Genomic DNA, 72,089 nt, shown 5'->3' on the forward strand with positions numbered 1-72,089 from the left:
AGTAACAAGAAGGGTTTCTTCAGGTATGTTAGCAACAAGGAGAAAGTCAAGGAAAGTGTGGGCCCCTTACTGAATGAGGGAGGCAACCTAGTGACAGAGGATGTGGAAAAAGCTAATGTACTCAATGCTTTTTTTGCCTCTGTCTTCACGAACAAGGTCAACTCCCTGTGGGTAGCACAGCATGGGGAGGAGGTAACCAGCCCTCTGTGGAGAAAGAAGTGGTTTGGGACTATTTAGAAAAGCTGGACAAGCACAAGTCCAGGAGGCCAGATGCTTTGCATCCGAGAGTGCTAAAGGAGTTGGCGGATATGATTGCAGAGCCATTGGCCATTATCTTTGAAAACTCATGGCGATCAGGGGAGGTCCCAGACTACTGGAAAAAGGCTAATGTAGTGCCCATCTTTAAAAAAGGGAAGAAGGAGGATCCTGGGAACTACAGGCCAGTCAGCCTCACCTCAATCCCTGGAAAAATCATGGAGCAGGTCCTCAAGGAATCAATTCTGAAGCACTTAGAGGAGAGGAAAGTGATCAGGAACAGTCAGCATGGATTCACCAAGGAAAAGTCATGCCTGACTAATCTAATTGCCTTCTATGACAAGATAACTGGCTCTGTGGATGAGGGGAAAGCAGTGGATGTGTTATTCCTGGACTTTAGCAAAGCTTTTAACATGGTCTCCGACAGTATTCTTGCCAGCAAGTCAAAGAAGTATGGGCTGGACGAATGGACTACAAGGTGGATAGAAAGCTGGCTAGATCGTCGGGCTCAACGGGTAGTGATCAATGGCTCCATGTCTAGTTGGCAGCTGGTATCAAGTGGAGTGCCCCCAGGGTCGGTCCTGGGACTGGTTTTGTTCAATATCTTCATTAATGATCTGGAGGATGGCATGGATTGCACCCTCAGCAAGTTTGCAGATGACACTAAAGTGGGAGGAGAGGTAGATACGCTGGAGGATAGGGATAGGATACAGAGGGCCCTAGACAAATTAGACGATTGGGCCAAAAGAAATCTGATGAGGTTCAAAAAGGACAAGTGCAGAGTCCTGCACTTAGGACGGAAGAATCCCACTGCTACAGACTAGGGACCGAATGGCTAGGCAGCAGTTCTGCAGAAAAGGACCTAGGGGTTACTATGGATCCAACTTCTGGATATGAGTCAACAGTGTGCCCTTGTTGCCAAGAAGGCCAATGGCATTTTGGGATGTATAAGTAGGGGCATTGCCAGCAGATTGAGGGATGTGATCGTTCCCCTCTATTCGACATTGGTGAGGCCTCATCTGGAGTACTGTGTCCAGTTTTGGGCCCCACACTACAAGAAGGATGTGGAAAAATTGGAAAGCATCCAGCAGAGGGCAATAAAAATGATTAGGGGACTGGAACACATGACTTATGAGGAGAGGCTGAGGGAACTCGGATTGTTTAGTCTGCGGAAGAGAAGAATGAGGGGGGATTTGAGAGCTGCTTTCAACTACCTGAAAGGGGGTTCCAAAGAGGATGGATCTAGACTGTTCTCAGTGGTAGCAGATGACAGAACGATGAGTAATGATCTCAAGTTGCAGTGGGGGAGGTTTAGGTTGGATATTAGGAAAAACTTTTTCTCTGGGGGGTGGTGACGTACTGGAATGCGTTACCTAGGGAGGTGGTGGAATCTCCTTCCTTTGAAGTTTTTAAGATCAGGCTTGACAAAGCCCTGGCTGGGATGATTTAGTTGGGGATTGGTCCTGCTTTGAGGAGGCGGTTGGACTAGATGACCTCCTGAGGTCCCTTCCAACCCTGATATTCTATGATTCTATGATTCTAAGTCTGGGAACACAGGAGCTAATTAGCAGAGCTCATAACAAGAGCATTGAGTGCTTCACAGCCATAGGCAGGAGGCTCTTTGGGGCCTCTACATGGGGCCTCTGGCTCTTTGGGTCGAATGAATGAATGAACTGAGATTTCTCCATATGGTGTTTGCACAAGCTGATTCTTGGCCCTGGTAGGGTCTGAACAGATTGTGGCCAACAGACCTTTCTGCTTCATACACTGGAATGCATGAGCCAGTCCTTACAATTTTAGCCCCTGCCCCAAATGAAATCTGAACTTCCTGCAGCGTGAGGTGCAAGCCAGTTGGGCTGGGGGAGTTTCTTTATGTGCTTGTCATCACTTTCCAGTCTGAGTCAGGAGCAAACCCCCAAAATGGCCTATGAATGGTTCTTCTAGCAGTGGGACAGATTCTGATCTCTGGACACTGGTGTAAATCCAGAATGACTGCAATGAAGTCAATGACACTGATTCTCTCCAGACTTGCACCCTATACACCTCCACTGAGATTACATGAGTGTTGTAGAATTCATCCCCCTGGAGATATTCCAGATGCACGTGGTATCAGAGACCAGAAATATAGCTTGTTATACACAACCCACATAAATCAAAAGAATCTGGGGGCAAGGATGGGCTTGTGATGTTTTCAAATTGATTCCTAGGCCAAAGAGGTCTGGATAAATTCCTCTAATCTAGAGGATCCAAATTTTTGGATGCTCAGCTGATGGGAACTGAACTGAGCCTCCAGCTGTTCTGAGGTCTGTCTGTCATCACTGCTTGTAACTTAAATCATTTTCAATGGACAGACCCAAAAAGAAATTTCTCCCCACGGCATAATGTCCAGTTAGATGTAATATGGGGAGTTTTACGCCTCCTGGAACATTTGGTTTTGGCCACTGGTACCAAGCTAGCACCAACAGCCTATTAGAGTATGGAAAATCCTACCTTTGTTGTTTTGTGTAGAAAACTAGAAAGTACCAGCAAATGACCCATTATACTACAGTTCCTGACATATTTTCTCTTCCCTGAATTGATGTAATCTCCAAATCTTTCGTGGATCTAGAGGAACTGTAAAATCTTTGGGTCAGGGACCTTGTCTTTCTTTTGTCTCTGCAAAGGGCCTGACTGTGAGTGCTGTTACAATAATCAATCATTACAATCCAGTGGAAGGGACCAGGGGTTCTGAGTGGTTTGTCAACTCCTGGAGAGCTGACAGTGTAGAAAGACATCTACCAGAGAGAGAAAGTAATGGGAAAGGGGAGAGATATGCTAAGTGTGGGCATGGCACAATTCCCTGCATCTTCCAGGTGCCTGCAGTCATTGTTCTTACATGGATATTCAATGAATGATGCACCTAACATGAAATGGGTCAGGAGAGGTGTTTCCAGCTGAGATAGGGAATCATAGAATCATAGAATCACAGAATCTCAGGGTTGGAAGGGACCTCAGGAGGTCATCTAGTCCAACCCCCTGCTCAAAGCAGGACCAACACCAACTAAATCATCCCAGCCAGGGCTTTGTCAAGCCTGACCTTAAAAACCTCTAAGGAAGGAGATTCCACCACCTCCCTAGGTAACGCATTCCAGTGTTTCACCACCTTCCTAGTGAAAAAGTTTTTCCTAATATCCAACCTAAACCTCCCCCACTGCAACTTCAGACCATCTGCTACCACTGAGAACAGTCTAGATCCATCCGCTTTGGAACCCCCTTTCAGGTAGTTGAAAGCAGCTCTCAAATCCCCTCTCATTCTTCTCTTCCGCAGACTAAACAATCCCAGTTCCCTCAACCTCTCCTTTGTATAAAGAACCAGTAAGACCTCCTCTGGAATACTGTGTACAATTCTCATTACCCCTGTTCAAGATAGACAAATTCAAACAGGAACAGGTGCAGAGAAGGGCTGCTAGGATGATCGGGGAACGGAGAGCCAATCTTACCAGCGGAAACTGGAAGAGTTGGGCTTGGACACAGCTGGAGTGGGGCTCTGGTTGTTCTCTATAAATACAGCAAGGGGTGAACACCAGGGAGGGTGAAGAGCTATTGAAGCTAAAGGACAATGTTGGCACAAGAACAAATGGGGACAAACTGGCCATGGATAAATTTAGGCTGGAAATTAAGAGAAGGTTTCTAAACATTGCAGGTATGAGGTTCTGGAACAGCCACCCAATAGCAGAGTGAGGACAAACAACCTGACTAGCTTTAAGATAGCGCTTGAGAAATTATGAATGGGATTACATTATGGGGCTCCCTGTGATAGCCAGGGACTAGACTCAGTAACCCAAGAAGTCCATCCTAGTCCTCTTGTCCTGTGAAATTCATAGTGGGACGCTCTACAGACCCATCATTCTTGTACAGTACGTATTAACTAACAAAGAACCTAGTATCTCATCCCAAGAACTTAAGACTGAAGGCATGCTGGACCCTCCGATGTCCAAATGCAGTATTTCTATTAAAATAAGCAGCTAATCCTCACAATCACATAGACTGCAGGGATTTGCATGAGACGCTTTTATATCGCCTTGTCTCTCCTCAGCCTGACAAGTGAATTCCCCAGTCATTGTGCACAGGGGATACTGCTGAGTGAACTCAAAATAGTATTTTCTATAGATGAAACAGATCTAACGAAGGTCCTTTGGCTTGTTATTCGTAGCTTACAAGACAGTAGTAATAGACAACAGAGCAAATTCTGCAGCTCTCATTGACTTCACTGGGTCATGGACCCATGGATGTTAGAGAAGAATTTGGCCAACATGAGAACCAGACATCTGTGTTTGTTTAGTAAGGGCTGAGTCTGGCAGAGTGCAGTGGGGAGTATTGCGCACATAAAAACAAGCCAGGGAGGATAAGAAAGGTGATCCACTGCATGGATCCCTCTGCAAAAATGTGGTCCATTGATTCACTTCCATATAAAGCACATGATTGGCATCAATCAGAAATAACTCCAAGGAAGTCAATGGAATTACAGTAGTGGCAATGAAGGAAGAATCCGGCTCTAAACTGCCAACCTAGTACTTTGGATTCCTGGTCACAAATTCCTCACATGCTGCAGGTGCAGTTGGTTGCAGGTTGGTGATCACAAGTCTTGAGATGCCCTCATGCCCCTGGCCAATGTCATTCACATCTTGAAGCAGCGTTGTGACGGCTCTTCTGGATCCTTGGTTCCACTGGCACAAACAAAAGTGGCAGGAATGGTGAATGCTCATGGCTTTTAGGCAACGCAAGCATCGAGTCTAACTGAATTTGTCATGCGGTGTCACTTGGAGAGTTATTAAATACTCAAGGGAAAGATTTGCAAGCATCATGCAGCGTTTTAGCACCACCATTTCCATTAAAGCTCAGGAGAACCTGGGCAGCTGGGCCTGTTAGACCATGTTGTGTGCCACACTTCCAGAAGCAGTTCCCTAACAGGAGCGGGCAGAGATGTTGGTGGCTTTCTGAGCCTTGTCGGCCATTTGTGAAGGCCCCTAGTGGAAATTATGGTGGATTCCCTCAATATCCTTCAGTTGGTTTCTACCAGGCTCTATTGGTTTGCACTGAAGACCGAGGAACCCCAGGAATCAGCAGCCCCTGGAGCCCATAGACTAATAGATACGGTGCTAAATCCAGAATCCACTTAGATCGTAGGCTCTACAGGCCAGGGGCTGTATTTCAGTTCTGTGTTTGTACGGGGCCAAGCACAGAGGAGCCCTAGTCTGTGCTTGGGGCATTGAGGTGCTATAGAAATAGAACAGACAACAGCAATCATCATAATAGCTGCCATTGGAACCAGCTGGAAATGCACAACTGTAGTTTCTGCTTGTATTTGAGTAAAAACGACATTTGTGGCTTGTGAGAGCTTTAAATAAAGTTTTGCAACTTGGGGTGTATTTGCATTTGTCCCTGGCCCCATCACCATCATGTCCAGGTCAGGGGAACCATTTAAAAACACAGTTTAAACATAGCAGCCCTGATTCAGCTCTGGTGTATCCAAATGCAACTCCATTAAAGTCAACAGAGCTTGGTCCCCTTACATTGGAGCTGAACTTGGCCCTAGTGTGGCTACATAACTCTTATATGAAGAGAGATTGAAGAGATCAGGACTATTCTTCTTAGAGAGGAGGCAATCAAGAGAGCACATGATAATGAGAGGGACGGAGAAGGCCAATTGGGAACTTACATTCACCCTGTCTGATAGCATGAGAACAAAGGGGCATTCAGTAAAATTGCAAGGGGGCAAATTCAACTGATAAAAGGAAGCAATTTTTCACACAATGCACAATTAGCCTGTGGAATGCACTGCCACAAGATATTAGCAAGGCCAAAAGCTTAGCAGGATTCAAAAAGGGATTATCCATTGATATGAAGAGCAAGACTATCTGGAGCTGCAATAGTAAATATTAGTTACAAATAAACAAGAGCTTTGGAAGGGATCTAACCCCTCCTTCTTCAGGGCATGTGCTGACCTCTAGCTAGTGGTAGTCAGAAGGAATCTTCCTCTTGGGACAGATTATTCTATAGCTGCCTGCTGCAGAGTCTCTTCTCGTGACACATCTGGTGCTGGCCATTGCCAGAGACAGGCTACTGGGCCAAATGGACACCTGGACTGATCCATTCCCATGGTCAACAACCACCTGACAAAATATGTTTTTAAACCATTTTATAGATTGAGCAGAAAGTCTCAGAAAGTCCCTAAGCTCAACCGTAGCCCAACCTTACGCCTCCCAGCCTGACAATAGACAATGACCCACTCACCAAAGTTGGGGAATATGGAATGGATGCTTGAAGTGATCAGAAGGGGGCAGATCACAGCGGGATTTCAAAGTCCCACTTCTGTTATTTCTGATTCGAGCAAAACATTTGCATCCACAAAGCTCAGTGTCTTTGGCGAAGCAAGTTCTTGTAGGTTTATTTGTAAACTAGTCTAATAAAAATGAAATAAAGCTCCCTCCACTTTAAGCCCCATCTGGAATATTTGGGAAGCTGTGCCAACAGACCTGTCATGGGATAGCAGCGCTGTTGATGCAGGCATCATTTCTTTGATTTACACTTTTAAAGTGACTCATTTCTAGACAGGTCCTCTCCAAAGCCCATCTAGACACTATCTCCAGCAGCTGCCCCTTTTGCCCTGTAGCACGGCCCTGCTGGGATCTGTCCAGGACATTTATTCATGGGACAGTCAAGTTCCCATGAATCCTTTGCAGGGAGGTTTGAATTCTTTTGGAATAACTGGACCACCACAGACACAGCGACCGTTGCCTCTGAGAAAGAGAGGCCACCGTGAAGGAGTGGGAGGAGATGGAAACACGACCTTTATTCATGCTTTTTAATGTGACTCTTCCCCCCACCCCTTGTTTCTGTTCTACAAAACAGACATGATGGACAATCAGCCTGCTCTAAACCAAGCACTGCCCCCTCCTTATCTTCCCGCTCCATCCTCTCTTGCCCTCCCCACCCTGCTGATTTCCCTTTCCCTCCTGTCTCTCCTTCATCTCCCTTTGTTTATTTTGTACAGTTGTTTTACAAGTCCCTCGTGAGAGTTTTGGCTGGGTGAGTGGAGTATCCCTCCTGCCAACCACAGTAAAACTCAGTGACTTCTGTGGAAACCATTTGGAACGTTTACCTCGTATGGTCCCCACAACCAACAAAGCTGCTATTGCCCTGGGTAAGGGTGTGATGCAGTGGTAGGGGAGGGTCTGGGATTCAGCAGGTCTGGGGTCAATTCCCAGCTCTAAACTGGATGATGTTGGCCAAGTCACTATGTGCCTCAGTTTCCCTGCTGAAGAAAATGCTTCTCAGCTGTGTTTGTGATATGGATGAGGAATAAAGATGAAGAAGCTAAGGGTTAAAGCTGCTTTAAACTTCTTTATTCAGGGCATGTCTATGCTGTGATTACAGTGCATATAGACAGACCCAAGCTAGCTAGGGTCAGAGAAGCAGTGCAGTTTAACAAAGATAAGGTTGCGGGGTGACTTGATCACAGTCTAAAAATACCTACATGGGGAACAAATATTTAACAATGGGCTCTTCGGTCTAGCAGAGAGAGGGATAACACGACCCAATAGCTGGAAGTTGAAGCTAACAAATTCAGACAGGAAATAACAGGTACATTTTTGACAGAGAGGGTAATTAACCAGTGGAACAATTTACCAAGGGTTGTGGTGGAGTCTCCATCACTGACCATTTTACATCAAGACTGGGTGTTTCTCTAGAAGATCTGCTCTAGGAATGATAGTGGGGCAGGTCTCTGGCCTGCGGTGTACAGGAGGGCAGACTAGGCGATCACAGTGGTTCCTTCTGGCCCTGAAATCTAGGAATCGAGTAAGCTGCCTCAGCGCGTACTAGCCGTACAAGCAATTGCCCAGGTTCCAGCTGGTCTGGTGCAGTCCGTGCTGAAGAACATGGCACCACAGCTGCACTGCTCCAGGACCCTGGCTAGCTAGGTTAACACTAGCGCGGGTATGGATGCTCAGACTGTAATCACCCCCTCGGGTTACAGCGTTGATGTACTCAGGAAAGGAGACCTCCTGGTGCTAGAACGCTGGCAGGTGAGTACTCCTGAATTGAGGGTTGTGTTGTACAGGACTGTAGATGGGCTTGTAGACCAGTTGCTTTTGAGGTGAGAGTGGGGTCCTCCTGGCACTGAGCTGCACAAAGACCCAGCCAGCAGGCATGTTAGACAGCTCATAATGCCAGCCTGGCTCCAGCCCAAAGCAGAGGTTTAGGTTGCCACCTGGGGTATTCGGCTGCCATTCATTTTAATGGGCACTGGGCACCCAAATCCTTCAGGCAGCTCTGACAGTCTTGCCAGTAACTCGTTGTGGAGGACAGCATTCAGACTTGTCAAGCCAGGCACGGCAGAGGAAGGAACATTCAAGCTTGAGTTGTCTGTAGTGGTTCTTAGCCTGGAAAGAGCCTCTCCAGACACGGAGGAGATGACATGATGCTAGACATCCATATGAGATCCAGGAGACCAGCCCCTGTGGCTCACTTAAACCGAGCCATGACCAGGAAAAAGTGTTTGTAGAGCACCCAGTCTGGTGTTTATCACTGTGTTACAACATCACCAGTATCAAGTGTTCAAACATCATGACTCAGGCCCCAAAAATTCATGAGATTGGCTTAAGAATCATGAGGTTTTAAAACATAATAAATGTGGGGTTCTTTTCATTTAACTCCTGGGGTTGGAACCTTTGGGTTTCACACTTTCAAGCTTTCCCGTGCAACCACAGGGCTAGAAGCTTCCTTTGTTTTTAAATGGAAGCTATTATCCCCTGACTCCAGGAGCAGGATCTTTAGGAGAAATATTAAATATTGTGAGACTTGTGCTAAAATCTCAGGGGCTGGCAACACTCAGCAGGGGTCTGGGAAGCTGCATCACAATTTGTGAAGTGGATGGAGCTGCTTGGATGCCAAGCGCTGTTATTGCTGTGTGACCCCCTGAGCATTCTGGGGGTTGTGGGGAGGCACCAGTAAGTGTCATTGTTATCCCCACACCTGCATGCCATCCACATGTGACACACTGCTAGCACTGACCGGGGGTGGCAGATCCTTGCAGGATGCAGGTAGAATGAGTCCAGCCTGGTGATTCAGCTGTGGGAGAGAAGCACTAACTGCAGAGCTAAATTTAGATCCCAGCCTTTCCTGGTGCTTTGTGGTGCTCTAGAGCATATTTATAGCAGGGACGTGTACGCAGCCTTGTAAGGACTCCTCAGGGATTCCTGGGAGATGCTGGGCAACAATACAGGGCTTCTTCCCATCAACTACACTCGGGTGCTCTCTGCCTGCTCGCATTAGGGACACCGCTCTGCTGATGGAAGAGCAGGAGGGAAAGCAGGAAGAGAGTGACCCCCTCTCCTCACATGTGAAATTCCCAGTGACCTTTCTGGGATGCACACATGCATGTCCCAGGAGTGGAGCAGATGTTTGTAGAGAAGGATATTTGTACCAGAGCCAGATTAACGCAGGGGCTTTAGGGGTTGCAGCCCAGGACCCTGGGCTAAGGGGGGCCTCAGTGCAGTAGGGCTCAGCTAGGCTGCCTGCATGCCGTGGCCCCACACCACTTCCGGAAGCGGCTGGCTGCTGGCATGTTTCTGCGGCCCCTGGCGGGGGGGAGGCAACTCCATGCACTGCCCACACCCCCAGCACAATCCCTGCAGGGGCGGCACTTGCGGGTGCAGCCAGCGCATGGAGACATGATGTACCTTCCTCCCCAGGGGCACTCAGAGACGTGCCAGCAGCCGGCCGCTTACGGGAGCAGCGTGGGGCCACGGCATGCAGACAGCCTGCCTGAGCCCTGCTGCGCCACCAGCCGGGAGCCACCTGTGGTAAGCGCCTTCCAGCCAGAGCCTGCACCTCATGCACCCCCCCACACACACCCCGATGCCCTGCCCCAGGTCAGAATCCCTTCCTGCACCCAAACTCCCGCCCAGACCCACATCCCTTCCTGCACGCCAACACCCTGCCCCAGGTCAGAATCCCCTTCTGTACCCAGACTCCCTCCCAGACCCACACCCCTTCCTGCACGCCAACGCCCTGCCCCAGGTCAGAATCCCCTTCTGTACCCAAACTCCCTCCCAGACCCATACCCCTTCCTGCACGCCAACGCCCTGCCCCAGGTCAGAATCCCCTCCTGCATCCAAACTCCCGCCCAGACCCGTACCCCTTCCTGCACGCCAACGCCCTGCCCCAGGTCAGAATCCCCTTCTGTACCCAGACTCCCTCCCAGACCCACACCCCTTCCTGCACGCCAACGCCCTGCCCCAGGTCAGAATCCCCTCCTGCATCCAAACTCCCTCCCAGAAAGAAACTAATACAACAGCTGTTCTAAGGTAAGAACTGGCTATTTTGAATTAACTTAACTATATTCTACATGTTTTAAGATTGAAACGTAACCACAGAACAGCTTTATGTTAATTAAAAGGCAAGTTTAGTACAGCGTTAATAGCCTCAGTGCCATAATTGTGATCATTTTGTTTTAAATTAGGAAACAGACTTGTACACAATAAGCCCTGGGCCTACAAGAGAGTTAATCCGGCCCTGGTTTGTACCATACTACGGGGCCTCTCCCTCGTGGCAGGAAGTGCTGTGTCTCTGGGGTTTTACCACGCTCCCCTGTGAGTGACGTAGGCTGGCAGCTGGGGATGGCGCAAATCTCTGGCCTGGTTCTCACTATCCACGGAGACTGAATCTACTATGCCAGGTGGTGGTGATACTGGGGCTTCCAAATAAATGGTGATATTGGGGCTTCCAAATAAAGGGATATCCTGGGAGATCTGGCTCCTCAGCCCTTCGCAGCTCCTCTGTGCCCTGAGAGCAGGAGCGGCAGGCAGCACAGACCAGTGCCAACTCTGCCACAAACCCAGGGGCATCAGAATCCCCCTTCCTCCCATCCCAGGGCTCCTGCGCACTGCAAGGAGCAAGGTGAGGCCTTGGAATCTGCATGGTGACAGCTCCCCGCTGGCCCTACCCACTCCTAATCTCTGGAGGTGGGGAAGGAGCTCATAGGTCTCCTGTCCTTCCCTCAACCATTGAGGAAAGGCAGGGATCTAGGATGTGGAAACCCCCCGCCCCCCCAAGCCCCACTGGCCACTGTCTCTCAAGTGGGCCCCAGCTATGACATCAGGTCCTTCAGACCCGTACGTGAGACCCACCATGCACCAGGGTCCCAGCTGCGTCCCGCGAACGCTCCATTGCCAGAGGAGCCCTGGCGTAGAGCCCCACGCTGAGCTGGAGGAGTGCCACTCGAGCGATGCGGGAGTCTCAGTCCTGGGCCTCTCTGCTGGCATAGCTGAGAAGAGGCCACTGGTGCCACTTTAGTGCTGGCTGTGTTGTGATGCAGACAACTGTCCTCCGGAGCTGGAACCAGGGTTGGCTTTTAATCCCAGAGTTAACAAGTACAGGGGCCCATGGCATAGCCATTAGGCAGAGTCTGCTCTGGGGAAGCCAGGCATGTATGAACTCCCAGGAGGCTGTATATTGCACAGGGCAGGTTTGAATTTGCACAGGGCCTCATTTACTCATTAGTAATGAGCTACTACTTTTCTGCTGTTATGCGGCAAGAACAAAAGACAGCCCGGAATAGGGGAACTCTACACTCGGGAAAAAGGTGTGTTTTTAAACCACAATAGCCAACATGTTTTCAAATCCAGGTGTAGACAGGGCAACTGGTCAGGGTGAACCCAGGCAGGGAAATTCACATCCATTCTCTACAAATTAATTCCAGACTCAAAGAATAATAATTCTTGGGAGGATACGCTATATTCTTCCTACTGCATGCAGCAGCAGAATCCCCGTGAAACTCTGGCACCGGCCCTCCGTAATACAGAGAGCACTATATATCGTAGACAAACAGTAGCAAAAAGCAATTTTATCCTCCATTAACTGAAGCAGCGCCCTGGAGGAACCCGGCAGCTCACAAACAGCAGCTAAGTGATCCCTTTGTCTGCCCAAATTCTGACAGATCCTTGTTAGCATCTCCTTGAAATCTGATGACTCCTGTGAATGACGCAGAATTTTAAACAGGTGTTGAATGGAAGCTGCTTTACGCCCCAGAGCTCTGTGAGTTTTCTGCAGTGAGACGAAGCCATTCATGCCCCAAAAGGGGGAGCAGTGCCCCTAAGGAGCAAAGGGGAGCATGATAATGGAGAGCAGCAAGGCAAGAAGGGTCCCCCCTCTAGGCTGTTACAGAGCAGGGGGGAGCAGATGATGCTGACAGTCTGGGGATCCTGCTGCTGGTCCATGTCAGCGGTGAGACCCTCAGTGTCTTCATTCGGCTCAGGAACTGTCCTTGATGTGTTACTAAAGACAATACAGCAGGGCTACCTGAGTGCCAGTTGCTCAAATGGGGCCTCAGTCAGGTTCAGGGCTTGCTACCAGGCACAATTGCAGGCTGACAGCAGGTGACAGCCCTGTTACTCTGAGCAGTGCCTGAGACGAAGCAATGTTCACCAGCAATCCCGACCCCCATCGCAGGTTAGACAAACATCTGGCAGGGATGGTCTAGATAATACTTAGTCCTTCCTCAGTGCAGGGGACTGGACCAGATGACCTAGCGAGGTCCCATCCACTCCTACATTTTTATGATTCTGTGCTGCTGCAGAAGGATATTTCTGCTGCAACAAAGAGCAGCCAGGACCTATCCAGAGTCAGAAGGTTTTCACTTAATTAAATATTCATAATAATATACCCCGCACCTTAAATCCTAAAACACCAGTCACAGGAATATTTGTGTCTTCAGAGATTCTTGGTGCAAGAGGCAGAACAATCTCAGGAATTTCTGGAGCTTCCTGTTTTTGTTTGTTTACTAGCTGGGATTTGGAGAAATTCCCGACACACTATTTTATTATCCAACACAGAGACGCCATGCAACATGAACTCAGCAAATTTAAAGACCCACTTTCATTACATTTCAGTTGTGTTTTTCCACAAACCAAGATCAGCTGCAAGCTTTCAGTCCCAGTGTCTTTTCTTTCAGATTAAACACAACAAAACAAGAAAGAACCAAACAGTGTTGAGAAGAGAGCGCAGTGGGTGTTTCTCTGTAACATGTTGCATCAGTCTGACAGGCAGAAGGTGGCTGAAAATTGAAAGTTGCAATACACAAGAACAAACCAAGATTGCAGGAGTTTCATCAGAGGGGTGCTGACTTTAACTCCTTCCCAGTGAAAACCTCCTCCTGTAGGAGAGGACAGAAAGAATATCTGCAGTTCATGCAGCAAGCCAGGCAGAGGATGATTAATATTAATCATTGGATATTTGCTCTCTCAGCATGGTTTGTGGTGCATCTCCTTAACAGACCTGGATAAAGGCCTGCCTGGCTGAAGGAAGCTGAACCATCTTTCTGCGTGAGAGGTTCCTCTGTATATGTGCCCTTGCTGATTACCTCCTCCCAGAACCTGGCTGTGCTAGAAGCAGTGAGTGAGGTTTGGGTTGGGTGAAAGGTGGAAGCTAAGTTGGAAAGAGAGCACGAGTGACTAGGCATCTTCCCATCATCCTGTATCTCAGGCTATGGCTACACTAGCAAGCTTACAGTGGTGTAGCTGCACTGATAGAGCTGCGCCGCTGTAAGATCTCTGGTGTAGCCGCTCTAAGCCGATGGGAGAGAGCTCTCCCGTCAACTTAATTAATCCACCCCCAGTGAGCAGCAGTAGCTCTCCCACTGACATAGCGCTGTCCACACCAGCACTTAGGTTGGTGTAACTTACGTCACTCGGGGAAGTGGCTTATTCACACCCCTGAGTGACATGAGTTATACATGATATGAGTTATACAGACATAGCCTCACATTGCTCTTCTCCTCTCCATGCATGGGGGTCCTTGTTTGGTGCCACTGAATGCTAGTGAGCAGAGCTGATTAGAAACTGAATTCCCATCCCATGGATATCCCAAGATTCTGACTGCGGTTTTGTCCCAAATAGGGACAAAAATTAGAAATCTTGGATTTTTTGTGAAATTAAATATTGCAAAATATTTTGTTGTGACCCCATCGAAACATTTTGTTTGACTTTACATTATATATTATATTATATTATATACCAACAGACTGCTATAATGAGAAAATCAAAGCTCAGTTCTACAATTGTTCACCAACCGGTCGATCACTATAGATTGCTATTCTTGACGTCTGATTTGTGTCCATTTATTCTTTTACGTCCTTACTTACAGACAGCCCCCCAACCTGAAGCAAATACTCACCAGCAACCACACACCATGCAACAGAACCACTAACCCAGGAACCTATCCTTGCAACAAAGCCTGTTGCCAACTCTGTCCACAAATCTATTCAGTGGACACCATCATAGGGCCTAATCACATCAGCCACAATATCAGAGGCTCGTTCACCTGCACATCCACCAATGTGATATATGCCATCATGTGCCAGCAATGCCCCTCGGCCATGTACATTGGTCAAACTGGACAGTCTCTACGTAAAAGAATAAATGGACACAAATCAGACGTCAAGAATTATAACATTCAAAAACCAGTGGGAGAACACTTCAATCTCTCTGGTCACTCGATTACAGACCTAAAAGTGGCAATTCGTCAACAAAAAAACTTCAAAACCAGACTGCTGAATGGGAAATAATTTGCAAACTGGATACAATTAACTTAGGCTTGAATAGAGACTGGGAGTGGATGGGTTATTACACAAAGTAAAACTATTTCCCCATGTTTATCCCCCACCCCCCCACCCCCCACTGTTCCTCAGACATTCTTGTAAACTGCTGGAAATGGCCCACCTTGATTATCACTACAAAGCCACTCCCCCACGCCCCCCCGGCGCTCTCCTGCTGGTAATAGCTCACCTTAAGTGATCACTCTGGTTACAGTGTGTATGGTAACACCCATTGTTTCATGTTCTCTGTGTATATAAATCTCGACACTGTATTTTCCACTGAATGCATCCGATGAAGTGAGCTGTAGCTCACGAAAGCTCATGCTCAAATAAATTGGTTAGTCTCTAAGGTTCCACAAGTCCTCCTTTTCTTTTTGCGAATACCAACTAACACGGCTGCTACTCTGAAACCTCTCAGTTGACTGCGATGTCTGGCTGGAGCGGGGCTGCCGCTAAGGCATGCTTGCTGTGTGCCCCAGCCCCACACCACTCCCGGAAGCAGCCAGCACACCCCCATGGCCCCAGGGGAGAAAGGTGGCAGGGGTCTCCGCGCACTACCCCTCTCCGCAGGCACTGCCCCCAGCTCCCATTGGCTGGGAATGCGGAACTGTGGCCAATGGGAGCTGTGGCGGCAGTGCCTGCAGAGAGGGGTAGTGCGCGGAGCCACGTGCTCCCACCCAGGGGCCACAGGGGCCCGTTGGTCCCTTCCAGGAGCAGCAGTGAGCCTGCCTTAGCAGTGCTGTGCTACCGACCAGGAGCCTCCCAAGGTAAGTGCCGCCCGCCGGGAGCCTGCACCCCAACTCCAAGCCCTGAGCCCCCTCCCAGAGCCAGCACCCCATATCCCCTCCTGCACCCCAACCCCCTGCCCCAGGGTCAGCCCGGAGCCCACTCCCACACTCCAAACCCCTCAACCACAGCCCAGAGCCTGCACCCCCTCCTACAACTCAAACCCCTGCCCCAGGCGGTAAAAGTGAGTAAGGGTGTGGAAGAGCGAGCGACGGAGAGCGGGGGGGATGGAGTGAGTGGGGAGGGGCCTTGGGGAAGGGACAGGACCTCAGGGAAGGGGCAGGGTAGATCCTGGGTTGCCCTTAAATTCAAAAAATGATCTTGCGCGTAAAAGGGTTGGAGACCCCTGCAGACTCTGACTGACAATATTTCCAAGCATGACATTTGCTTAATAGCGGGAGAGTTCAATACCAAGGTTGAGTATCACAACAACAAAGTGAAGAAAGCACTGGTCAAGCACAGCCTTCATTCCCAAAGTCAGGACCATGACAGAGTGACAGAATTGTGTATGACAAATGCAAAGTATTACACTTAGGAAGGAGCAATCCGTTGCACCCATACACAGTGGGAAATAACTGCCTAGGAAGGAGTACTGCAGAAAGGGATCTGGGGGGTCATAGTGGGTCACAGGCTAAATATGAGTCAACAGTGTAACACTGCAAAAAAACCAAACATCATTCTGGGCTGCATTAGCAAGAGTGTTGTAAGCAAGACACAAGCAGTAATTCTTCTGCTCTACTCCATGCTGATTAGGCCTCAGCTGGAGTATTGTGTCTAGTTTTGGCACCACATTTCAGGAAAGATGTGGACAAATTGGACAAAGTCCAGAGAAGAGTAACAAAAATTTTTAAAAGTCTAGAAAACCTGACCTGTGAGGGAACATATTAAAAACTGAGTTTGTTTAGTCTGGAGAAGACAAGACTGAGAGGGGACATGATAACAGTTTTCAAATACTTAAAAGGTTGCTACAAGGAGGAGGGAGAAAAATTGTTCTCATTAACCTCTGAGGATAGGACAAGAAGCAATGGGCTTAAATTGCAGCAAGGGAGGTTTAGGTTGGACATTAGGAAAAACTTCCTAACTATTAGGATGGTTAAGCATGGTAATAAATTGTCCAGGGAGGTTGTGAAATTTCTGTCATTGGAGATATTTAAGAGCAGGTTAGACAAACACCTGTCAGGGATGGTCTAGATAATATTTAGTCCTGCCTTGACTGCAGGGGACTGGACTAGAAGACCTCTCGAGGTCCCTTCCAGTCCTATGATTCTATTATATCAGGGGCTCACACTCACTACTGCCACACAAAGATATCCATAAAGTAAACTTGGAATTCCTCAGATCGTGTTGCCAGGAATGAGATTGACCGTCTGCGTACCAGAAGGAAATTTAGATTAACTCTCAAGGACATCGGAGCACAGAAGAACTGACACTGGAAGTTAGCATAATTTGTGTGTGGCAAGATTGAAGATCACACTTAAAGAAAACAAACCCCGAAAGCACCAAAAAAGGTGTCAGCAAAAGAAAGACATTCCAGTAGCAATTTCAAATTGAACTGAATAATGGATTTCAGGTGTTACAAGACTTAGATCCATCACAGGAAGTCAACCCTGCCATGTGATGGTCCTTTCTGCGGGACAGTATCAGAGATGCTGCAATAACTGTAGTTTGTTTCCAGATAAGTGAGGATATGTGGAACAGTGTGAATTGAAAGGAAGCAAGCCAAAATAAACATCATCCCCTCAAACACATATCCAGAAAAAGAAGCAGCAAAACATCTGTATAAAACATTTTTCACTAGGAGGATGGTGAAGCACTGGAATGGGTTACCTAGGGAGGTGGTGGAATCTCCATCCTTAAAGGTTTTTTAAGGCCCAGCTTGACAAAGCCCTGGCTGGTATGATTTAGTTGGGGTTGTCCTGCATTGAGCAGGGGGTTGGAATAGATGACCTCCTGAGGTCTCTTCCAACCCTAATCTTCTATGATTCTGTGATTCTATGTGGACATACCATGGATTTATATAGAGGCAATATGATATTTTCTATCTTTTATCTGTCCCTTTCTTAATGATTCCTAACATTCTGTTCACATTTTTGACTGCCGCTGCACATTGAGTGGATGTTTTCAAAGAACTATTCACAATGACTCCAAGATCTCTTTCTTGAGTGGTAACAGCTAATCTAGACCCCCACCATTTTATATGTATAGTTGGGATAATGTTTTCCAATGTACATTACTTTGCATTTATCAACACTGAATTTCACCTGCCATTTTGTTACCCAGTCACCCAGTTTTGAGAGATCCTTTTGTAGCTCTTCACAGTCTGCCTGAAACTTAACTATCTTGAGTAGTTTTGTATCATCTGCAATTTTTGCCACCTCACTGTTTACCCCTTTTTCCAGATCATTTATGAATATGTTAAATAGTACTGGTCCCAGGACAGACCCCTGGGGGACACCACTATTTACCTCTCTCTGTTCTGAAAATTGACCATTTATTCCTACCCTTTGTTTCCTATCTTTTAACCAGTTACCAACCCATGAGAGCACCTTCCCTCTTATCCCATGGCTGCTTACTTTGCATAAGAGTCTTTGGTGAGGGACCGTGTCAAAGGCTTTCTGAAAGTCCAATTACATTATATCCACTGGATCCCCCTTCTCCACATGCTTGTTGATCTCCTCAGAGAATTCTAGTAGATTGGTGAGGCATGATTTCCCTTCACAAAAACCATGTTGACTCTTCCCCAACAAATTATGTTCATCTGTGTCTGACAATTTTGTTCTTTATTATAGCTTCAACAAGTTTGCCTGGAACTGAAGTCAGGCTTACTGGCCTGTAATTGCTGGGATCACCTCTGGAACCCTTTTTAAAAATTGGCGCCACATTAGCTATCCTCCAGTCATTTGGTACAGAAGCTGATTTAAATGATAGGTTACAGACTACAACAAAAAAACTTCAAATCCAGAGTCCAGCGAGAAACTGCTGAATTGGAATTCATTTGCAAATTGGATACTATTAATTTAGGCTTAAATAGAGACTGGGAGTGGCTAAGTCATTATGCAAGGTAGCCTATTTCCCCTTGTTTTTTTCTTCCCCCCCCCAGACGTTCTGGTTAAACTTGGATTTATGCTGGAAGTGACCCACCTTGATTGTCATGCGCAGTGTGGGGAGAGTGGTCAGTTTGGATGAGCTATTACCAGCAGGAGAGTGAGTTTGTGTGGGGGGGGAGGTGAGAAAACCTGGATTTGTGCTGGAAATGGCCCACCTTGATTATCATGCACATTGTAGGGGGAGTGGTCACTTCGGATGAGCTATTACCAGCAGGAGAGTGAGTTTGTGTGTGTATGGGGGTGGGGGAGTGAGAAAACCTGGATTTGTGCTGGAAATGGCCCACTTTGATTTTCATGCAGGTTGTAAGGAGAGTGGTCACTTTGGATAGGCTATTACCAGCAGGAGAGTGAGTTTGTGTGTGTGGTTTTTGGAGGGGGGTGAGGGGGTGAGAGAACCTGGATTTCTGCAGGAAATGGCCCACCTTGATTATCATACACATTGTGAAGACAGTGGTCACTTTAGATGGGCTATTACCAGCAAGAGAGTGAGTTTGTCTGTGGGGGGGGCGGAGGGTGAGAAAACCTGGATTTGTGCTGGAAATGGCCCAACTTGATGATCACTTTAGATAAGCTATTACCAGCAGGAGAGTGGGGTGGGAGGAGGTATTGTTTCATGGTGTCTGTGTATATAATGTCTTCTGCAATTTCCACAGTATGCATCCGATGAAGTGAGCTGTAGCTCACGAAAGCTCATGCTCAAATAAATTGGTTAGTCTCTAAGGTGCCACAAGTCCTCCTTTTCTTTTTGAGACTACAGTTAGTAGTTCTGCAATTTCACATCTGAGTTTCTTCCAAACTCTTGGGTGAATCCCATCTGAGTCTGGTGACTTATTATGTTTAGTTTACCAATTTGTTCCAAAACCCCCTCTAATGACACCTCAATCTGCGACAGTTCCTCAGATTTGTCACCTAAAAAGAATGGCTCAGGTGTGGGAATCTCCCTCACATCCTCAGCCATGAAGACCGATGCAAAGAATTAATTTAGTTTCTCCGCAATGGCCTTATCGTCCTCGAGTGCTCCTTTAGCATCTCAATTGTGTAGCGGTCCCACTGGTTGTTTAGCAGCTTCCTGCTTCTGATGTACTTTAAAAGATTTTTGCTATTACTTTTTGAGTCTTTGGCTAGCTGTTCTTCAAATTCTTTTTTGGCCTTCCTCATTATATTTTTACACTTCATTTGCCAGAGTTTATGCTCCTTTCTATTTTCCTCACTAGGCTTTAACTTCCACTGTTTAAAGTAGGGGTGGCCAACCTGAGCCTGAGAAGGAGTCAGAATTTAACAATGTACATTTGCAAAGAGCCACAGTAATACGTCAGCAGCCCCGCATCAGCTCCCCGCTCCGCCCCGCTCCCAGCACTTCCTGCCCACCAGCAGCCCCGCCAACCAGCACCCCCCCTCCCTCCCCGCACCTCCCAATCAGCTGTTTTGTGGCATGCAGGAGGCTCTGAGGGGGGAGGGGGAGGAGCGAAGGCACAGCAAACTCAGAGGAGGGGGCGGGAAGGGGTGGAGTGGGGACAGGGCCTGTGGCAGAGCCAGGGGGTGAGCAGTGAGCACCCCCCCGGCACATTGGAAAGTTGGGGCCTGTAGCTCCAGCCCCGGAGTCAGTGCCTAGACAAGGAGCCGCATATTAACTTCTGAAGAGCCGCATATGGCTCCGGAGCCACAGGTTGGCCACCTCTGTTTTAAAGGATACTTCCCAAGTATCAAGGTCAGGCTGACTAGTCTATAGTTCCCCAGTTCCTCCTTTTTCCCCCTTTTAAAGATGGGCACTATGTTAGCCCTTCGCCAGTCTTCCGGGACCTCTCCTGTCATCCAGGAGTTTGCAAATATTATTGCCAATGGCTCTGAGATTTCTACAGATAATTCCTTCAGCACCTTCGGGTGAATAACATCCAGCCCCACTGATTTGAATTAATTCAGATTAGTCAGAAGATCTCTGTGTTCTTTACTTATCCCGATCTCCATCCCCTCCTCTTTACTTTCACTAGCCATCCAGTCACATGTTATTTTTTGTGAGAAGACTGAAGCAATTTCTGCCTTCTTATCATCTATTGTTACGAGCTCCCCTTCTTCACTGAACAGCAGGCCCACACCATCCCTGATCTTTCGTTTTTGTCTGACATATCTGAAGAACCCCTTCCTGTTGTCTCTAATATCCGTTGCTGTAATTCATTCCTTGCCTTGGCTTTCCTGATTTTGTCCCTACACCCTTGTGCTGTTCCCATGTATACTTCCTTGGTAACATGCCCCTCCTTCCATTTCCTGTATGTGTCCCTTTTGGTTTTTAGATCGCTAAAAAGCTCCTTGTACAGCCACTTTGGCCTCCAGTGGCTTTTCTTATCTTTCCTCTGCATTGGAATAGCTTGATGTTGAGCCTCTAATATTACATCTTTTAGGAACTGCCAGCCACCTTCGACTCCTTTTCTTCCTAATTGGCATCATCTGTGGACTCACATTCAATTTGTGATCCACTGTATCCCCCAGATCCTTTTCAACAGTACAACCACCCGGCCTGTTATTGCCCATTTTATAGGTGCGCATTTGATTTTTCCTTCCTAAGTGAAGTACTGTGCACTTGTATTTATAGAATTTCATCTTGTTGATTTCAGACCAATTCTCTAATTTGTCAAGGTCATTTTGAATTCTAATCTCAACCTCTAAAGTGCTTGCAACTCCTCCCAGCTTGGTGTCATCTGCAAATTCTATAAGCACAATCTCTGCTCCATTATCAATGTCATTAATGAAAATATTGAATAGTACCAGGCCCAGGTTGCAGGACCCCACTAGATAATCCCCCTCCCACCCCCCGAATTGACCGCAAATCATTGATAACTACTCTTTCAATGACAGGTTTCAGAGTAGCAGCCGTGTTAGTCTGTATTTGCAAAAAGAAAAGGAGGACTTGTGGCACCTTGGAGACTAACACATTTATTTGAGCATAAGCTTTCGTGAGCTACAGCTCACTTCATCGGATGCATTCCTTCAATATGGTCTTTCAACCAATTGTGCACCCACCTTATAGTAATTTCATCTAGATCACATTCCCCTAGTTTGCTTATGAGAATATCATGTGGAGCTGTGTCCAAAGCCTTACTAAAATCAAGATATATCAGATCAACTGTTTCCTCCCTATTCACCAGGCCAGTAACCCTGTCAAAGAGGGAAATTAGTTTGCTTTGGCATGATTTGTTCTTGACAAATCCTTGCTGGCTATTCCTTACAACGCTATTATCCTCTAGATGATTACAAATTGATTGTTTAATAAATTGTTCCAGTGTCTTTCAGATATTGAAGTTAAGATGACCTGTCTATAATTCCCTGAGTCCTCTTCATTCCCCTTTTTGAAGACAGGTGCTATGTTTGCCCTTCTCCAGTCATAGAATCATAGAATCATAGAATATCAGGGTTGGAAGGGACCCCAGAAGGTCATCTAGTCCAACCCCCTGCTCAAAGCAGGACCAAGTCCCAGTTAAATCATCCCAGCCAGGGCTTTGTCAAGCCTGACCTTAAAAACCTGTAAGGAAGGAATAGAATCATAGAATCATAGTCCTCTGGGACCTCACCCATCCTCCATGAATTCTTGAAGATAATTGCTAACAGGTCCAAGATTTAGATAAGGTCTTTAGATAAGCTATTACCAGCAGGAGAGTGGGGTGGGAGGAGGTATTTTTTCATGCTTTGTGTGTATATAATAAGATCTTCTACACTTTCCACAGTATGCATCCGATGAAGTGAGCTGTAGCTCACGAAAGCTTATGCTCAAATAAATTGGTTAGTCTCTAAGGTGCCACAAGTCCTCCTTTTCTTTTTGCGAATACAGACTAACACGGCTGTTACTCTGAAACAGGTCCAAGATTGCTTCAGCTAGTTCCTTATGTACCCCAGGGTGCATTTCACCAGGCCTTGCCAGCTTGAGTACATCTCATGTATCTAAATACTCTTTAACCTCTCCTTCACCTATCTTGGCTCGTGTTCCTTCCCGCTTGTTGTTAATATTAACAGTGTTGAGTCTCTGGTCATCTTTAACCTTTTTAGTGAAGACTGAAGCAAAATAGAAATTAAACATCTCAGCCTTCTTGATGTCTTCAGTTATTAGTTCTCCTTCTACACTAAATAAAGGACCTACATATTTCTTCATCTTTCTCTTACTCCTAACGTATTTAAATAATTTCATATTGCTTTTATGTCCCTTGCTAGGTGTAACTCATTTTGTGCCTTAGCCTTTCTGATTTTGACTCTACTTGCTTATGCTGTTTTTTTGTACTCCTCCTTGGCAATTTATTCACATTTCCTCTCTTTATAGGATCCCTATATGATTTTCAGGTCATTAAAGAGCTCCATATTGGCCACATACTATTCTTCCTATCTTTCCTTCAGATCAGGATAGTTTGCAGTTGTGCCTGGAATATTGCATCCTTGAGAGACTGCCAGTGCCGCTGAACTCCTTTATCCCTTAGGTTTTCTTCCCATGGGACTGTACCTACAGTTACCTGAGTTATTACCATCTGCTTTTTTGCAGTCCATTGTCCTTATTCTGCTGCTCTCACTCCTTCCTTTCCTTAGAATCACAGAATCTAATAATTCATGGTCACTGTCACTGCCTTCCACCTTCAGATTCGCTAACGATTCCTCCCTGTTGATCAGAATCAAGTCTAAAATGGCTGCCACCTTTGTTACTTTCTGAAACAAAATGTTGTTCCAATACATTCCACGAACTTATGGGATGTTTTGTCTTTTGCCATATTACTTGCTCTTATCTTGCCATATCTTGTGTTTTGGATACTTCTGTGTGTTCTAGAAATGCCTCATACCCCTCCGCTTCCTGCTTTGGTGTCTAGAGTAGACCGCTGTTGTGATGCCACCCCTATTTTTCCCCCTTTTATATCTACCCAGGAACTTTCAACCAGTCTGCCTCTCACCTCTTTCTGCAAGGTAGAACAAGTGTATAGCACAATGCAGCTCCTCCTTTCCTTTTTTACCTGTCTGTCCTTCCTGAACAAGCTGCACCCCTCTCTGTCAATATCCCAGTCCTGAGATTTATCCAAGCAAGACTCTGTGATGCATATTGAGTCATAATTTAGCTCACATACTAATGCTTCCAGTTCTTCCTGTTTCTTCGCCATGCTCCTTGCATTTGTGAACAGACATCTATGATGTTGAGCAGATTCCCCTGCTGATTTCCCTCTTGTTGCTCATCCATAGGGTCATACCTATTGTAATTTTCCAGTCCTCCAAACATCTAGCCCTCTGCTACGGTACCTTTTTGCATGTGAGCTTTTGCCACCTGCCCCCTTTGAATCTAGGTTAAAATCCTCCTCAGTATGCTGGTGAGTCAATGCACAAAGATGCTCTTCCTCTTGTTGGTCAGGTGGACCCCTTCTCTTCTCAGCAGTCCGCCCTGGAACATCTTCCAGGGTCAGGAAGCCAAAGCCCTCCTGTCAACACCATCTGTGCAGTCCTGCATTTATCTCCAGGATTCACATGTCCCTGCTTGGGCCTTAATCCTCAGCTGGGAGGATGGACAAGAACACAACCTGCACCCCTGACGCCTTCACCCTCGCTCCCTGTAGTCACTGCTGAGCTGCTGAGTCAGACCTGGCAGGAACATTAGTGCCCAGCAGACGAGCAGCGTGGGGTAGCGGGCAGAGGGACAGACGAGCCTCGGCAGCCTTTCCATGACCCATACAGTGCCTGTGCTGGTGCCTTTGTATCTCTAAAGTTTCTCCTGTGACTGTTCACACAGAGGGGCTCTCGGGGGAGGGTTGCTTTCCACAGAAAGTGGAGACAGGATCCTAGAAGTTAGAGGAAGGAGAGATCTACTGGACCCTCACTGCATGATACTGTACTTCAAGAGAGACACAACAGACACTGAGGACTCGGCACCCAAACCCTCCCTATGATTTTAACAGGAGGAGAATGAGAGCCTGGCCCCTGGCCTGTGTTGCATTCTAGTTGATTTTTTTTTTCCTGGGCATGTTCATTTAGTCTGGGATGTTTAATTTCAGCTGACAATGGGCTAGCCCTGCGGGAAAGCGGGAAGGAGGGAGAGGAGTGCAAAGAGGGAGAAGAAAGATGCCTTTTCATTCTTTTTCCTCTTTTCACCCTCCTTTCTTCTTGTCTTTCCCATCCCCTCCCCGCTTTCCCCTGCCTCTAAGTGTGATGGAAATCACGTATTCCCTGAACCTCAAGAGGGTGATCCCTCCCGCACCCAACCCCAAGGACAACACCAGGGAACTGGCAGCTCTAGTGTGCACAGCTTGAAAAGAATCCAAGTGAGGCAGCAGCCTGCGCTATCAAACCATCAAATTAGCCCCGGTCGGATGCAGGCACATCGGCAGAAGCACAGCTTTGTTAAATAAACCCAGACAGAAAGCCACAGTGAGAGATGTGCCCTGAGTCGGCAGATCACAATGGAAACAACTCGAGCATCAGCCGTCCGGCCTGCAGGGCCCCCGGCCTTTTCCCCCTCGAAAGGAATATTTCCCTTCTTCTGAAAATAATGCTGCTTCTTTGGAGGCGGCTGGGAATGCAGAACTGCACCGTGTACACGGCCAGTATCTCTGCAGCCAGCAAGGCGACACAGGTCGAAATGGTCTGTCCAGATATGGCCGCCTGTCACACCTCGGCAACAGAACTTGGCACTTTGTGGTTCTTCTACTAGATATTCATGTGCTGTATCCGTCTCAGAAGGACTGAGCACCAGAGCAGGGGGTACGAGGTTTTCCCACCCTGTCAGGATTTTCAAGAGTTTGGATGTGTTTCTTGTTCTGCATCTGGATGAAACTGAGACTTTTTGAAGTTTTTAACAAGAAAGAGCAGACCCCAGAGTAGCCAATTGCTGGATGGATAGTGCACTCATTGGGTACACAGGTCTTGACCCAGGCCTTGGGAACCGCCCCCCCAACGCTCACTGGCAGTGCAGCTGGGGCCGGCTTGCTGCACTTCCCGCCGCCAGAGAGTGCAGGCCCTGCCCTGCCGTAGTCCTCACGGGAGTGGGGGCGGGGCTGGGGCAGAGCAGGGGCGGGAAGGGGAGGGGCGGGGGCGGGGCAGGGGCTTTGGGGAAGGGGTGGGAAGAGGCAGGACTGGGGTGGAGCAGGGGCAGGGCCATGGGGAAGAGGCGGAGCAGGGGCTGGAGCAGCACACAGCTGCATAGGGCACCAGGGAATTTGGTGCCTCAAATTTCCTGGTGCCCTAAGCAGCTGCCTACTTTGCATACAGTTAGGGATGGCTCTGCCTCCAACGTCCCCGGGGAGTGTCCTAACCACAAGACTACTGTGTAGGATGGGATATGGGCTGCTGCGTGCTCGCTCACTAGCTCTCTTGATCTCTCTCTCTGTCTCTCTCTCTTTCTCATTGAGCGGAAATTCCATCTTGAGAAACCTTTCCGTCAAAACTGTACTCCAAAGTTTCCATTTCAACAAATCTGTATTTTCTCATTAAAATCAGCCTTACTCAGCACTCACAAACAGGGCCAGATTTTCCAACCTCCACTCCCAGGTAGGCACCCAAATAACAGAAGGGCAGCTTTGTACATCTGCGTTGCACCGGTATCAGTGACAACCCAAGGTGCAGGGCCATGGAGAACCAGATCCGATAGCGTTATCGGCACATGAGGCTGGCTTTAGGTTTGAATGAGCAGTTCCAGCTGTCAATGCGATTGTTGTTGACAGTCAATCACATAAGGAAATCTTAACTCAGTGTTAGAGCCTCTCGTCAGTACTTTTCCTCTGAAAATAGCCCCATCAGTATATGGGAACCTGGCTAGAAAGTCAAAGGAGGTTATCGTCTGTAAACACAGACCCTGGACAGGGGTCCAGGGTTTTCTTTTCCCGGCTCAGCTGACAAAGGTACCAGCCATGGCAGGACACTGGGACCAGGCAAGGGAAACACAACTTTGCACTCCATACAAAACTAGCAGTTTTCAACCTGTGATCCTCAGACCCCTAGCATCCACAGGCTAGGTCGAAGATTTCCAAAGGGTATTTCCCCACCTCCATTCAAAAATGTTTAGGGGTCCACAAATGAAGAATGGTTGAAAACCATTGTGTTACACGTTAGCAGTACATAGCTGGTAACCAGCTGGTTAACTAAAAAGAATGATCTAATCAGACCTTTTCCTTCAGCTGTAATGCTACCAGCAGTGCTGGAGATAAGCTGGGAGTACACACAGGGTAGACAAATCAGGTAGATAAGAGAAGTATTTCTTCCAGTTCATCCCAGCTAACTTCTCAGATCTTAGTTGTGTCTTTGCTGCTTTTAGGTTTTAGGTAAGCCCCTTCATTTTCAGTTTATACCAATTTTTACTGGGGAAAAAAGGTCCCTGTGCACTGCTGTGGTGGGGTGGATTGGGGGCACTGCAGAGTGGGCAGGCAGGGACAGAGCCAGTGGATCCATAGCTGCATAAAGGGATCCACCCAAGCGACAAGTGCAGCTCAGATGCTTGGGAGGGAGCAGCCTGGGACCCCTGCTGGTGGGGGCGGAGAGTTGGCGGGGCTGGCAGGCTCCCTACCCGGCTCCTTGCAGCTCCCCAGAAGCAGTGACATGTCCCTCCCTCAGCTCCTAGCTCCACGCACTGCTCCCGCCCCAAACGCCGGCTCCACAGCTCCCATTGGCCAGGAACCACGGCCAGTCGGAGCAGTGGAAGTGGTGCCTGTGGTCAGAGGCAGCGCGCAGAGCTAGGAGCTGGGGGAGGGACGTGTCGCCGCTTCCGGGGAGTCCCCCAAGGTAAGTGCCGCCCAAAGCCCTCATCTCCCATGCCCCACCCCCAGGCCTGAGCCCCTTCCCACACCCAAACTCCTGCGGCTGCTGGGGGGGGGGGCAGTGGCCCAAGACTGCCCCATCAGTGCCCGGTGCAGCTGGCCTGGGGGCTGCCTGAGCTGCTCAGGTGTCCCCAGGCCAGCCGCACCAGCTGCTGTAGAAGCCATGGAGGTCCTGGAAAGTCACAGAATCCATGACTTTGGTGACCTCTGTGACAGACTAGCCCGATTTTGAATGTCTGCAGGCTGACAGTATCAAACATTCCTCATGTTATTTGCCAAGGTGAACCAAAATAATATAGGCTTCTCCTCTTCCTGTCCCTAAAGCACAAACCCCAGGCAGTCTCAACCAGAAAGTGTGGCTGTTACCTGTGAAGGGAAATCAGTGTGCTGTGAGCTACCTTTCCTAATAGTGGATCCGTGTATGGGGTGTAAACGTTTCCACTTTCCGCTCTGTGTTTGTTGTGTGCATGTTCTGCGGCACGTTTCTGAGTGCTGCTGTGTCACACCGTCAAATAGAGTCAATACAGAGATCAGAAGAAGCCTGACACATGAGGGAGACTTCAGCAATTGTGTTGTCCAGTGTTGCATTCAGTGGGGTTAAAAGTTCCAGTGAAATAGTGAGTAAAATTTTCAGCTTCCATGTGGTCCTCATAGAAATAAAACTAAGGAAATTCCCAGGCGAAAACCTTCATTAAAGCACAAGGACTGCCACAGAAGTACAGCTGCAAATCACCAGGCATCAATTCAAGACATTCTTGGAACACCACAGTTTTAAAATACACGTGTTTTAAGGAGAAGAAATGTATAGTTACGCTTCTATAAACAACCTTAACTCTGCCCTCTTGTCCCCATCCACCATCTGTCTAATGGGATATTATACTGTTATAGAGCATGAAAAGAAAGAAGAGTCAGCAGCACCATGGAGTGCCCCAAGGACATCGCTATTGCCAGCTTAATTAAGGTGGAAGGTGCTCAGAAATCATGGTGATAGGCAGCAGCACAATACCCCAAAGCGGAGAGATTATTATTGCAATGTCAGGAAAGTCTGAGATGACTGATTGCACCTGAACATGTCACAGGTCTATGGATGTATCAGTTCCCTTCTCTCCTCCTTGGGAAATAGGTAGCATGCCAGCTTTGGTTGGTGAGCTGAGCTCTGTGGCATGGGGCTGGGTGGGTAATGGAGATTGTCTGCTCTGGGTCTGGAGGGCAGGGGCGTCAAGTGAACGTGGCAGGAATAATGGAGTATCCAGTCCATGGAGACAGGATGGATGGGGCGAGTTGGGGCTATTCTTGGAGTGTAAGAGCACTGTAACCACTGCACTGGGGTATGAGGGCCAGAAGGAAGGGCCAGCTGATCACACGTGCAGATATCCATCTATAAAGCACCATGAAGGACAGGAGCATGTCACTCCCATTCTCCCTACATGACATTGCCCCATCTGCCTCCACTCGGACAGGCCTCTCCCTGCTCCTGCGGGCCTCCATACTCCAGGGGAAATCTAAGCTGCCCCCTTAGCAGAGCTTTCCAGCTGCTTTGAGCTGCTTACACTACACAAACTGGGGCCTGGGATCCATCCCTCTGTGCACAGGGCCCTTTCTGAAACGTGGCTGTTTGGGTCTCGATGGCAGGTTCTGGCGCAGCAAGACCATTCTCCCAAACTCGGGTTGACAGGTGTCCAGTTTTTGCCAGAACACCCAGTCTAAAAGGGACTTTGGTGGCTCCAGTCAGTGCTGCTGACTGGCCATTAAAAGTCCAGTTGGTGCGGGGCTCTGCGGGGCTCCTGGGAAGCGGCTGGCATGTCCCTCCAGCTCCAAGGCGTAAGGGCAGCCAAGGGGGCTCCATGCGCTGCCCTCACCCCGAACACCACATCCACAGCTCCCATTGGCCAGGAACTGCAGCCAATAGGAGCTGCGGGGGCAGCGCCTGCGGGCGGGGGCACTGCATGCTGTTCAGAGCCCCCTGGCCCTGCCTGCACCTAGCAGCTGCAGGGACATGCCAGCCGCTTCCAGGAGCCGCCTGAGGTAAGCACCTCCTGGAGCCTGCACCCTGAACTCCCTCCTGCACCCCATCCCTCTGCTCCAGCTCTGAGCCCCCTCCCACACTCTGAACCCTTTGGCCCCAGCCTGGAGTCCCCTACTGCACCCCAAACCCCTCATCCCCAGCCCCACCCCAGAGCCTGCACCCCCAACCGGAGCCCTCACCCACTCCCATGCCCCAACTCCCTGTCTCAGCCCGGAGTCCCCTCTTGCATCCTGATTGTCTCATTTCTGGCCCCACCCCAGAGCCCGCATCCCCAGCCAGAGCCCTCACCCCTCCTGCACCCCAACCCCCTGCCCCAGCCCAGTGAAAATGAGCAAGTGAGCAAGGGGGGGGACAGCGAGCAACAGAGGAAGGGGGGATGGAGTCTCGGAGAAGGGGTGGGGCCTCAGGGAAGAGATGGGCTAGGGGAAGGGGCGGGGCCTCAGGGGAAGGGATAGGGCAAGGGTGTTTGGTTTTCTGCAATTAGGAATTTGGCAACCCTATCCCAAACCCTAACGTCAATCTGGCATGCTCAGAAATGCAACCACCCTTCTGTGTGGGATGAAGTGTCTCAGTCTGAGGGAGAACAATGTAAAGCCCCTTAGTTCACCTCTCTGCATGGAAGAGGAGCCACAGTTCATTACTGCAGGTGAGTCAATGTCTATTTCTGGGGTTCCCAAACTTTTGCCTCCACAACCCCATTTTAATGAATTATTTCCTCCTAGGACCCCAAACGACATGGAGGACACCACTTGGAAGAGCAAAATGGCATTCTCTGCACACCATTGTGTGGGGTCACGCCCCATGGAGGACACCATTTGGCTCTAAAAATTGGCGTCCTCTGCATAGAGTGATGTATGGTGCATGCAAGGTCATGCTGTGTGGAGAATGCCATTTCTAGAGCCAAATGATGTCCTCCGTGCATCGTGACCTCACACACACTGTACAGGTGAGGTCATGCTGTGTGGTGAAAATGGCATCCATCTGCTGACGGCACGACCCCATTTGGAGATTACAACCCACAGTTTGGGAACTGCTGATCTATTTGCCCGGGTGCTGTCTGTGAGGATGTATGTATATTCTGTCTTTAAATCTGTAACAAGAAACCAGGCAGGAAAGGAGCAGTTAAAGAGATAGAGCAGGGATAATAATTCTGTCCTTATTCTAAGAAAGTTCCTTGTTCAGTGTAAGAAGAAAGTGACTCTTCCTGTGACCGTTACCATTGTCACATAAATTGGTGTATCCAAAACTCTATCTGTCCACTCTCCTCCACTCTTCCCGGATAAGAAGGGCTCAGCTTTGGTTATATGGGTGACCAGATAGCAACTGTGAAAAAATGGGACAGGGGGTGGGTAATGGGCACCTATATAAGAAAAAGTCCCCAAAAACGGGACTGTCCCTTTAAAAATGGGACATCTGGTCACCCTAGTTATAGGAGAATAACTAGCTGCAGATGCTGCAAATTGCCAGGAAGCTCCGTCCATAGCTCAGAATGTTTTAGACAAAGTGCTGCTTGAGTTCTCCAAAAAGTGATTGCGAAGTCACCTCTGCTATAATTAGTACCTGCCAGATTTCCCTTCAAGGCCGCCTTTCCCAAGGGACCAGCCCTTCACATGGGATGGTCAGTGCACGAGCTCATGGTTCAGTTGTATGGGTCCTAAAACTGATGCCCTCATAGTGCCCAGGTTACCGACCGCTGGGTGCTGTGAGGTATCAGCCTGTAGGTCCGTGCTATGAGCTCAGGGACGGGTGCTACCGCTGTGGGCTGTCAGGGAGCAGGGACACTGGTCGACAGAGGAGTTCTGCCGCAGGCTTTGCTTGGAATGAGGAAAGAAAGTGCTTGACAATACAGTACAAAATTAGGCCTTTTGAAACCAGACTAACCGTGTGGCCAGTCTAAATGGTCAAACGGAAAGGACGTGACACGTCACAGCCTTGAAGCCATCTACGCCTGTGCACGTCAAGTGTAAAACACCTCACCTGGGTGAGTGAGTGGAGAATTCAGGTATGGCCACAGTGTGAGAACTACTGTTTATCTAAGGTCTTATCTTCACTGTAGGGCTATCAAGTGATTTAAAAAATTAATCTCGATTAATCGCACTGTTAAACAATATTAGAATACCACTTATTTAAATATTTTGGATGTTTTCTACATTTTCAAATATATTGATTTCTATTACAACACAGATTACAAAGTGTACAGTGCTCACTTTACATTTATGTTTTATTACAAATATTTGCACTGAAACAACAAAAGAAATACTATTTTTCAATTCACCTAATACAAGTACTGTAGTGCACTCTCTTTATCATGGAAGTTGAACTTACAAATGTAGAATTATGTGCAAAAAATAACTGCATTCAAAAATAAAACAATGTAAAACTTTAGTGTCTACAAGTCCACTCGGTCCTACTTCAGCCAATCACTCAGAAAAAACAAGTTTGGTTACAATTTGCAGAAGATAATGCTGCCTGCTTCTTGTTTACAATGTCACCTGAAAGTCAGAACAGGCGTTTGCACGGCACTGTTGTAGCCGGTGTTGCAAGATATTTAAGTACCAGATTCGCTAAAGATTCATATGCCCCTTCATGCTTCAACCATCATTCCAGAGAACATGTGTCCATACTGATGACGGGTTTTGCTCAATAATGACCCAAAGCAGAGCGGACCGACACATGTTCATTTTCATCATCTGAGTCAGATGCCACCAGCAGAAGGTTGATTTTCTTTTTTGATGGTTTGGGTTCTATAATTTCCACATCTGAGTGTTGCTCCTTTAAGATTTCTGAAAGCATGCTCCACACCTCATCCCTCTCAGATTTTGGACTGCACTTCAGATTCTTAAACCTTGGGATGAGTGCTGTAGCTATTTTTAGAAATCTCACATTGGTGCTGTGACATTCTGTACCTTGGAGGAATACCCTGCACCCCCATGTTCATCCTGATAATATGACTGTGTGGTATCCAATGCAAAGTGTGTCATGTCAGGTGTATTTGGAAGGCTCATGATGCACTGAGCATGGTTGTTTTAGTAATGTTATAGTAATTGTTGTTACAGTAATATTAAAGTAATGTCATAGGTTGTAAATTCATGTATATAGTTATGAGGCTGAAAATGTGTCCTCATGGCTTAAAACAGACCCAGGCAAAACTCTCCAAGAGCAGACGGGCAGTTCACACCTCATCAGAGCGTATATGGGACAAACCCAGCCCAACCTCGCAAGAACAAAGGACACTTGCCTAGGCAGCAACAAAGGATCTGCTGGACTCTCAAGTGAGTCACCCCCCTTCCTTTGGTCAGTTTGGGACTGTGATGAGGTAATGCTCACCTGACTCTTAAGGAGAGTGGGGGGCAAAGCCAAGAGGGAAGAAAGAACCTGATAAAAGGGAGAGACGTTTGCCATGCTCTTCCTCTCTCTTCCACCTCCATCTACAGACATCACCACCATCAGGAGACTGAAGTGCTAATCAAAGGGGAGAGCCTGGCTGAAGGGCAACCAGTCAGTCTGTGATGAGACGCATCTAAGTTTGTAAGTGCACTGAAAGTGTTGAGATCAGCTTAGAATGCATTTTGCTTTTATTTCATCTGACCAAATCTGACTTGTTGTGATTCGATTTATAATCACTTAAAATTTATCTTTGTAGTTAATAAATGTGTTTGTTTATTCTACCTGAAGCAGTGCATTTGGTTTGAAGCATGTCAGAGACTCCCCTTGGGATAACAAGCTTGGGGCATATCAATTTCTTTGTTAAACTGATGAACTCATATAAGCTTGCAGTGTCCAGTGGGCATGCCTGGACACTGCAAGACGGAGGTTCCTAGGGTTGTGTCTGGGACCGGAGATATTGGCTAGTGTCATTCGGTTGCACAAGCCAAGGAGCAGCTTACGTGCCAGAGGCCATGAACAGCCCAGGAGTGGGGTTCTCACAGCAGAGCAGGGTAAGGCTGGCTCCCAGAGTCGAGGACTGGAGTGACCTAGCAGATCACCAGTCCAGATAACACCAGAGGGGAACGTCACAGGTACCCTTCTTTGCGCTTTGTCAAATCTGCTATGAAAATGTTCTTAAAACGAACAGGTGCTGGGTCATCATCTGAGACTGCTATAACATGAAATATATGGCAGAATGCGGGTAAAACAGAACAGGAGACATACAATTCTCTCCCAAGGAGTTCAGTCACAAATTTAATTAATGCATTATTTTTTTAATGAGAATCATCAGCCTGGAAGCATGTCCTCTGGAATGGTGGCTGAAGCATGAAGGGGCATATGAATGTTTAGCATATCTGGCATGTAAATATCTTGTAACGCTGGCTACAAAAGTGCCATGTGAACACCTGTTTTCACTTTCAGGTGACACTGTAAATAAGAAGCAGGCAGCAGTATCTCCCGTAAATGTAAACAAACGTGTTTGTCTTAGTGACTGGCTGAACAACAAGTAGGACTGAGTGGACTTGAAGGCTCTAAAGTTTTACACTGTTTTGTTTTTGAGTGCAGTTATGTAACAAAAAAAATCTACATTTGTAAGTTGCACTTTCACGATAAAGAGAGTGCCCTACAATACTTGTATGAGGTGAATTGAAAAATACTATTTCTTTTGTTTATCATTTTTACAGTGCAAATATTTGTAATAAAAAATAATAATATAAAGTGAGCACTGTACACTTTGTATTCTGTGTTGTAATAGAAATCAATATATTTGAAAATGTAGAAAAACATCCAAAATATTTAATACATTTCAATTGGTTTTCTATTGTTTAACAGTGCGATTAATCATGCTTAATTTTTTTTATCACAATTTATTTTTTTGAGTTAATTGCAAGAGTTAACTGTGATTAATCGACAGCCCTACTTCAGTGTAAAGTTAACCTGAGTTATAACTGGGGTTAACTTTACATTAAAGTTTTTATAGGGACAGTCCTGTTTTTTGGGACTTTTTCTTATATAGGTACCTATTACCCCCCACCCCCGTCCCATTTTTTCACAGTTGCTGTCTGGTCACCCTAGCTATAATGCAAATGTTGCCCCTAACTTGAGTCCTGTCCACCCACAGAACCTTTTCATTCAAGTGCAATTGTGCTTTTAACTCAAGTTGGCCGGCCCAGATTTCTCCAGAGCTCTGCTCAGCTGTCAGGAAGGGAAGAGGCTCAGCTGTCAGGGAGGGAAGAGGCTCCCTCTGTCCCTCTCCTCTGTGGGAAGGAGAACACAGGTCAAGTCCTGCTGAGTTATAACTAGGGTTAACTTTACATTAAAGTTTTTATAGGGACAGTCCTATTTTGGGGGACTTTTTCTTATATAGGTGACTTATTGACTTTACAGAGAACAGATTTTTGCACAAGAATAGATTTTGATCCCTTCTGCTTTTTCACACTTGGTATAAGCAGAATCTCATTTACTTTCCTCCCCTAACTCTGAGCACTTTAAGGAAAAAAAATAAGCAAGGTCTGCTTGAATTACACATGCAAACGAAACAGGAAGCTCTCCCTATATTCTACACCAACCTTAAGCAAACACCAGACCTGATGTAACAAGGGTGTCAGGATGTCACGGAGTCCCTGGGCGATGCTCTGGAACTGCTCCCCATGAAGCCAGTCAGGACTCTGGGGCAGTCGCCTTTCTGTGAGCAGCCTGTCTTCAGGACACACAGCTCACACAGCTTCCACCTTCCTGGGTCTGACCTCGGAGCATTCAGCATCCTCTGCCCCTCCGTGCGCTTCCCCCAGCGAGTCCGCTCAGGCAGGGCTCCTGGGGAAGCCAGAGGGTCCTGCCCCCAACTCCGCAGTCAGACGTGACTCTCAGCCAGCCAGTAAAACAGAAGGTTTATTAGATGACAGGAACATGGTCTAAAACAGAGCTTGCAGGTGCAGAGAACAAGACCCCTCAGCTGGGTCCATTTTGGGGGGGGGGGGGGGCAGTGAGCCAGACAACCACGTCTGCCCTTCACTCCATGTCCCAGCCAGCCCCAAACTGAAAACTCCCTCCAGCCCCTCCTCCTCTGGGCTTTGTTCCTTTCCCGGGCCAGGAGGTCACCTGATTCCTTTGTTCTCCAACCCTTTAGCTCTCACCTTGCAGGGGGGAAGGGCCCAGGCCATCAGTTGCCAGGAAACAGGGTGTCGGCCATTCTCTGTGTCCAGACCCCTGTACACACCTGCCCTCTAGGGCTCTGCAATGATCATACACCCTTCTCCCACCCCCTAGATACTTAAGAACTGCATAGGGGAAACTGAGGCACCCCCACAATATTCGGAGGAAACATTAAGAACAGTCCCACTTCGTCACATCTCTCCCCCCTTCGAGATCGAACTGAGCGGGGTCACTTTACCCGGTGACCTGGGGAAGTTCGAAGCCACCAACGTTCCCATGGATGCCCCAGCATCTCTCCCATTCCTTGCTAGGAGTTACACCAGGCCCTTCCAGTTTCACGCCCTCCCTTAGGTCGGGGGTGGTCGATAGCACTCGCAGGCCGCATGTGGGAAGGTTTCTGCGACCCGTGCCCTTTGGCCACCCCAAAACCCCAGGGGGTCAAACTGGGATTGGGTCTTCTCCCCGACAAGCTGGCCATCACCTTCCGCTCCCACTGGGGGTCCGAGGGGCCTGGCCCCAGGAAACTCCACACAGACATATAGGCTGGGGTCGGGAGTGGGAGCCTGTCCACCTCCCCACCCATCTGGCTGACGGAGTCTACGGCCTTGGGACCCAGCAAGGGAGCTAGACACCGGGGCTTTTCCGCAGGGTCCCCCTGGTTCAAATCTCCAGCCTGCTCAAAGGCAGTGAGGTGGGCATCCACATCCCCCCCCTCCTTAACCAGGGGCAGCAATTTAGTCTCGAGGTTCCCTGCGGAACTGGCCCCCCGGGGTCTATCCCCACTCACCCCGGGGAGGTCCCCTATGCCTCTCCGCTCCCCCACCGCCAGTTCATGCTGCTGCTGCTTCTGCAGCTCCTTCTCAGGCTCTCGCTGTCTCTCACAGTCCTCTGGCTCTCTCGGACTCAGCTCTAATCCTGTCCGTCTCCGATCCCCGGATGGGGAACCCGATCGTGAAGACCCTCGTCTGGTCGGGGACAGGAGTCTTGGCGATGCCTGGCTCCCACTCCAGCTGCTCCCAGATCCTGCTATCGCCCCATTTGGGGTCAGGAATCTGTCCCTTAGAGCGCTCATCCTCCTCCAGCTGCACGATTAACTGTGCTTTGGTGAACTTTCCAAGGCTCAACCCTCTCTTTCTGCACAGGGTTACAATGTCCTTCTTAAGGAGACGGTGACAGGCCGTCACTTCGCTCTTCCCAAGTTGTTGTGGACTCACAGGCCTGTGTGCTCTCAGCTCCCCACGGTTTCCAGGGAGAACCCCTAGTGTGCCAGCCCTTCTCAAGGTCACCACCTCTTTGCCAGGGTCGAGCTGCAGACTCCTCCGCCCCTGGGACCGCTCGCTGCAATCCCCCGGGGGACCCTGTTACTGCAAAAGTCCTCTTCTCTGGTCACACACTTCCAGGAGTTAACCGCCCCCTGAAACCGTCTCTCTCTGAATCTTCAGCACGCCTGGTCCCCGTCAATCCCCCTTCGTTTTACTGCTCCCCAGTCACTTACTGCAGGAAGCGCCGTCCACGGGGTGCAGTACATCCCACCGCTGCCACCAGTTGTCACGGAGTCCCTGGGCGATGCTCTGGAACTGCTCCCCATGAAGCCAGTCAGGACTCTGGGGCAGTCGCCTTTCTGTGAGCAGCCTGTCTTCAGGACACACAGCTCACACAGCTTCCACCTTCCTGGGTCTGACCTCGGAGCATTCAGCATCCTCTGCCCCTCCGTGCGCTTCCCCCAGCGAGTCCGCTCAGGCAGGGCTCCTGGGGAAGCCAGAGGGTCCTGCACCCCAACTTCGCAGTCAGACGTGACTCTCAGCCAGCCAGTAAAACAGAAGGTTTATTAGATGACAGGAACATGGTCTAAAACAGAGCTTGCAGGTGCAGAGAACAAGACCCCTCAGCTGGGTCCATTTTGGGGGGGGGGGGGGCAGTGAGCCAGACAACCACGTCTGCCCTTCACTCCATGTCCCAGCCAGCCCCAAACTGAAAACTCCCTCCAGCCCCTCCTCCTCTGGGCTTTGTTCCTTTCCCGGGCCAGGAGGTCACCTGATTCCTTTGTTCTCCAACCCTTTAGCTCTCACCTTGCAGGGGGGAAGGGCCCAGGCCATCAGTTGCCAGGAAACAGGGTGTCGGCCATTCTCTGTGTCCAGACCCCTGTACACACCTGCCCTCTAGGGCTCTGCAATGATCATACACCCTTCTCCCACCCCCTAGATACTTAAGAACTGCATAGGGGAAACTGAGGCACCCCCACAATATTCGGAGGAAACATTAAGAACAGTCCCACTTCGTCACACAGGACACCAGCCTTGGTTAGACTGTTCTTTTGAAGGATCCATAACCGTTCTTTTAAGATGCTGATTTTCAGTGAAGTCTTTTTGTTCAGAGGGACAGAGAACACCACAGGGAATAGCTCTGTTTTGTCAACTCCTAGTCGTTCAAAAGCTGAAAGGCTTTAGATTAAGTTTGTTTAATGTTTGTACAGTGATTTTGAAGAACTAACATAGTACAGAAGTGCTAAATATTATGACTGGGCAAACATCTAAAGATCTGTGTCCCTTCTAGCTGTTACCTTTTTCTTACAGAAAGCTTAGAACAAACAAACGCAAACTGTAGGGGGCTGGTGCACACAGAACTCATGCTTAAAAGACCTCATGTCAGAGCTGCTGATCACACATTCTAGAATAGATACTACTTGGTCCTGCCACAAGTGCAGGGGACCGGACCAGACGACCTCTCGAGGTCCCTTCCAGTCCTGTGATTCTATTCTATGATTCTAATTGTGGCAGATCTTGGTGACAGAATGGCCTGATGTGGTGAATCGCTGTAGATTAATTACACAAACTGGGTATCATCCCACAAATAATATTTGGGTTCAATGTGAAACCAGTAATTCATTGTCCTCACCCAGTTCAACACTGGAAGGCAGCTTTCAGAGCAAGACAGCCTAAAATACACCACCCAGTGTTAGGCCTTGTCTACACTGGCACTTTACAGCTCTGCAACTTTCTTGCTCAGGGGTGTGGAAAAACACCCCTGTGCACACGTGGCAGTGTAGACAGCGCACCAGCACTGGTTGCTATCCCCCCCGGGGGGGTATTTTTACAGTTCTGTCCCAGCACTAGTGCCGCGACAGCGCTTTAACGCTGCTAGTGAAGACGTGCCCTCAGGCTCACGATACAGCACGAGCAACAAGCGAGTGGAAGAGGCAGCAGGGAGCTGTCGAGCTGCCAGGGGCCTGTAGAGAGCAGCTTTGTTGTCACTCTAATTACAGAGCTGCTGATGCCACAGCATGACCATTGAGAAATGCGCTGTGTGAACAGGACCAGATTAAGGTTATGAGGGGCCTAAGGCTAATGGGAGGGAAGGGCCTAAGTATGAGTTACATATTGCAAAAAAAATAATGAAGTCATCAAACATTTCTCTACACATGTATTTACATATTATTTATTTATGTCAAATTAACAAGTTTATTCTACTCTCACGACACTCAATTCTCCAAACAGATACTACGGAGTAAGAGGTAGCAGGAGGGATGCTATGCTGTCCTTCTCCTGGGCCACCTTCCTCCTAGATAGTGGGGTGCTCCTCTGTCTGAGGGTGAACACTGCAACGTTCCCCATCCTGCTCGCCTCTCTCCACCTTGTGCTTCTACCCTCAGCTCTCCCCTGGCACAGTGCAAAGCCAAGCCCTGCAGGTGTTTCCCCCAAGCTACGGACTCTATACGTAGGGTGACCAGATTGCAAGAGTGAAATATCAGGACACATTGGGGGGGTGGAGGTGGGGAAAGAGAGCCACAGATGCACAGCCCCGACCGGAGCCATGAGAGGGGGCTCACAGCCCTAGGAAGCTGCAAGAGGGGTGTACGGCCCCTGCTGCAGCCCGCACCACAAGCCACAGGGCAAGGACTCAAGGACTCATGACCCCAGCTCCAGCCCCCAGCAGAAACCACAGGACCAGGGGCACAGGTTTCTCCTCCATCCCTCCCTCCCAGTGCCCTTCTTCACAGCCCCACCACCACAACTAAACAATGCCCCACACAGAACCAACCTGTCCAGTGCCCTGACACATAAAGATCTCTCCCATGGCCCAGCACCCCCCAACAGGCCCCCACTGCCTAGCACCCCAAAACGCACAAACCTCCCCCACTGCCCAGTGCCCTCCACACCCTCACAGCCCAGCACCCCACACACACCTCCCAGACACTCACTCCATCACACCCTGACCCCTTCCCTGGCCACATTCACCAGCCGTGCTGGGAAGTCTCTGGCTCCTAGGGTCAGAGCGGCGAGGGGGGTCTCCAGACTCTCCACGTGCTGCGCCCGCCACAAGCGCGAGCTCCGTGACTCCCATTGGCCGGGAAAAGCGTCAATGGGAGCTGCTGGAGCCACAGAGCAGGGCTTGCAGGCGGGAGCAGCCCACAGAGCCTCCTACCCGCCCCCAACTCTAAGAGCCAGAGGAACCTGCTGGGGGTGGGGGGTCCCAGCAGTGCCTACCTGGGGCAGCTCCCAGGAAGCAGCTGGCAGGTCTCTCTGACTCCTAGGGTCAGGTGGGTGGGGTGAGGGGTGGAGGGCTCTCTGCCTGCTGCCAGCGCCTGCAAGCCCCGCCCCCACAGCTCTGATTGGGCAGGAGGGAGCCGTGCAGCATGCGGAGACCCCCTCCACCTCTGTGCCTGGGGCCACCCGCACTGCTGGCTCCTGCTGGCGGGCGGGCGCGCTCGCCGCCACGGGCTGCCCCAGGACTTTGGCGGTGATGGTGAGCGGTCCATCCCCGAAATTGGGACAAAGGGCATCCCGACCGATGTGCGGTCAGGACGCGGGACAAATGGGTTAAAATCGGGACTGTCCCGATAATATCGGGACATCTGGTCACCCTATCTACACGACACAGCCTAGCTGCACTCTGGGAGGCAGCCAGCTTTTATTATGTAAAAGAAAACCACTCAGGTGTAAAATCCACTGAAGTAGAGGAAGTAGAAGTGGAAAAATTAGGGTATGTCTTCACTAGCAACTTTAAAGCGCTGCCACAGCAACACTTTACCAGGGCTGTGTAGTCGCAGCAGAGAGCAGGGAGAGAGCAGGGAGAGAGCTCTCCCAGTGCTGTAAAAAAATCACCCCTATGGGGGGAGTAGCTCCCAGCACTGCGAGCGCGGTTCCCAGCGCTGGAGCACTGTCTACACTGCCACTTTACAGCACTGAAACTTGCAGCGCTCAGGGGGGTGTTTTTTCACCAAAGGAACGTAGCCCATTAGGGTAGAGAGCTGCTGGTTCTGAGTGTGGGAGCTGCCGCAGCCAAAAGAAACACTCAGATAAGATCATTGCAACATGATGGTGAGTGTGTGACAAGCCCTAGCCTCAGGCCTCTGCAGGAGAGACTGTCAGGACTATTCCACACCCAGCACAGATACGTGACTCCTTGGGAGCTATAATGGACTAAATCCTCCAGTGCCGTAGGGCAGCTCTGTGCTGCTCCCCCAGCGTGAAGCTCTCCTAAAGCTAACTCAACAGGCTCCTGTAAGATCCATGCTGCACAGGTGCCATGGGAATCCCCACACTGAGTCCCCAAGAATCCCCACATTCAGTCCCCAAGAAGGACCTGCAGAGAGAGACCAAGAATCGCCCAACCAAGCCATCCCTCAGTAACAGAGATGTGTTACTGTTTTCCATGGTCTTTTTGATTCATGTGTTTCATTCTCCACAGTTGAATATCACCAGGTTCCCTTTTGTGAGAACATAAGAACGGCCATACTGGGTCACACCAAAGGTCCATCTAGCCCAGTATCCTGCCTTCCAACAGTGGCCAGTGCCAGGTGCCCCAGAGGGAATGGACAGAACAGATAATCATCAAGTGATCCATCCCCTGTCGCCCATTCCCAGCTTCTGGCTAACAGAGGCTAGGGACACCATCCCTGCCCATCCTGGCTAATCGCCATTGATGGACCTATCCTCCATGAAATAATCTAGTTCTTTATTTAACCCTATTATATGGCAAGGAGTTCCATAGGTTAACTGCATTGTGTGAAGAAATACTTCCTTTTGTTTGTTTTAAACCTGCTGCCCATTAATTTCATTGGGTGAAATTCAATATACCTATTCTATTCTATCTAGTTCTTTTTTTAACCCTATTATATGGCAAGGAATTCCACAGGGTGATTGTGTGTTGTGTGAAGAAATACTTCCTTTTGTTTGTTTTAAACCTGCTGCCTATAAATTTAATTGGGTGACCCCTAGTTCTTGTGTTAGAAGAAGGAGTAAATAACACGTCCTTATTCACTTTCTCCACACCGGTCATGATTTTATAGACCTCTATTTTATCCCCCCCTTAGTTGTCTCTTTTCCAAGCTGAAAAGTCCCAGTCTTATTAATCTCTCCTCATATAGAAGCTGTTCCATACCCCTGGTCATTTTTGTTGTCCTTTTCTGAATCTTTTCCAATTCCAATATATCTTTTTCGAGATGGGGTGACCACATCTGCACACAGTATTCAAGATGTGGGCATACCATGGATTTATATAGAGGCAATATGATATTTTCTATCTCTCCCTTTCTTAATGATTCCCAACATTCTGTTCACTTTTTTGACTGCTGCTGCACATTGAGTGGATGTTTTCAGAGAACTATCGACAATGACTCCAAGATCTCTTTCTTGAGTGGTAAAAGCTCATTTAGACCCCATAATTTTATATGTATAGTTGGGATTATGTTTTCCAATGTGCATTACTTTGCATTTATCAACATTGAATTTCATCTGCCATTTTGTTGTCAGTCACCCAGTTTTGAGGGATCCTTTTGTAGCTTTTCGCAATCTGCCTGGGACTTAATTATCTTGAGTAGTTTTGTATCATCTGAAAATTTTGCCACCTCACTTTTTACCCTTTTTTCCAGATCATTTATGAATATGTTAAAATATTATTGGTCCCAGCACAGACCCCTGGGGGAAACAACTATTTACCTCTCTACATTCTGAAAACTGACCATTTATTCCTACCCTTTGTTTCCTATCTTTTAACCAGTTACCGATCCATGAGAGCACCTTCTTTCTTATCCCATGACAGCTTCCTTTTCTTAAGAGCCTTTGGTGAGGGACCTTGTGAAAGGTTTTCTGAAAATCTAAGTATACTATATCCACTGGATCCCCCTTGTCAACATGCTTGTTGACCTCCTCAAAGAATTCTAGTAGATTGGTGAGGCATGATTTCCCTTCACAAAAACCATGTTTACTCTTCCCCAACAAATTATGTTCATCCATGCCAGACAATTTTGTTCTTTACTATAGTTTCAACCAATTTGTCTGGACCTGAAGTCAGGCTTCCTGTGCCAGGATCACTTCTGGAGCCCTTTTTAAAAATTGGAGTCACATTAGCTATCCTCCAGTCATTTGGTACAAGAGCTGATTTAAATGATAAGTTACAAACTACAATTACTAGTTCTGCAATTTCACATTTGAATTCCTTCCTAACTCTTGGGTGAATACCATCTGGTCCTGGTGACTTATTACTGTTTAATTTATCAATTTGTTCCAAAACCTCCTCTAATGACACCTCAATCTGCGACAGTTCCTCAGATTTGTCACCTAAAAAGAATGTTTTAGGTTTGGGAATTTCCCTCACATCCTCAGCCGTGAAGACCGATGCAAAGAATTCATTTAGTTTCTCTGCAATGGCTTTATCGCCCTTAAGCGCTCCTTTAGCATCTTGATTGTCCACTGGCCCCACTGGTTGTTTAGCAGGCTTCCCGCTTCTGAAGTACTTAAAAAAAAATTTGCTATTACTTTTTGAGTCTTTGGCTAACTGTTCTTCAAATTCTTTTTTGGCTTTCCTCATTATATTTTTATACTTCATTTGCCAGAGTCTATGCTCCTTTCTATTTTCCTCACTAGAATTTAACTTCCACTGTTTAAAGGATGCCTTTTTGTCTCTCACTGCTTCTTTTACTTTGTTGTTTAGCCACGGTGGCACTTTTTTTGGTTCTCTTACTATGTTTTTTAATTTGGGGTATACATTTAAGTTGAGCCTCTATTATGGTGTCTTTAAAAAGTTTCCATGCAGCTTGCAGGGATTTCATTCTAGTCACTGTACTTTTAATTTCTGTTTAAATACCTTCCTACATTTTTGTGTAGTCCCCCTTTCTGAAATTAAATGCCACACTGTTGGGCTGCTGTGGTGTTTTCCCCGCCACAGAGATGTTAAATTTGATAACATTATAGTCACTATTACCAAGCAGTCCACCTATATTCACCACTTGGCCCAGATCCTGTGCTCCACTTAGGACTAAATCAAGAATTGCCTCTCCTCTGGTGGGTTCCAGGACTAGCTCCTCCAACAAGCAGTTATTTAAGGTGCCAAGAATTTTTATTTCTGAATCCCGTCCTGAGGTGACATGTGATAAGCTTTCACCGCTAACTCAGGGAGCTAATGAGCTTCAGAACATTGCACTAAGAGGCATAGAATTACTGAATTGGAGGCGGAAGCCAAGAGAGTGGATGATCGAACACAGCCCAATGTTTGATACAGGGTCTCTTGAAATCTCACTCTCCAAAATTAATTCCAAGAAGGTTCGCACGGTCAAAAAAGCCTAAAAGAAACAATTCAAAGAACTGGAGAATTTGGAGTTCAGATCACAAGATGTTTACAAGAGCAATTTAAAAGAGAGAGAGAGAGAGAGAGAGAGAGGGGGGGGGGGATTTCTAAGGTAAGGGTATAGTCCCGCAAACATTTGAGAGTCTAGAAATTCAGTGAGATCAAAACTCTAATGTGCACCAGGCCCAGCAGAAAATCCTGCCCATCTCCTGGAACTCTCACTTGGGCTGAGCTCTGAATGTGACCTCCTTGTGGCTCCCGTGGACCTGTGTCCCACCCACCCACCTTCTCCCTGCAGTTCTGTCCCCTCACTGGGGTGAGCCGCAGCAGGACACCAGCTGAGCTGAAGTCCAAGGGTGAGTGCTGCATGGGATCCTTGCACCCTTCACCACACAATCTCTCAGTCACCTGACCTGGCCAGCACACAAGAGATCACTTCCTAACACACTCACACAGCACAATGAGTTCTGCGAACACCAGGCCAGGTTCACCTGAGGCAGGAATAGCAAATAGGCTGAAACTCACCACTGTACCCATGCATGCACTGCAGATAACACGCCATCTCAATGCCTCAAGTCACAAAGTTTCGGGGTAGGAATCCTTTGACGCTGACAATTTATCTGGGTTCATCTGCTTCTTCAGATTCAACCTCCTCCTCCTCTCTGGCCTGCTGTGCAAAGCCCCCTGCACATCTGTGGTGCTATATTCAAATAGTAATAACCCCTGCTGAATATCCCACTTCCCCCACTTGCCTGGACAGCTATCCTGTGTCCTCAGAACCCTCTGGCTCCTAACCAGCCACATGGGGCAAGTAGTACAGGAAATGAAGCCTTCCCCACCTGTCTAAGGTTATGTCTACACTGCAGTTAAAAAACCCCAGGAGCCCCATGCCAGCTGACTCAGGCTCACAGCACTCAGGCTAAGGGGCTGTTTAATTTTGGGGTGTATGTCTGAGCTCAGGCCAGAGCCCAGGCTCTAGGTCCCTGCAGTGTGGGAGGGTCCCAACATCTACACCACAACTAAACAGCCCTGTGAGCCCGAGTCAGCTGGCATGGGCCAGCCTAGGGTTGCCAACTTTCTGATTGCAGAAAACCAAACATCTTTGCCCCCTTCCCTCCCCTCCCTTCTGAGGCCCTGCTCCTGCCCCGCCTCTTCTTCAAGGCCCCGCCCCCGCTCACTCCATTCCCCCTCCCTCTGTTGCTCGCTCTCCCCCACCCTCACTCACTTGCTCATTTTCACCAGGCTGGGGCAGGGGTTTGGGGTGCAGGAGGGGGTGAGGGCTCTGGCTGGGGGTGCAAGCTCCAGGAGTGGGCCAGAAATTAGGGGTTAAGGGTGCAGGAGGGGGCTCTGAGCTGGGGCAGGGGGTGGGGGGGTGCGGGCTCTGATGTGGGGCCAGGGATGAGGGGTTTGGGGTGCAGGAGGGGGTGTGGGGTATGGGCTCTGGGAGGTCTGGGAGGTAGTTTGGGTGCTGGAGGGGGCTCGGGGCTGGCGCACGGGGTTGGGGTGCAGGTTCCAGGAGGGAGTTTGGATGCATGAGGGAGTTTGGGGTGTGAGGTCTGGGCGGCGCTGACATCAGGCAGCTCCCGGAAGTGGGCAGAATGTCTGTGGCCCTTAGGTGCAGGGGTGGCTAGGGGCCTCCGCATGCTGCCCCCATCCGCAGGCATTGCTCCCACAGCTCCCATTGGCCATGGTTCCCAGCCAATGGGAGCTGCAGAGCTGGTGCTCAGGGCTGGGGCAGCATGCGAAGCCTCCGTGGCTGCCCCTGCACCTAGGAGCTGGACGTGCTGGCTGCTTTCAGGAGCCACGTGGAGCCAGGGCAGGCAGGGAGCCTGCCTTAGCCCTGCTGCACCGCTGACTGGACTTTTAACAGCCCGGTCAGCAGTGCTAAGCGGAGTCGCCAGGGTCCCTTTTCGGCCACGTGGTCCAGTCAAAAACCGGACGCCTGGCAACCCTAGGCCAGCCGCAGGTGTCTAATTGCAGTGTAGACATGTCCTAGGCCTCTGGGTGGCCTGCTCTGGGGACTCCAGCTAAGCTCTGCCCGCTCTTCCTGTGTCTAAGCCACCATCTCCTTGGGATGGACACAGGCCTTCCCTCCTGTGGTTGTTTGCAGTGTTGTCATAGTGGTGTCAGTCCCAGGATATGAGAGAGATAGTGTAGGTGAGACCATGTCTTTTATTGGCCCAATTCCTATCTCTTCCACTAACAGACATTGGGAAATGAGTCACCTGACCTGGCAGAAATCCAAGCCAGAGTCAAGAGTTCACTCCCTCCCAACCTGCTGAGATCAGCTCCCGGGATGAGAGCCCCAGCTCCCTTTCAGCACTTGTCTGGGAGCTCTCAGCCCTCCTCATCTGGTGGTTAATTACAGCTCCCAGTTATTCTTCTGGTCCCCTTCCAAATACCTACACATCATCAAAGGCGTTCTAAGCACCTTACAATCAAGGGACCTGATTCTGCTTGCCCTTCCACAGCACTGTCAACCCCACGCCTTCAGGCATCATGAGTCAGGGCCCCCAAAATGCTGAGATTTTACAGTAAATCTGCCTATCGCTCACATGACATCATTGACAGGGTTAATGGCCCAGACTGCCAAGTAGAGTGACTCAGGCCCTTTTTCTCAGTACAGAAGTTATTAGCGGCTCAGTGCTAGGGCTGTTGGGCTGGCCATGTGAGGTTATTTATTAGTGAAGTGCCTGAACACCTCCCAGCCATACGGTCACCACTTGCACCAGCCTGCCTCTGCCTGGGCAGGGGAAACATTCCTGCAGCAACTCCACATTCAGCACTTCTCCAATGAACCACATGGCCTTAGTCCTGGTCCGGCCTCTGAGCCCACTGCCCTGACCCCAGGCCAGTTCCTGACCCCACAACCCTCATCCTGGACTAGTCCCTGACCCACGTTGTGTGACAGAGGCGGTGGGGGCAACGAACCAACTGCAATGCCATTAGAGACCCTGGAGCCCTGTCCAGGCTTCCTGGCCCAGAAATGGTGAAGCGAATGAATGCATAAGTGAACGTGCAGCAGAGACATGCCTGCTCCTAAACCTTTGATCCAGGCATTCACAAACCCTGGATCCAGACACCCCCAAATTTTAGGGGATATTCACAATCCAAAATCCAGATCAAGACCCCTGTAGTTTTGTGGCTTGAGCCGATCTCTAGGTCAGAGATATAGCTGAGTGTGGCCTGGGGCCATGATAAGAGGAGAACCTAGGATTCCAAGGCAAGATTCCCATCAAGAAGAAGGGTGTGTCTTGCAATGCTTCTTTTATTCTTCTCCTTGATGGCCATGTGACTTACAGCCAGAAGGAAAAGGATATGATGAATGAGGGGCTGAGTGAAGGAAAGCCCATTAACCTTGTGCATGCTGATGGGTCACGCACGCCTGCATGATTGGCTTGTTCATCATCTCAGCACCTCCAAGGAGATGCCGGTGTTAACCGGAGCTGCTGATGACTGTCCGTTTGCAGCCTCTCATTGCTGAGGAGCCTTGGATGTGGCGTGGCTTGGCAGGATTGTGCATGTCCTGCCTGCATCAGGAGTCCTCTGGAATGGAGGGATTTCACCTAGAGCGTGGAAAGAGAGTGAAATTCACCCCTGTACAGATGACCCAAGTCTGTGGACCACCTAGGTTCCACTTGTGCCCTCTGGGTGGTCCGTAGGCCTTAGGGGTGAATTTCACCCACTGGTGATTGACTGTAAAAACTACAGCTGCTCACTGCCAATTCACCAATAGGGAGCAAGGGTTGAAATAGACTTCAGTGGTGCATTGTTGGGCCAGTGTAGGACTGAGCTCTGCTCACTCTGCAATGCTCTGGTGAGAACAAAACCTGCAAAAGCAAAGAGTATGAATCATTGTTGCTCTGATTCAGTTTTTACTCAGCTGGTGGTCCCAAATAAGAGGGGAACCGAGGCACAGAGCGGCTGAGTGATTTGCCCAAGGTCACACTGGAAGTCTGCAGCAGAGCAGGGAATCAAATCCAGGCTAGTAGCATCCTAACCACTGGGCCACCCTTCCTGTCCCACAGAGCCACGCTGTGTGCTGCTGCTTAGGACGGGGCCTCAGTGAGTGACTGGGTGCTCAGACACACCAGGGTGCATTTTAATACTATCATATCACAGTGACTGCAGACTTGTTTTCATTTCAGTTCTTAGGTAAAACATTTAATGTTAATGGCTGCCTTGTCCTGGGATAACCCAGGGCTGAGCTCCAATGGCCATTCCAAGACACCCCCACCTCTTTTTTTCCCTACAACAAATTCCTCTGGGGCAGACACTTTCCACACAGGGTCTCAGCCCAGGGGTGACAGTTTTTGGAAAATCTGAGCAAAATTAGTTGAGCTATTTTTGTGGAATGCAGGAGTAGAAACAACACATGTCCCCCTGATGTGCTAGTCAGCAGTGTGGTGGCTATCAAATTTGTACCTGACTTAAGCTAGAAATGTCCAACTGGGCTTGTTATGTAGATTCTGCGGCAAAAACAAAAATTGGTCATTCTAAAGTTAGGCAGGATGCCAGCTCTGCATATGTGGAGTAGAATTTTTCCCTTTTTTAAAGAGAGAGGGCAACTGTTAAGATCAGGATGAACTCACCATCCTTCTGTATACCTCAGCCTGAGTCTCATTTACACCAAGCCCCATTTACACTGCTCTGGCAATGCAAAGGGGCTTAAAAGTGGGCAAATCACACATACACCCACTGTAAGCCCCGCCATACTGCCAGAGAGGTACCAAAGGGCCTCAGCTTAAATGAGAATCAGGCCACCATAACTTTAAAACTATCAGACTGATTCTCTACAAATCTGGTTTGGTTTTTAAGCCCCACTGAGCTGCACGAAATCGAAAGTTATGGACCCTGGACACTGCCAAAGGCATCCAGAGCTGAGACAACCTTATATTTATCTCAGGATGGCCTGGAGTGTGAAGCTGTCGTAACATGAAGATGTGGGATCAGGATGTTTTGTTTATGTGAAATACATATTTCTCTCTGAAAATGATCTCCCAGCATCCTCTGGGCTTCTTAATTTCAGCCAGGCCTGGAATTGCAGAGACAGAAATATGAAGAAAAAAAAAAAATCTGTTCTCATGAGCTTTCCAACCAGCCCCTCCAGCCCCCAGCCCGCATCACAGTAGGTTGGATGAATCCAGATAAAGATGAGACTCAGGTTTTGTCTCTTTGAAAATAGTTGCACTCACTTTTTAATCCATCTAGTTAAGTTGGTGAAAACTCCAAATGCAGCTGTGCTCAAACTGGGGTAAATCCATTTAGCCAGGCTTGGTAAATTGCCAGATTAGGCTAAATTAATTGAAATGAGGTTTAAACCGGTTTGAGAATGTCTACATTAGTGTTTGCACCATTTTAACTAGATCAATTTAAAATCATCTTAACGTGGTACAGCTTTTCTAGTATAGATAAGGCCTCAGAGGGAGCATCCCCAAATGAAACCTAAACCCATACAGCACCAGCGGAGCCATTGTCTCCTTATACGTATATTTAACACTGAGCCTGAGAGGGAGACGGGGAACTATGCAGGGGTGGCTGAAGCTGCGCTGAATCTCCCAGGAGAAGAGGCTCTGGGGAGTGGCTTTTATTTGTCACTCCACTGAAAGAGCTCCTCATGCATTATTGATTCAGTCTCTTGTTCAGCAAGCACAGACCCTGAGAGAACAAACTACAAGTTGCCCTTTCATCTCGCGCCCCCTCCATTGTAGTCCTTTGTTCCAGTCTCCTTCTCCCTAAGCAGGGAGCATCACCCTGACCAGCACGTAGCTCCTATGAGTCAGGCAGTAATTACTCTCTTCACAAGAGACTGCAAGCTTGGATCTCCTTGTGACCTGTAATTTCCCCTTCGGCTGCTTCGCAGAAGCAAGCTCCTCCATGTTAAAGAGGCTAAGCAATGACATTAACACTGGCAAAAAGCAATGCTGGCTGGCCTGCCAGTGCAACCCCAGAGAGCTGGCCTTTCCTAGCCAGCCAGCACGAGGAATGCCGAGGATGGGGGCTCCCAGACCATGCTCAAACAACGGACACACAGGCTGGCAGCTGGCCTACATCTGAATTGCAGAGTAGATTGCAACTAGCCTCATGTTTAACAGGGAGGTGAGGCCCATGCAAATCACAGGTCTGAGCCTGCAGGCCAGCCTGGCTACTCAAGACAGCATTGCAAACTGGGACCCGTAGGTTCAGCATCGAGGAGAATGGCTGCAGGCTTTGTTCCACTTCCTTGTGAGCTGCACTCTGGCCTCTTCCGCCTTTGGAGAACCACAGCCTCAGGTACACAGGATGCAGGGTATGACTTCACCCAGGCAGCCCGTTTTCTTGCCGCTGTTTGTAGACCTGTAACCATGTAACTAATTGGATGGGCTGGTCTCTGTGCACTGCGCCTTTAAATCGTACAGGCCTCTGTCTCTCAGCCTGGGGCAGTTGTGAGACAGCTGCTGCTATTGTGTTTCAGTACAGGGGCAGAATGTTATGCTGTCAATCACTGTGTGCTCACCCTCCTGCTCTCTCTCATGGAGACTTGATATTTGTTCTTTCTTTCTTTGCACTGTTCCTTAATTTCAAATAAATAAAAGTCACCTGCAGTGCTCTTATAAATGGGGACCACAGCCACATAAATTTGGGGCCCTGTTCACAAAAATCAACCATGTACTGGCTGCTGGACCTGCACTATCTCCAGCACACGGGCTCAATCCCCAACTGGGCCCAGGGGTCCTAGGCCACCTTGTCACTCCCCTGATTCTGGTGAACAACAAAATTGTCCCTCGGGTAACTTAGAGCAGCCCAGGACATAGGGTTGCCCCCTTTCTAATTGCTGATAACCGGACCCCCAAGGCCCTGCTCCAGCCCAGAGTCCCCTCCCGCACCCAAACTCCCTCCCGGAGCCCTCACCCCACACCCCCCAACACCCCAACCCTCTGCCCCAGCCCACAGCCCCCTCCTGCACCCCAAAATCCTCATCCCCAGCCCCACCCCAGAGTCTGCACCCCCAGCCGGAGCCCTCGCCCCCCTCCCAAACCCCAAACCCCTGGCCCAGCCCAGTGAAAGTGAGTGAGGATGGGGGAGACCGGGGGGGGGGGGGAATGGAGCAAGAAGGGGCGGGGCGGGGAAGGGGTGTTCGGTTTTGTTCCATTAGAAAGTTAGCAACCCTATTCCCCAGCTGAGCAGGAGCCGGCGCCTCCCCCTGCCCCACGCTCACTGAGCTTTTGGTTCGGGTGCCATTTAGGATTCCCAGGGGCCTGAAAACCGGGCACCTGGCAACACTAAATGGCACCCAGACACAGATACCAAATGCCTCGCACTGCCAAAGCTAGGGCTCAGGATTGTCTGCTCTCTGGAGCAGGGACTGGCTTTTTGCTCTGAGTTTTTACAGCGCCTGGCTAACAGAGGGAGTTTGCCTGGGATCTGCCTGAGAGGAGGTACGCTAAGGGCTGCATTAGGGAGGCTGTGTTGGTGAGTATCTGAGTGTTTGCTGTGGGGACAGTTTGACCGTGTGCTTGATTGGTGGTTTGAAAAGTGTGAATTGGGAGTGCTTTGTTCCAGGTGAGCCTTGAGTGGGCCTGACTGTATAAAAAGCCAGTCAGCTGCGAACCAGCGACCAGCAGAGCGGCTAACAGAGGAAGTTTGCCTGGGAGTTCACCTGGGGAGAGCCCACTTAGGCTTACATCTTCCCGGCTTCTCTGAGTAGTTACTACAACTCCTGAGGAAGCTCGTAGAAGGACGGTAATATGGACGGGGGGTGTTCAGCTGTTGTGACCTGCACTGGAGGTGCCATGTTTGTCTTTCTTCCACAGGACAGAAGCAACTTTGTCTGTACAAAGTGCAAGCCGGTCTCCATATTGGAAGAGAAGGTTCAAGGTCTGGAGCAACAGGTATCGACCCTGCGTTGCATAAGAGAAACGGAAGATTTCCTGGACAGACGTCAGGATATGCTTCTACGGGCACAACGTTCTGAAAATTCAGACCAGGCTGCGCAGCGGGGACAGGAGGATGGGGAAGAAATTTGGCAGCATGTGACCTCCAGAAGAAGAAAGCGTCCATATACCAGCAATGCAGATACAGGTATGCAACCGTTTTCATGTTCTCTCCACAGGTACTAATGCGGAGAGTGGACTAGATGATACATCTGAGGGAAGGGAACAGAAGGAGACTCCGCCGATTGGAAGGCATGAGATGCACTGTCCCAGGGATGGGGGTTCCACAACCACTGCTCCCAGGAGAAGGAGGCGGGTGGTGGTGGTCGGGGACTCTCTTCTCAGGGGGACTGAGTTATCTATCTGCCTCCCCGACTGGGAAAACCGAGAAGTCTGCTGCTTGCCAGGAGCTAGGATTCACGATGTGACGGAGAGACTGCCAAGACTCATCAAGCCTTCGGATCACTACCCCTTCCTGCTTTTCCACGTGGGCACCAATGATACTGCCAAGAATGACCTTGAGTGGATCACTGCAGACTATGTGGCTCTGGGAAGAAGGATAAAGGAGTTTGAGGAGCAAGTGGTCTTCTTGTCCATCCTCCCCGTGGAAGGAAAAGGTCTGGGTAGAGACCGTCGAATCGTGGAAGTCAACGAATGGCTACGCAGGTGGTGTCGGAGAGAAGGCTTTGGATTCTTTGACCATGGGATGGTGTTCCAAGAAGGAGGAGTGCTAGGCAGAGACGGGCTCCACCTAACGAAGAGAGGGAAGAGCATCTTCGCAAGCAGGCTAGCTAACCTAGTGAGGAGAGCTTCAAACTAGGTTCATCGGGGGAAGGAGACCAAAGCCCTGAGGTAAGTGAGGACGTGCGATTCCGGTAGGAAGCATGAGCAGGAGAACGTGAAAGGGGAGGGCTCCTGCCTCATACTAAGAAAGCAGGACAAACAGCAAGTTATCTCAAGTGCCTATACACAAATGCAAGAAGCCTAGGAAACAAGCAGGGAGAACTGGAAGTCCTGGCACAATCAAGGAATTATGATGTGATTGGAATAACAGAGACTTGGTGGGATAACTCACATGACTGGAGTACTGTCATGGATGGATATAAACTGTTCAGGAAGGACAGACAGGGCAGAAAAAGTGGGGGAGTTGCACTGTATGTAAGGGAGCAGTATGACTGCTCAGAGCTCAAGTATGAAACTGCAGAAAAACCTGAGTCTCTCTGGATTAAGTTTAGAAGTGTGAGCAACAAGGGTGATGTCGTGGTGGGAGTCTGCTAGAGACCACCGGACCAGGGGGATGAGGTGGACGAGGCTTTCTTCTGGCAACTCACAGAAGTTACTAGATCGCAGGCCCTGGTTCTCATGGGAGACTTCAATCACCCTGATATCTGCTGGGAGAGCAATAGAGCGGTGCACAGACAATCCAGGAAGTTTTTGGAAAGTGTAGGGGACAATTTCCTGGTGCAAGTGCTGGAGGAACCAACTAGGGGCAGAGCTCTTCTTAACCTGCTGCTCACAAACCGGGAAGAATTAGATGGGGAAGCAAAAGTGGATGGGAACTTGGGAGGCAGTGACCATGAGATGGTCGAGTTCAGGATCGTGACACAGGGAAGAAAGGAGAGCAGCAGAATACGGACCCTGGACTTCAGAAAAGCAGACTTTGACTCCCTCAGGGAACTGATGGGCAGGATCCCCTTAGAGAATAACATGAGGGGGAAAGGAGTCCAGGAGAGCTGGCTGTATTTTAAAGAATCCTTATTGAGGATGTGGAAAAAGCTAATGTACTCAATGCTTTTTTTGCCTCTGTCTTCACGAACAAGGTCAGCTCCCAGACTACTGCACTGCGCAGCACAGCATGGGGAGGAGGTGACCAGCCCTCTGTGGAGAAAGAAGTGGTTCGGGACTATTTAGAAAAGCTGGACGAGCACAAGTCCATGGGGCCGGATGCGCTGCATCCGAGAGTGCTAAAGGAGTTGGCAGATGTGATTGCAGAGCCATTGGCCATTGTCTTTGAAAACTCATGGCAATCCGGGGAAGTCCCGGATGACTGGAAAAAGGCTAATGTAGTGCCCATCTTTAAAAAAGGGAAGGAGGAGGATCCTGGGAACTACAGGCCAGTCAGCCTCACCTCAGTCCCTGGAAAAATCATGGAGCAGGTCCTCAAGGAATCAATTCTGAAGCACTTAGGGGAGAGGAAAGTGATCAGGAACAGTCAGCATGGATTCACCAAGGGCAAGTCATGCCTGACTAATCTAATTGCCTTCTATGATGAGAGAACTGGCTCTGTGGATGAGGGGAAATCAGTGGATGTGTTGTTCCTTGACTTTAGCAAAGCTTTTGACACCGTCTCCCACAGTATTCTTGCCAGCAAGTCAAAGAAGTATGGGCTGGGTGAATGGACTATAAGGTAGATAGAAAGTTGGCTAGATTGTCGGGCTCAACGGGTAGTGATCAATGGCTCCATGTCTAGCTGGCAGCTGGTATCAAGTGGAGTGCCCCAAGGGTCGGTCCTCGGGCAGGTTTTGTTCAATATCTTCATAAATGATCTGGAGGATGGTGTAGATTGCACTCTCAGCAAATTTGCAGATGACACTAAACAGGGAGGAGAGGTAGATACGCTGGAGCGTAGGGATAGGATACAGAGGGCCCTAGACAAATTAGAGGATTGGGCCAAAAGAAATCTGATGAGGTTCAACAAGGACAAGTGCAGAGTCCTGCACTTAGGATGGAAGAATCCCATGTACCGCTACAGACTAGGGACCAAATGGCTCGGCAGCAGTTCTGCAGAAAAGGACCTAGGGGTGACAGTGGACGAGAAGCTGGATATGAGTCAACAGTGTGCTCTTGTTGCCAAGAAGGCCAATGTCATTTTGGGATGTATATGTAGGGGCATTGCCAGCAGATCGAGGGACGTGATCGTTCCCCTCTATTTGACATTGGTGAGGCCTCATCTGGAGTACTGTGTCCAGTTTTGGGCCCCACACTACAAGAAGGATGTGGAAAAATTGGAAAGAGTCCAGCGGAGGGCAACAAAAATGATTAGGGGACTGGAACACATGACTTATGAGGAGAGGCTGAGGGAACTGGGATTGTTTAGTCTGCGGAAGAGAAGAATGAGGGGGGATTTGAGAGCTGCTTTCAACTACCTGAAAGGGCGTTCCAAAGAGGATGGATCTAGACTGTTCTCAGTGGTGGCAGATGACAGAACAAGGAGTAATGGTCTCAAGTTGCAGTGGGGGAGGTTTAGGTTGGATATTAGGAAAAACTTTTTCACTAGGAGGGTGGTGAAACACTGGAATGTGTTACCTAGGGAGGTGGTGGAATCTCCTTCCTTAGAGGTTTTTAAGGTCAGGCTTGACAAAGCCCTGGCTGGGATGATTTAGTTGGGGCTTGGTCTTGTTTTGAGCAGGGGGTTGGACTAGATGACCTCCTGAGGTCCCTTCCAACCCTGATTTTCTATGATTCTATGGCACAATGGGGGCCTGGTCCAGGACTGGGGCTCTTAGATTCTACAGCAATACAAATAAATCATAATAATAAAACTGACTGAGGCGTAGTTTCTCAAGGTATTTAGGCACATAGCTCCCATTGATTTCTGAGGTTCTGGGTCTGTGTTCCTTGTCCTGGTCTCCTCTCAGCCTTCAATATCTGCAGCCTTGGCCATTCCACTCCCCTACCCCTTTGAAGGCTTAGCCTATTGCCACAATACTTGTAAAGTTAGGGACCAACATTTTCAAGCTCCTGTGTCCATCTCCTAAATCCACATCCAGGCACCAGAATAAAGCTTTGGAGGAGACCTTCACCTCCTGGGCTGTCAGCCTGGCTCCTTTCACATGCACCAAATGCACCTGAAAACCAACACCTGATCTGCATGAGCCCAGGAGCTTGGTTCAGAGTCTGGTACTCCCGGTGCCCTTTTCCTGAGGAAGGCAGGAGCAGGGGATAGCTGCAGGCTGCTCTACCTTTCCTTGGCCTCTCCATCCACTTCTTCTCCTGGGTCTCTGGATTTCATTCATCGCTTTCTCCTTAATGAGCAAATAATTTCTCTTCCTCTCCCGCTTTGTATTTAATAAATTCCTCATTAAGGCTTCAGCTTTAATTGCTCTGGCAGAGGTCCAGTGTGTTTCCTATTTCTTTTCTTTAATTGCTTGAATTGTGGGAAACAGCAGGATGGTGACCCTGTGGGTCCCTGATCTAGCAGCAAGAGGCACCAGAGCGCTCTCTGAGGTTCCAGTGTGGTAGGTTGATTTTAACGGGAAGGTTGAGGTGCTACTCGCCAGCTGCTGGACTGATATCCCAGCAAAGGCTCCAGCTTCCTAGCAGCACAAATCATGATGGAAACAACCGGAACGTGTACATTCCCCTTTGCCCAAGGGACGGGCCTGGTGTGAAAGCACCTTGAGGTCAGGAGGTTTGTTGTTGTACAACCTGCCTTGTATGGTTTGTGACATGAATCAGGCAGCAGGGATGGGAATTTCTCCGAGCCTGTGCACCCACTAGCCTGAAGAACGGGTTAGACCAAAAGGACCTTAGCCAGGCTGAGATCATGTGTCTCTGCAGCCAAGTGGGGAAAACATTCATGCAACAGACACAGAGCCAGGGAAGGCTAGAGAATGGGGATGCTGCTGTTTATTTTTGTGTCTTAAGGCCTGAGCCAATACCCACTGACTTCAATGAGCTCTGGAGAAGATCATGCCCATAGTACATGAGTCCAGTGCAGTGATAGTCAGACCTCAGTGGTTTAGGAGCCAAAGTAGTAATCAGCATTACCCAAAGAGCCACAGTCATGTGAATTCAGTGGTTCATTTCCTATAGCGCTATAGCTTCATATTTAAACAGTGTGACGGGAAATCATATCAATCTCATTCTCACAGCAAAATGACTGACCCAACAGTATTATTTTATCAACTGCAATTGGTTGATGACAGAGTAACAGCCTCCTGATTGGTTAATAATTAAATCACCAGGTGTTTTAATACCATGTGCTGCAAAGAGCCGCAGGAGACACAGTAAAGAATCACTTGCGGCTCGCAAGCCTCAGTCTGAGAATAACTGATCCAGTGCTTAATTTGTAACTTAATTTTGTGCTCAAAATGGCATCCTCCACACAGCAAAACCTTGCACGCCCCATACGTGCCAGGTCACACCTTGCATGCAAGTATAGAATTGCATGCGGTACTAAACGCCACTGGCAGAAGAGGTGCCAGGGCTCTGCCCCAGCATGAAACAGGGAGCCAGGGCTGAGACCTGGCAAACCCTGGCACACATGAAGCTCTGCATAACCACAGAGGCTCGAGTTGTGCTCCGTGGTTCACTGGTGGGATGCAGAGCACATGCCGGGGTCCCCGGAGATCTGGCTGGTCACGTGGCGCTGGCTTCTAATTATCTCCAGCTCATAAATTACACTTAAAGAACAGTTCAAATGCACACATCCCTGGTGTCATCTTCCCACGTGTGCGGTCACTGAAGTTAGACACAGGAATGGGATGTCATCGCAAATGGCACGGGGAGGGGGACTGCACCGTTGCTAAGGAGCGGGGAGGTTGGGGCCTGGTAATGGGGAACGGGAGGAGAGATGGGGGCCGGGCAATGGAGGATTGGAGGGTAGGCGTCCTGAGACAACAGCATGGGTATTAAAGTGTGGTTTACACTATGCTGCAGTTAGAGACACGCCCCCCCACACATATGCTCCTAAACCAGAGGTTGGCAAACTACAGCCCGCAGGCCACATCTGGCCTGCGGGACCATCCTGCCTGGCCCTTGAGCTCCCGGCTGGGGAGGCTAGCCCCCCGCCCTTCCGCACTGTCCCCCATCCCCTGCAGCCCCAGCTGGCTGTGCTGCCGGTGCTCTGGGCAGTGGGGCTGCGAGCTCCTGCCAGGCAGAGCCGCCGGCCTGACCCGGTGCTCTAGACCACGTGGCAGCATGGCTGGCTCCAGCCAGGCGGCACGGCTGCCCGTCCTGGTGCTCTGAGTGGCATGGTAAGGGGGCAGGAGGACCTGGGGGGCATTCAGGACAGGGAGCAGGTGGCGGTTAGATGGGGTGGAGGTTCGGGGGTGGGGGGCGGTCATGGGAGGGGGAACAGGGGGGGTTGGATAGGTGTGAGAGTCCCGGGGGACCTGTCAGGGGGTGGGGGTGTAGATAGGGGTCGGGGCAGTCAGGGGACAGGGAGCGGGGGGGTTGGATAGGGGGTCGGGTCTCGGGGGGACGGCTAGGGGCAGGGGGTCCCAGGAGGGAGCGGTCAGGGGACAAGGAGCAGGGGCATTGGATGGGTCGGGGGTTCTGAGGGGGGCAGTCAGGGGGCTGGAAGTGGGAGGGGGAAGATAGGGGGCGGGGGCCAGGCTGTTTGGGGAGGCATAGCCTTCCCTACCCAGCCCTCCATACAGTTTCAGAACCCCAATGTGGCCCTCAGGCCAAAAAGTTTGCCATCCCTGTCCTAAACCATGGCAGTTACACACAAGAGCAAGGAGCTCATGTTACAGGAGGAATGAACTCGGCCTGTCCTGTTCAAACTGAGTTCAGCCCAGGGTTATGCTCTGCATGTACAACCCCACTACCCAGGCTCTGGGTAAGTTTTTTATTGATTTATCATTTCCCCACCTTCTTGGTACTTCCTGGTTCCCTGACAGAATCCCAGATTACATCATTCTGTGACATCACAAATAGGGTTGCCAGCTGTCCAGGTCCCAGGATCATCCATTTCAGAAATAGCTAACCCGGGAAATCTGTCCAGGTGCGCTTGGCCAGCTGGTCAGTCTTGTGGGCTCAGGATCATCCAGGATGTCCCGGTTTTTTGTACCTCAGAGGTGGGAGCCCTAATCACAAATACTGTGTGTAGTCTGCATACTTCTGGCATTTGGGAAAGCACCTTTTGGGACGGTTCCAGAGAACCGGGACTGCATAGATGGGAAACAATTATATTAAAAAGGGTTACGCTCATCTCTCTGCTCGCACCCTCCACAAGCTCCGTTAGTGGGGACATTCAGCATGGAAACGTGGGCTTAAATCAGTTTCTACTTTTCCTTTGAAGTTCACCTGCACAATTACGATAAAAGACAAACTTTATTAAATCCAGAGGTTGGATTCGTTTGGACAAGCAAACACCCCAACTTTCTCCCAATCTCAGCTGAATCTATGGAGATAGCAAAAGGAGCCTGAGGATGGTGTGAGAACAACCTTTGTCCAGAGATTTCTTGTACTTCCTGCTTCCCATCAAGATATAAATCCCATCCAGACAGCCTTGCTCATGCATTTCACTTGTATTTTGCCATCTCCACTGCAGGGTGGCAAGCACTGAGAAGTCTGAAAAGGATAAACAATGCTGAGAAGGAAGCCAATCACATTTATCTTGAACCTCAGAAATGATCCCCCTTGAGTAAAAAGCCAAGAATAGATGGAGTTTTTAATCTCTCCATAATTGTTCACCCATCCCTAAATAACTGGATTAAGATAAAAATAAAATATTTAACATTTCCACAGCCCTTTTCATCCAAGAACTTTTACAAACATTAATTAAGCATCAACTCCCAAGTCAAGCAGGTACATTTTACCAATGCCATGTTGACAGTTCTCAGTTTTATTGCAAATCTCACAACAGTTGGTTTTTCTCTTAAAGCCCCAGCCCTTCGAGTCCTGTCCTTACCTGAGAATCTCAATTTAATTCTTCACAAGTGAGCTTCTAGCTCTCTTGGTTGTATAGAAAACTTGAAAATGTGATCCCAAAAGGCTCCAAAACCAGAGGAAGATACATTTTAAAAATTATTTTAAATCTGGCTTAAAAATTACAAATCTCATGATTTTTTAGGTTTGATCTTGGGGCTGGCCAAGGAGTAACCTGAGTCACAGAGGGGTTAGTGACTTGGCTACGTTCACACAGCGAGCAGTGGCAAAGTCAAGAAGAGAGCCCAGGAGTTCTGTCTCCTAGTCCCCCCCATATAGTCATATCAATTCACATTAACCCATTGAAGGCCTCCTGCAAATCTGTGAAAACAGGGCCGCGGCAAACCCCCGTTCAGCTGCGATTCTCCAAAATCACTGTAGTATCTCCTGCATGACAAGGGAGTAACTGGGGGGAGGAGTCAGGCCCACAGTATGCAATGGGAGAGGAAGGGACCTCAGGCCAAGTGCATCACACAGAAAGAGAGCAGCCAGTACCCAGCCAGCAAGTACATAGTCATAATGCAACACGAAGACCTAGGCAGCTCCATGGAATTATTATTAGACCCCCGCCATGGAGAAGGGAGACTTAGGATGCTTTTTTTAAAGCTATTTATTTAGAAAGTTTTAACAAGTTTACAAATCCCTTCTATGCAAATATCAGAAACAAACCAACAAGTAGCTTTTTTTAAAAGAAAAAAGAAAAGGAGGACTTGTGGCACCTTGGAGACTAACCCATTTATTTGAGCATAAGCTTTCGTGAGCTCCAGCTCACTTCATCAGATGCTGTAGCTCACGAAAGCTTATGCTCAAATAAATGGGTTAGTCTCCAAGGTGCCACAAGTCCTCCTTTTCTTTTTGTGAATACAGACTAACACGGCTGCTACTCTGGAACCTTTTTTTTTAAAGAGACACTATGCAGGGAAATAGTCATCAGATCTTTCCATTTAAGAAGGTGTTACCATAGAGTGAGCCTCATTACAGCACCTATGTTATTTGGAGGGATTTTATTGAATTGAGAGACATCTCTATTTATGCATATTTAACAGACCAGGTATGTCTATCAAATGTTACTCTTCAAAAAACTGGATCGGTGTTCTGGCTTTTTTGCTGGTGAACGTACTTTGTCTGAGTACTAAATAAAAGGTAAGCAATTATCTAAGTAGCTATCTGTCCTCTGTCTATTTTACTGTGTATGTAACTGGTGTGTCAATTTTTCCACAACTACAACTTCCCATATTTTTGGAACCATTCCTCAATGACTGGGTTCTGTTTCTTTTTTCCAGTGACAGTTTACCAATAACTGAGCAGCTCCCAGCAGAGGAAAGATTCATTCTTCATTTGCTTTTATGTGACCCTTTCCACTAGCTCACCCCAGGACAATTACCAAAGGGTTATCTGGTAATAAATATCCAACAATCTGTGATATTTGGTTATGGATTGCAGTGTAACCAATACTCTCTAATGACTGGCCACGTAAGGAGCCTTTTAAAGCACCTATGAAATCAGTCAGTGCACCATCTCAGAAGGATCGCTTTCAGGAAGGAGTTTAGTTGCAGAAATGAGCTTTCCTTAGCAAGAAGTTCACCCTAAAAAAGGCCAGCTCTGAACCCCAAGCCTGGGGCAGCGGAAAGCCATTGTCTTCATTGTTCTCTCTCCAGTTGTGGGTAAGCACCTGTACCGCAGCTGTCATGCTGGGGCAGGTCAAGGGTGAGTCTTTCCAGCCTGGGGGAATTTTTTACTCTTCCCTGAGTCAGCAGAAGAATGTGTCTGTGTGTTTGATGTCTAGGGCCCCGTTTTAAACTTGTCTCTACAGAACTGCTTCTAATGGTTAACCATGACTGCAGATTGATAGCACTTGACTAATTACTGTTCAGGGCATTGTTTCGGCAATGGGCACTAATCTCTCTGTGCTTGATGCTATAGCGATGGGTGCTAAAGGAAACCCAAAGACAGACAGATATTCCAAATGGAGTACGGCCAAGAGAGCCTTCCAGCTGAAACCAGCTCAGCAGGGCTCATCCTACCTATTTGGAGGAGGTGACTCCCAGCGGACAGCTGCTCAGGGTGGCCAAGAGGAGGAGATACCTGACCTGGAGCTATAATTCTCTGCTTGGGTAGACGTACACACTAGCTTTGGTTGAGCTAGTGGTGCAGCCATGGTGGCATGGGCTGTGGGGTAGGCTAGCCACCCAAGTATGCAGTGTCTCATACAGGCTCATGCTCAGGGCAGCTCCCCGCCCGACGGACCGAGCCACCGCAGCTACGCTCCTATTGCTAGCACACAAGCTCCGTCAAATCTAGTGCGCCATGTTTGGCCAAGCTGGAAATCACACCTGAAGGTCCCGTGTAGATGTGCCTGTAGTTTAGTCAAGCTCAGCCTGGCTTCTGCTCTCCAGGGGGAGGGGAGACTCATGCAGTATAGGCTCCCGGTCTGCCACCTGCATGTCATCACAGCTGAGACCTGAGCACCCCAGTGCAAGCCTCAGCCAGGCTGACATCATGGAATGACTAGCTCCTAGGTGGCTGGTCGCCTCTCTAGAGTCTGGCCAGACCAAGTCGGAAGAGCAGGGACGGGAGAAAGAGCTTTCTGGAGGGTGCTCTGTGCTCTCAGGTACGGCTGCATCAACTCCAGTTCCATCCAGAAAGGCAGGGGAGAGATGTTACAATGAGAGGCCTCTGTGAGACCCTGATGGGAAAATACTCAGAGCTAGCAAGAAAGCCCTGTCCCCACTGCGGCTCAGCAGAAAGCTGTTCTCCAGTGTCAGCACAAACACTGCCCCCACCCCAAAGATATAATTACCATTCAGAGTGCTGCCCTTTAAACACACAAAGAGAGGAATTGCCATATCCAGCCAGAGCAGGCTCCTCTTGGCCAGTAGTGACCAGGACCAGCTGCTTTGGAGGAAGGTGCTCAAACCCTGGGAAAGACATTTATGGAATAACCTGCCTGTGATTGGCACCCATTTCTCTGCGAGAAACCTGCCCATCATTTCTGGGGGCCTTCTGTTAAAGTCTTTCATATACCATTGGAACAATGTACCAAGGGTCTTGGTGGATTCTCCATCACTTGATATTTTTAATTCAAAATGGGTGTCTTTCTCCCAGATCTGCTCTAGGGATTATCGTGGGGCAGTTCTCTGGCCTATGTTAACCCGGAGGTATAGAACTGATAAATGAAATTGTTCATAAGTAAAGTTTTATGAATGAAACAACATTCATTCATAAAACCGGTCACCCCAATAACTAGCTAATTGACAATTAAGATGCTTGTTAAGAGCCATAGCTGTTCAGCCAGCTGCTCTTGTAAATTTCACTTTCAATCCAATTGCTGCTTAAATCACTGAAACTTACACTGCTTCAACATTGTAACTTCTGCTCACTGTTTGCCATTCCTCACATTTGTCCATATTGTAACTCAAACTCCATTTTAACTTGTCCCAAACGCCATTTTAAAATGCTCACTCCATTTTGCTGCAACCTTCATTTTTGCAAAACGCTGATGTAATCTGATTCATGTAGTTTCGATGTGGGGATGAGGGATGGATGGATGATGGAATCAACCTCCAGCCCCAGCCTGTCCTGATGAAATAAAGTGTAAACACCAATGGCTGAAGATGCAGACAGCAGGCCTGACAAAGCAGGAAGAGTCCACCCTCAAAAGAAAAGAACAAAGGTACAATTGAAGAAACATCAAAGCCAGGTCCCAGGCTGAAAGTCATGTCTGCAATTGACGGGTGATCAATCACACCGGACCCAGAGGCAGCCTGACACAGCAAGACGGATAGCCTCTGGATTCAAACTAAAGCCTACAAAAAGGATGGGGGAGATGGAAGACTTTGGAGGGTAACATTCTGCTGCCAACATGGAAGGGCATCGGTGCGCGCCCAACTGAGACTCAGCCCTTCCCTGTGCCCGGCTTTCCTGGCCAGTTAGCCGCCACAAGCTACGAACCCAAGCCACGAACTCAAGCTACATTCAGGACTGGGAACTATCTAGCAGCTGCAGAACATGTGTGTGTGTGTGTGTGTGTGTGTGTGTGTGTGTGAGAGAGAGAGAGTATTAGGTATTAGCTAGTGGTTATAGATCAAATTGTTATCATAATAAATGTGGCATCTTTGCCTTGTCCCCTAAAACAATCCTGTGTAGTTCTGTCTGCATAACAGGTCAGACTATCACAGTGGTCCCTTCTGGCCTTGGAATCTATGAGCCTTAGATAAGAGGCGCATCCCTTTCTGAGCATCTTTTTGCGGACAAGGTTCATATTGTTTCTACGCACAGGCCTGGTCCCTGTCCCTGTGTGTGCTTGGCGCAACTTCCTGCCCACTTGCCAAGCCCTAAATGGGTCCTTATGTTCACCCAGCTTTTCGTTTCTCATGAAGTCTGAAGCCCAGCAGGAGAGCTGTTGAGCAGCACAGGTGCCATTCAGCTGGGGCAGGCTGGCGTGGCCGCGCGGGAGTCAAAGCTGGCATTGTTACACAGTTTCTGGGACGAAGATGCAGGCCAGCAGCTCCCACACTTGACTGGGTAGCACTTGAGCAGCACATTCGAGGAGTTGTAATGGGAGGAAGTGAGCAGCAGGCCCTGACATGAGCGATGGCTTCATGATGAACGATTGATAGGGGATGGAGACAGCGCTGCCTGGCTGAGATTACCCTGGAGACCCGCTAGGAGAACCTTGAAGGTGGTTTTACCCAGATGCCTCCTGCATGCCAATCCTCCAAAGTGTAGCAAGCACGTTTAACTCCTAAACGAGTAGACCCAGGTTAATCTTTAGGGACTGATACATTTCCCAGGGGTTCAGCTGGTCAGTATGGTGCTCTGCAGGTGGCTTCTGGTTGCTGGGAGAGAAGGTTGGGACACTCGGGAGGAACCAGTCCTGACCCACCCATTCTCCCACCCTTCCAGGAATGTTTCCGTCCCTACATCCAACTCTCCTGATGTGACCTTCTGTTCCGCATTGCTGTCTGTAGACACCTCCTTCAAACCAGCAAGTGGCAGGGTGATTGTGTCACCAGGGAGCTGGGTGTGGAGGTGGGACTGGAAGCTGAGGAGGTGGACAGGCAGCAGGGGTCCCAGAAGGCCAGGAGCATTCTGGAGGAGTGGTGGGGAGGTGGACAGGAGGGATCAAGAGTGGGGAAGGGAGCACTTTGGCTGTGGGGTGCGGTGAAGAGGGTCGGGAGTAGAGCTGTGCAAATCACAGATTTGTTGGTTCACTGGCAATTCTGAAAAATTGGAGGAAATCGTTTAGGGCCAAACCGAAACTGAATTTTTTTGAAATTTTCAGTGAATTTAAAAGTAAAAAAAATAATCCTTTCCAGCCGAATGAAACATCTCAGTGTTGGCCATTTGAAACCCTGGCTGTGTTTTTAATGGAATGAGAGGGAGTTTTGATAGGAAAGTCCATTCCCAACCCAAACGTCCATGCTTTCGTTCTGAAAATGTCCAGATGAAACTGATTTTTTCCCAATGTGGGGTTTTTTGGAGGGGGGGTTGGTTTGGGGGGGCATTTTGCAATGGAAACAATTAAGCAAAACCTGCACAAATTTGTGAAATGTTTTGACATTACTGAATCTGTAGTTTTCATTGAACAAAAAGTTTTGGCCAAAATATTTCACCCAGATCTATTCTGGAGCCAAACCGATAATAATCTTGTACACCTCACTGGCCCCTTCCAACAGAGGGTCTCAAAGTGCTTTGCCGTGGTCATGAATGTAACTCCCAGCCCGCACCAGAGCCACTCGGGAGTGACATGGGTGGAGCAGAGTGGGGAGTCAGACTCCAGGGGAGTTAAAATAAATGTACAATAAAGAGGACGCCCCCCCCCCCCCAGTGCAGCTCTTGTTTCCTTAGTCTCTTGGGTCAACCAAATAATTAAGGATAGACAGAGACAGAGAGGGAGGAAAGGAGAGCTCTCCCACAAATGAAAGAGGTAATTATTGGTATTTTTTCCACTGGATGGGCTGACGCAGGCTCCTGGTCTCATTCACTAATGTTTGGGATGTTTCCAGTGGCAAAGAGAATTTGTTTAGGAAAGATATCTCTGGGAGACGGGTCTGTTTCGTTGTCCTTATACTATAACGGGGGGAAGTGAGGTATGGAGAGGAGAAGGGGCGTACCCAGACTCCTACAGTGAGTTGGTGGCGGAGTGGGGAATGGAAAATCCCAGAGCTCCCACTCTCAGTCATGTTCTTTAACCACTAGCCCATGTTCCCTATCACGCATCCGTTTTCTTGGCTCCAGACCCTCAGAGACCAGCACTCCAGGCAAGTGTACTCATCCTTAGTTCGCAAAGGATCAACATGTGCTTTAGTGCTGGACTCCTCACCATATTATCCTGAAGCGGCAAAGAGTCCTGTGGCATCTACATATCTACACCAGCGACACCATCACAGGACCTAACCAGATCAGCCACACCATCAGCGGTTCGTTCACCTGCACATCCACCAATGTAATCTACGCCATCATGTGCCAGCAATGCTTAACCTCTACATGGTGTGAATTTATGTCCTTCAATCATTAAGGACACAGTCCAGAGCAATCTTTAAAAAAAGCAGCCAGAAAAGAGGAGCAGATCTCACCCAACCATCTGGAAAGAAAAGAGCAAAACATCCCCACCCATCAGCAATCTAAAGACCCCTCTCAACACCTCGGTCCTCCCCAGATGATGGACTTTGCAGCCTGTCAAAAAAATCGGACAGGGCAGGGGAGAGAGTTCCAAAGCACAAGGTGCCTCCCTCTTGCAGCCAAGAGAGAACTCAAATGAGGGTGGATAGCTGGGGTCTCCTTAAACTCCAGCCATGCTCTCTCCCTGCAGCTGGTCTGTATCCCCTACCTCCATCCCAAAGGGAATCAGGTACCTGTGGTCTTTAGGCTTGAGCAGATCTTGCCTATGCTAGAAAAAACATTCATAGCTGATGCTGCCCACACTCTGCTCTTGATCAGTCCTTTGGAGACCGGGAGCCAGAACCTCAGCTGAGGTGTTAGCAAGAGCTGCAGCTCTGACCCAGTGTCGAACATGGAGGACCTGTGGTAGCCAAGGACGAGCCATGCTCAGTGGCTGTGATTACAAGCAGGTCCAGCAGGTTAATTTGACAAGCCTGTAGGCTGACAGCAGCTATTGGGCTGAAGGCTAGAACAGGGTTTAACTCATGGGTTGCCAGGCCCTTGATTCACCCTCCCTTACAGCCGCCAACTAAAACTGCCTGCCCAGCTGTAAACTGGGACAGGTGAGCTTGCACGTGCCTGCTCCTGGAGTTTCAATAGGTGTAAACTGGACCAACCAGCTGAGAGGCCCAGTGTGTCAGATGGCTCGGTAAAGCAGTCACCTCAGCGGGGAAAAGCTTTGAAATAACCTAGTGCTGCAGCCTCCCACACCCCACTCCTTATCCATCCTCCGCCAGACCCTCAGCTGAGGTGAATCAGCAGAGCTCCCCTGAAATCCCTGTGTCCTGATTTACACCAGCAGAGGATCTGGCCCGTCTGGTCAGACTAAGCTCTGTGGGGCAGCGAACTATCGTTTTACACCTCTGTCAAGCACCAAGCCTAGTTAAGAAATAATAAATCACCTTTAGAATTCTACTAATTAGACTAATTTCCAGAGCATTCCTGGGCAATGATGGAACATGCTTGTGTCTCTGGATTTCCAATCAGAAATTGCATTACAGATCATCTTCTCTTCCGCTTCCCAGAAATGTTCCCCGCCATGTGTGATTCCGAGTTTGAGCAGTGTGCTAATTGCACGTTTCTAAGGCCTCTGGGGCACTGGTTGGGGGGGTTGGGGTGTGAGAGGGGTTGAGGGCTCCAGCTGGGGTTGCGGGCTCTGGGGTGGGGCCAGAAATGTGGGGTTCAGGATGCAGGAGAGGGCTCCGAGCAGGGGCAGGGAGTTGGGGCATGGGGATGGGGGTGAGGGCTCTGGCTCTGGGGGTGCAGGCTCTGGGGTGGGGGTGGGGGTGGGGCCAAGGGGTTTGGAGTGCAGGAGGGGGTTCCGAGCTAGGGCAGGGGGTGTGGGGTCTAGGAGAGAGTTTCAGTCCAGGTGGGTGCTCCTGCCGACGCCTCACCCGAAGCCCCAGGCTCCTGCCACCACCTCACCTGGTGCCTCTGGCCCCTGCCAGTTGGGGATCGGCTGGGAGAAGTCACGGAGGCACAGACCCTCCCCCAGCCACATGCCCAGTGCCTTGTAGGGACAGGCTCAGGACCAGGCCAGTCAGGAGGGATGGGGCAGGGAACAGCAGGGATAGGAGAGCACAGGTAGCACTGTGGGAAGGGCAGCATCCCCATCAGGGGCCCCTGGGACTCATTGCACCCTCAGAGAGACACCCCTATCCCCAGGAGACTCCCATTGTCACTGCACCCCCAGCCCTAGGGAGACCTCAACCCCACTGCCTGTCAGTGCATCTCCAGCCATCCAGCCCTAGAACACCACAACCCCAAGAGACTCCCTCAGCCATACAGCCTGTCACTGCACTCCCAACCCCTTTCCCCAAGAGACCCCAACCCCACTGAATCTCACTGCATCTGCCTGATGCCAATCTCCCAAGATGTGTTTTAGTTTATTAATTCGTATGAAGCCATTTGCCTCATTGGAAAAAAACCACAATAACTAGGTATAGTTTTATGAGATGAAAATTGGATGCTTTTCGTATGTATTCACATGTATGTATTCATCTGTGAATTGTCTGTATCCAGTGCATGAAAACTTACTTTGGCTGGGACTGTAACAGACCCCACCACCCTTTTTTTAGACCACTTTAAGCCCTAGGAGCAGAGCATCCTTCCTGCTGACAGGGATGTTTCTGGCTGCATTGTTTTCATGGCATTCCTTGGGAAATGATTCATGGCACTCTTGGAGGAGACAGCTTGCTCTGCCACAGTGCAGAGAGGAAGAGAGGGAACAGCCAGGAGATAGCTTGCTGCTTCGCATCATTGCTCTGCATCCCCTGCAGGAAACCTGAGGTCCACTGTCAGTCCTGGTCCTTTTCCAGGGCAGAGAATGCTGCAGCCCGCATTAATCTACAGAACAGGCCCCCTCCTCACTCCCATCCTCTTTAATACAGGCATGTGAATATGGAGGCTTTATGTCCCAGCATGCACTGCTGCATCTTGATCCAAACAGCACCTCCAGCTTTCTCCAACCTGAGCAGGGCCTGAAAGATCTCACAAACCACAACAAGCTTTTCTCTGGAGCGCTCCTCAGAGGCTCAACACTGCCCATCTAGGAGTGACAGGAGCATGGCTGCTTGGAAAATGTTTGGATTTTTTCAAGACAGTATCAAATTGTTCTTTGTTCCCACTCGCCATGCTCATGGGAAATGGGTCTGTGGCTTGTGAATGTCAGCCACGGACTCTGCCAGGAAAAGGCTTGCCAAACGCAAACACCGAACTAAACAATAAACCAAGTGGCGTCGTACCAGCCAGAGAGAGCAGATTCTGGAAACAAATGTCCATTCTCTTTTGTAGGGACGACTTCTCTGGAACGTCCAAGCTTCCTAGTTCCCAGCTATGGGTCCTGAAATCAACAGCACCAAGAAATTCATCAGACCTGTTGTGTCTGAGTCCCATGTTAGCCAGAAAATTTTATGTTTGCCCATACGCAAAGAGCAACAAAACTTTTCGCTTGACTGGCTTTGATTAGTAATTAAGGAAAACAACAGCAAGAAAGAACAAAAATAAAGTTCTCCAGGAGAGAGCACAATGTGTGTGTCTGCTGTAAAACGCAGATGGAGAATCCAGAAAACAGACAGCATCACAGTTTCATGTACTACAGAGTCGAGGCAATGTTGCAGTTTTATTGCCAGGCTGGTGATATTTGGTGTTTCTCCTAGAATCCTGTGATTGCATGAGAATCTCATGTGGTTTTAGCCTTCATGGTTTCAGAGAAAAGCTTGAAAATGTGAACCAAGTACGACCTAAGGCCCCTGTCAGGGTTCCCTCCCCACTCTGAACTCTAGGGTACAGATGTGGGGACCCGTATGAAAGACCCTGTAACGAGGCTGGTTCTGGCAGGACCCAACTGAGAGTGCCAATTCAGGACAAATTGCTTCAAGCAGGGCAGTTACAGCCCAGGGCTGGGGTTTCTGTGCATACCAAGGCAAACCAAACCAGCCAGACAGAGAGGACTTTGGTTTTACCCCACTGGCTAACCACAAGTCACACGAGCAATTCCCTTAGACACTCCAGTTTCCCAGTATCACCACCAGTTCCCCTTGTTATGGGGACAAATGGTTATGAAAACCAATACCCCAGTAAAAGAAAAAAGGTTCTCTCGATCCCAAAGGACCAAGCCCCAGACGCAGGTCAATATACAAATCAGATCTTACCCACAAATCACGCTGTTGCCAATCCTTTAGAATCTAAAATCTAAAGGTTTATTCACAAAAGGAAAGAAATAGAGATGAGAGCTAGAATTGGTTCAATGGAATCAATGACAGACAGTGATGGCAAAGTTCTTGGTTCAGGCTTGCAGCAGTGATAGAATAAACTGCAGGTTCAAATCAAGTCTCTGGAGTACATCCCCAACTGGGATGGGTCTTTCAGTCCTTGGTTCAAAGCTTCAGTGTAGCAAAGTCCCTCCAGAGGCAGGAAGCAGGACTGAAGACCAGATGGAGGAGCTGCAGCAGCTTTTTATAGTCTCTTGCCATGTGGTCTGTCTTTCTTTGTCCCAAAGACACGCTGTCCATCCCATGGCCTGGAAACACCTCAGAGTTCTGTCCCTAGGCAGGTCCCTGCACACCTTGCTGAGTCCCAAGGCGTGTCTGCCTTCTCTCAATGGGTCACTTGTATCGCTGATGGTCCTTAATGGGCCATCAAGCGGGCTAGGCAGAGCTGACCCCAACTTGTCTGGGGTGTCACCCAGAAACATAGCATAAGTTTGAACTACAGACAGTATAGAGCCAATATTCATAACTTCAACTATAAAAATGATACACATATACAGATAGCATAATCATAGCCAGCCAACCATAACCTTGTCTTAGAGACCTCATTTGACCCCCTTTATATAAGATTTGGTACCACTACAGGACCTTGGTTGCAACAATGATCTATATGGTCCCAGTTCAAGTCAATAACGTCATTATTTCTACCAGCTTAGGTTAAAACTTCCCCAAGGCACAAATTCTTTGTCTTTGGAGGGTACGCTGCCACCACCAAGTGATTTAACAAAGAATCAGGGAAAGGACCACTTGGAGTTCCTATTCCCCCAAAATATCCCATCAAGTCCTTACACCCCCTTTCCTGGGGAAGCTGGAGAATAATATCCTAACCAATTGGTTACAAAGTGGTCACAGACCCAAACCCCTGGGTCTTAGGACAATAGAGAAATCAGTCAGGTTCTTAAAAGAAGGATTTTTTGTTTTAAAGGTAAAAATCACCTCTGTAAAATCAGGATGGAAAATAACTTTACAGGGTAACAAAAGATTCAAAAACACAGCAGAACTTCTTCTAGGCTTAGTTTCAAGGTTACAAAAAACAGAAACAAACCTCCCCCCAGCAAAGGAAAAATTCACAAGCAGAATAAAAGATAACCTAACACGCCTTGCCTGGTTTTTACTTACAATTTTTGTAACATGAGAGACTTTTAGGATGGTTTATAGGAGAAGGAGCTTTCTGACCTGATGCTTCTCTGCTTCCCAAGAGAACACACAAAACAAAGCCTCTCCCCCCTCTCCCCAAGATTTGAAAGTATCTTCTTTCCCCATTGGTCCTTTTGGTCAGGTGCCAACCAGGTTAACTTCTTCTTAGGGAGCTTCTTAACCCCTTACAGGTAAGGAGGAATTCTAGGCTACCCTTAGCTGTATGGTTATGACAGCCCCCAAACCAAAAGGTGAATAAAAATAATCCCATGTTGATTTTTTTTTAAATCTCATGAGTTTGGGGGGGGCAGACTCGTAATTTTTGAGCATTTGGGGTTGGTAATGCTGTCAAGGGCCCATGGAGGGGGAGGGATGTGGGAGAAGCAGCTCCCTCCCATCTTTCATCTGTCACTTCTTACTTTCCTTCTCTCCTTCTCCCCAGCTGTGGGCTGACTGACAGAGCCGGTCACACCTACTCCCTGCTTCCTCTGCTCCCCCCATACTCTGCCTCCACTCCCCTCTGGTAACTCTTGGACTGAAGTCTTATTTGCTTGGATTCCTAATACCCCACCACACTGGGACAGTTTATTGTCCATTATCCCATGACCCATTAACTACTGATGGCTTCTTCTAGAGACAGCAGTTCTTAGCACAATGGAAAGGAAATGCTGCTCCCTGCTATGCCAATTCAGCAACACCCCAGGGATAAATGCCTGCAAAAAACATTCCTTTTTCC

This window comes from Chelonia mydas, chromosome 18 (genome assembly GCF_015237465.2).
Source record: "Chelonia mydas isolate rCheMyd1 chromosome 18, rCheMyd1.pri.v2, whole genome shotgun sequence".
In the NCBI taxonomy this organism is placed as follows: Eukaryota; Metazoa; Chordata; order Testudines; family Cheloniidae; genus Chelonia; species Chelonia mydas.